This window comes from Coregonus lavaretus (assembly GCF_964263955.1).
Source record: "Coregonus lavaretus genome assembly, contig: HAP1_SCAFFOLD_1131, whole genome shotgun sequence".
Classification (NCBI taxonomy): domain Eukaryota; kingdom Metazoa; phylum Chordata; class Actinopteri; order Salmoniformes; family Salmonidae; genus Coregonus; species Coregonus lavaretus.
Window position 1 is genome coordinate 86,963 of NW_028156288.1, and position 72,089 is coordinate 159,051.

Below are 72,089 nucleotides of genomic sequence, written 5' to 3' on the forward strand. Positions count from 1 at the left end.
AGCTAACATACCATCACTCTGTTGGAGCAGGGTGTTTGAGTAACTAAACTAGCCAGCTAGCTAACATAGCATCCCTCTGTTTGAGCCGGGTGTTTGAGTAACTAAACTAGCCAGCTAGCTAACATAGCATCCCTCTGTTGGAGCAGGGTGTTTGAGTAACTAAACTAGCCAGCTAGCTAACATAGCATCCCTCTGTTGGAGCAGGGTGTTTGAGTAACTAAACTAGCCAGCTAGCTAACATTGCATCACTCTGTTGGAGCAGCATGTTTGAGTAACTAAACTAGCCAGCTAGCTTGATGGGAGTTGTGCTATCGTACAGAGTGCTGTTGAGGCTACTGTAGACCTTCATTGCAAAACAGTGTGTTTTAATCAATTATTTGGTGACAGGTGAATATATTTAGTATAGTTTTATCTATAAAGGATGACTTTTTCAATGATTTACCATTTTTATGAAATTCACTGAGGAGGATGGTTCTCATCCCTTTCCTACTCAGAGGAGCCTCCACTGCTAGACAACCATTTTCAGGTCTTGCTATAGATTTTCAAGTAGATTTAAGTCAAAATTGTAACTCGGCCACTCAGGAACATTCATTATCCTCTTGGTAAGCAACTCCAGCATAGATTTGGCCTTGTGTTTTAGGTTATTGTCCTGCTGAAAGGTGAATGCATCTCCCAGTGTCTGGTGGAAGCAGACTGAACCAGGTTTTCCTCTAGGATTTTGCCTGTACTTAGCACCATTCCATTTATTTTTATCCTGAAAAACTCCCCAGTCCTTAATGATTACAAGCATACCCATAACATGATGCAGCCACCACTAAGCTTGAACATTTGAAAAGTGGTAGTCAGTAATGTGTTCGATTGGATTTGCCCCTAACATAACACTTTGTATTCAGGACAAAAAGTTAATTGCTTTGCCAAATTTTTTAGCATTATTACTTTAGTTCCTTGTTGCAAACAGGATGCATGTTTTGGAATATTTGTATTATGTACAGGCTTCATTCTTTTCACTCTGTCATTTAGGTTAGTATTGTGGAGTAACTACAATGTTGTTGATCCATTCTCAGTTTTCTCCTATCACAGCCATTAAACTCTGTAACTGTTTAAAAGTCAGCATTAGCCTCATTGTGAAATCCCTGAATGGTTTCCTTCCTCTCCGGCAACTGAGTTAGGAAGGATGTCTCTATCTTTGTAGAGGCTGGGTATATTGATACACCATCCAAAGTGTAATGAATGAAGGAATATTCAATGTCGTCTACCCATAGGTGCCCTTCCTTGCGAGGCATTGGAAAACTTCCCTGGTCTTTGTGGTTGAATCTCTCCGACAACGTTAGTTGTGTGTTATTCGTCATGTTAGAGAACAGCTATTAGTTGTACAATAATCCACGGGGTTGAGTTTCTTGTTGTTTCAATTCAATACCATCATAGACTGATATGATTGAAATCTCTATCTTACCTTATAGGCCTAACTCAATATTAGGGACCTAATAACACCATAGAGAATCAAATCAAGCTTTATTTATACAGCACATTTCAGACATGGAATGGAACACAATGTGCTTCACAGGAAAAAAACTAATAAAAACAATTAAAATAAAACTAAATATTTACTACACAAATATAAGAGGATAAAAAAACTAAAGAATTACAATAAAAAATGCACGACTAAAAAGCACCCTGATGAAAAGCACCACTAAAAAGGTGTGTTTTAAGATCTATTTTTTAAAATGCCACAGTTTCCTTCCCCCTCAGGTTCTCTGGCTATTCCAGAGGCTGGGAGGCATAGTAACTAAAGGCTGCCTCTCCATGCCTCTTGGTCCTAGGCTTTGGGATAGTTAAAACTCACTGCTGTTAATCAGATATCCACCCTCAGGCCTGGAAATACATCCACAGGTACACCTCCAATTGACTCAAATTATGTCAATTAGCCTATCAGAAGCTTCTAAAACCATGACATCATTTTCTGGACATTTCCAAGCTGTTTAAAGCCACAGTCAACTTAGTGTATGTAAACTTGTGACCCAATGGAATTGTGATACAGTGAATTATAAGTGAAATAATCTTTCTGTAAACAATTGTTTGAAAAATTACTTGTGTCACGCACAAAGTAGATGTCCTAACCGACTTGCCATAACTATAGTTTGTTAACAAGAAATTTGAGGAGTGGTTGAAAAACGAGTTTTAATGACTCCAACCTAAGTGTATGTAAACTTCCGACTTCAACTGTATATGACATGTAATAACTAGTAAGCACACATACTGTGTTTAAAACCCTGCTGTTAATATACAGTCGTGGTCAAACGTTTTGAGAATGACCCAAATATTAATTTTCACAAAGTCTGCTGCCTCAGTTTTTATGATGGCAATTTGCATATACTCCAGACTGTTATGAAGAGTGATCAGATAAATTGCAATTCATTGCAAAGTCCCTCTTTTGCTATGAAAATGAACTAAATCCCCCAAAACATTTCCACTGCATTTCAGCCCTGCCACAAAAGGACCAGCTGACATCATGTAATTGATTCTCTCGTTAATACAGAGGTGAGAGTGTTGATGAGGACAAGGCTGGAGATCACCCTGTCATGCTGATTGAGTTAGAATAACAGACTGGAAGCTTTAAAAATGAGGGTAGTGCTTGAAATCATTGTTCTTCCTCTGTTAACCATGGTTACCTGAAAGGAAACACGTGCCGTCATCATTGCTTTGCACAAAAAGGGCTTCACAGGCAAGGATATTGCTGCTAGTAAGATTGCACCTAAATCAACCATTTATCGGATCATCAAGAACTTCAAGGAGAGAGGTTCAATTGTTGTGAAGGCTTCAGGGCGCCTAAGAAAATCCAGCAAGCGCCAGGACCGTCTCCTAAAGTTGATTCAGCTGCGGGATCGGGGCACCACCAGTGCAGAGCTTGCTCAGGAATGGAAGCAGGCAGTTGTGAGTGTATCTGCACGCACAGTGAGGCAAAGACTTTTGTAGGATGGCCTGGTGTCAAGAAGGGCAGCGAGGAAGCCACTACTCTCCAGGAAAAACATCAGGGACAGACTGATATTCTGCAAAAGGTACAGGGATTGAATTGATGAGGACAGGGGTAAAGTCATTTTCTCTGATGAATCCCCTTTCCGATTGTTTGGGGCATCCGGAAAAAAGCTTGTCCGGAGAAGACAAGGTGAGCGCTACCATCAGTCCTGTGTCATGCCAACAGTAAAGCATCCTGAGACCATTCATGTGTGGGGTTGCTTCTCAGCCAAGGGAGTGGGCTCACTCACAATTTTGCCTAAGAACACAGCCATGAATTAAGAATGGTACCAACACATCCTCAGAGAGCAATTTCTCCCAACCATCCAAGAACAGTTTGGTGATGAACAATGCCTTTTCCAGCATGATGGAGCACCTTGCCATAAGGCAAAAGTGATCACTAAGTGGCTTGGGGAACAAAACATCGAAATGTTGGTTCCATGGGCCAGGAAACTCCCCAGACCTTAATCCCATTGAGTACTTGTGGTCAATCCTCAAGAGGCGGGTGGACAAACAAAAACCCACCAATTCTGACAAACTCCAAGCATTGATTAGGCAAGAATGGGCTGCCATCAGTCAGGATGTGGCCCAGAAGTTAATTGACAGCATGCCATTGCAGAGAAATAGAAGGGTCAACACTGCAAATATTAACTCATTGCATAAACTTAATGTAATTGTCAATAAAAGCCTTTGACACTTATGGAATGCTTGGATTATACTTCAGTATACCATAGTAACACCTGAGAAAAATATCTAAAAACACTGAAGCAGCAAACTTTGTGGTTTGTTTGTTTGTTTGCTAGCAAGCTACTGAGGCGGCTGATGAGTCCGTGTTGTTGTTGAAAAAGCGTCCTGTCCACTGGAGGAAACAGCTCTTGAAAGACTCACATCGTCATCTGCTGACGGGAGTGGGTAACGCAGTTTGGGAAAATATTCACTACACTGTGTTCAATCTGCCAAACAATATCATGTCATTTCAAAATAAGGTGAGTTGGATGGTAGACGGGGTTGATCATGGTGAGTTGGCTGGTAGACAGGGTTGATCATGGTGATGGTGAGTTGGCTGGTAGACAGGGTTGATCATGGTGATGGTGAGTTGGCTGGTAGACAGGGTTGATCATGGTGAGTTGGTTGGCTGGTAGACAGGGTTGATCATGAGGATGGTGAATTGTCCTCAGACATAGTTATCAGTCTTCAGATCCCTCTAGCTTGCTCGTTAAGCAAACCAAATAAATCGACTTGCCAACATTTCTGTAAACTCCTGGTATCATAGCATCTGTCAACAGACTGTGGGACGGCAGCGACTTAAGGGACTTTTCTGACCACATCCCAACTAGTCAACATGTTAAACGGACCCTTGCCTTAACCCTAACGATAGACTTGCAGAGAGAGGGGGAGGAGCTACCGCACTGCTTTCTCTGAGCTGACCAATCCTGTTGTTGGGAAACACCCACACCATTCTGTTGTTGGGGTACGTACGCCCACACCATTCAAACACAGACTATTTCACTCACATTGCAATTAATAGAAATCTGGAAATAATGGATAGTTACAGTTATCAGAGGGTGGACCCCTTGTTGACAGTACATCAAATTACACTAAGGAAGGCCACATTAAGAACGCTTGAGGTGGCAAAACTCACCCTGTAGGGCTTCTCTCCGGTGTGTGTACACTAGTCTACCATTAACTGGATTGAGCTACCAAAAGTGGAAAGGTTACCCAACAGTGTGGTGTTTTCTCTTGTGTAAAGCCAGGCTTCCTGACTGAGTGAATCTCAGCCCACAGTCAGTGGTAAGGCTTCTCTCCTGTGTGTATTCTCCTGTGTAGTACAAGTCCACGTGAAGTGGTTAAGCTCATTCCACAGTCTGAGCAGTGTTAAGGCTTCTCTCCTGTGTGTATTCTCTTGTGTACAGCCAGGTTTCCTGACAGAGTGAATCTCTTCCCACACTGATCACAACCAAAAGGCTTCTCTCCTGTGTGTATTCTCTTGTGTTCAGCCAGGTTTCCTGACTTAGTGAATCTCTTCCCACACTGATAACAGCTATAAGGCTTCTCTCCAGTGTGTATTCTCTGGTGAACTTTTAAATCCCCTGAAGTAGTACAACTATGCCCACAGTCTGAGCAGTGGTAAGGCTTCTCTCCTGTGTGTATTCTCTTGTGTTCAGCCAGGCTTCCTGACTTAGTGAATCTCTTCCCACATTGATCACAACCAAAAGGCTTCTCTCCTGTGTGTATTCTCTTGTGTACAGCCAGGCTTCCTGACTGAGTGAATCTCTTCCCACACTGATCACAGCTATAAGGCTTCTCTCCAGTGTGTGTTCGCTGGTGATCTTTTAAATCCCCTGAAGTAGTCCAACTCATTCCACAGTGTGAGCAGTGATAAGGCTTCTCTCCTGTGTGTATTCTCCTGTGTACTAGAAGTCCGTTTGAAGTGGTTAAGCTCATTCCACAGTCTGAGCAGTGGTAAGGTTTCTCTCCTGTGTGTATTCTCTTGTGTAACTCCAGGCTTCCTGAATGAGTGAATCTCTTCCCACACTGATCACAACCAAAAGGCTTCTCTCCTGTGTGTATTATCTTGTGTACAGCCAGATTTCCTGACTTAGTGAATCTCTTCCCACATTGTTCACAGCTAGAAGGTTTCTCTCCTGTGTGTATTCTCTTGTGTAAAGCCAGGTGTCTTGACTGAGTGAAACTCTTCCCACACTGATCACAGCTATACGGTTTCTCTCCTGTGTGTATTCTCTTGTGTGTATTAAGATTTGTTGAAGAGGTAAAACTCTTTCCACAGTCAAAGCAGCAGTGAGGTTTCTTCCCTGTAAGTCTCTGCTGGTGTTTCTTGAGGTGTTCTGATCTGGAGAGACTCTTCTCTGCCTCATCAGCATCATGATGTTGGTTAGCCTCCCCAGATGATAAGCCCCTTCTACTGAAAGAGCGACGGTTAGGGCTGTCCCCTGTGAAACAAAGACAGACAGTTAGGGTTCCTTCTTCATATCGAAGTTAGTTCAAGGCCCAGCTTTCCAACTCTTGTGATCAGATTTGAGCATTTTGGATGCGTTCAAATCATCAATGTAACCAATGGGGTAGGAGTGCTTCTAATGAGTCTACATTTTAATAAATGTATGTAAGAGCATAAACCCACTCTGTCCCGGTGTTTTCCTGCAGTCGACCAGCAGCACAGACACCCTCTTCAGACCCAGCAGTAAGTTACCAGGAGAGGCACGACCTGGGGACCCCAAGAGGGGGAGGGAGGAGGAGGGTTGGAGGGAGAGGGAGGAGGGGGGTGGGATAGGTGTTCCTGTAAATCCCAAAAAGAGGGTAGTGGAGTTCAAGTTAGTACACTGAGGGTAAAACAACACAACAATGGTATGATGAGGTCTTGCATTTAAATGGGGACGGCCACAACGGAGTGGAAACAATGCCCCCTTGCTGTTTAAGACTTAATGGACACCAAATATATTTTTTCCCAAACTCTGCTTCTTCATTCCGGTCCGTTGAACAACAGGAAGTTACCAAACCACAGAAGATGAAAAATGTGGTTTTCAACGATGGGTTTATGATATAGCTTGCAACTTGTAAACGATTACCCATTCCTAAAAGTGAGTACCACTTTCACAGCATGTTAAAAATAATACACATTGTCTGTTTGCTTGCTACGCAGATTTGCAGCGCTCAAATATTGTAACTGTATGTAACACGCACGATATGAACCCGGGGCTCCCACGGGAGAAACCAATATATTACACTTCAGACCAATAGGACATTCCCTATCGGGAAAAAGGGCAAATTGATTTAGCTTATTTTTATTTTAGACACCAATTACGTTTCTATGTGAGAATTCCAATAATATTTTTGGCCATTGCTGGCGATGGAATCAGCCAATAACCAAAGGGATGGAAGTATAGAAAGCGTTCCTTGATCTGATCTACAGGCTATTTGATCTGATCTTCAGGATATGCATCAGACTATTTTGAAATGTTAACCTAATATAATACATTGCCTTTAGAATGTCTGCACTCCCTTGAACCTTTTTCACATTTTGTTACGTTACAAAGTGTGATTTACATTTATTAAATTGTATTTTTTTGTAATTGATGTGCTAATTTCAAATTGTCGATGTGGCTTTGATTGGATAGTTGATGCTACGTTGGAAAGCTTTATGTTTATGACAGTTTGCGATAGAACACATGAAAAAAAGGGTGGGTGTCATGTTTTGGCTGACAAATGTACTAAAATGTAATAACATCCAGTACCAGTCAAAAGTTTGGACACCTTCACATTCAAGGTTTTTATTTTCACTATTTTCTACATTGTAGAATAATAATGAAGACATCAAAACTATGAAATAACACATATGGAATCATGTTGTAACCAACAAAGTGTTAAACTAATCAAAATATATTCCAGGTGACTACCTCATGAAGATGGTTGAGAGAATGCCAAGAGTGTGCAAAGCTGTCATCAAGGCAAAGGGTGGCTATTTGAAGAACCTCAAATATAAAATATATGTTATTTCATAGTTTAGATGTCTTAACTATTATTCTACAATGTAAAAAATATTAAAAATAAATAAAAACCCTTGAATGAGCAGGTGTGTCCAAACTTTTGACTGGTACTGTATATATTTCTTTCCACTTTCAAATGGTACAACAAAGATGTTTGGAGGTAGAGGGCTGCGGGCTCCGACAGAGATCATTGCAGCACGGCCCGTATTTTTCATGTTGAGGGCGGTCAGACAGAAAACGTTGTGATAAATATACTTGTTCCGCAGATTATTTGGAAACGGTGTCTTTCTGCTGTGTATGCGTTAGCCTAGCTATTGTACTAAAATTACCTCTGTCACATTATTCACACACTAGCCTACAAGGCTACCTATGAATGGGCGAATAAATCACGTGGCAGTTATCTTTCCAAGGAAATTCACTTAAATATAATTAGGCTATAGTTTACTACAGTGTCTGTTAAAAGAAAGAAGTTGGGGACGCTCAACCAACGTGAGTCGAGGTGAAATCCCAAAATGTGATTATCAATATAAAGCAAAAGGCGCAACATGGGGATCGAGCGTTGAGTCTTCTCCTTCTCAATATATATTAATTATCCATTTGTCTCTGACTGAAAATATTCCCGCTCCTAAAAGACAGGCTATATCCTACGTGCAAAACGTAGGTCAAGAGAAAGTGCAACGGACCGCTCATCTTTCTTGCTGTTTCAAGTTCAGCAGCCATACCTCTCCTCTCCTAGTTCAGCAGCCATACCTCTCCTGTCCTAGTTCAGCAGCCATACCTCTCCTCTCCTCTCCTAGTTCGGCAGCCATACCTCTCCTCTCCTAGTTCAGCAGCCATACCTCTCCTCTCCAAGTTCAGCAGCCATACCTCTCCTGTCCTAGTTCAGCAGCCATACCTCTTCTCTCCTAGTTCGGCAGCCATACCTCTCCTCTCCTAGTTCAGCAGCCATACCTCTCCTCTCCTAGTTCAGCAGCCATACCTCTCCTGTCCTAGTTCAGCAGCCATACCTCTCCTGTCCTAGTTCAGCAGCCATACCTCTCCTCTCCTAGTTCAGCAGCCATACCTCTCCTCTCCTAGTTCAGCAGCCATACCTCTCCTCTCCTAGTTAAGCAGCCATACCTCTCCTGTCCTAGTTCAGCAGCCATACCTCTCCTCTCCTAGTTCAGCAGCCATACCTCTCCTGTCCTGTCCTAGTTCAGCAGCCATACCTCTCCTCTCCTATTTCAGCAGCCTCTCCTCTCCTATTTCAGCAGCCTCTCCTCTCCTAGTTCAGCAGCCATACCTCTCCTCTCCTAGTTCAGCAGCCATACCTCTCCTCTCCTAGTTCAGCAGCCATACCTCTCCTCTCCTAGTTCAGCAGCCATACCTCTCCTCTCCTAGTTCAGCAGCCATACCTCTCCTGTCCTAGTTCAGCAGCCATACCTCTCCTCTCCTAGTTCAGCAGCCATACCTCTCCTCTCCTAGTTCAGTAGCCATACCTCTCCTCTCCTAGTTGGGCGTGCCAGATCAGGTGAGCGTTTGGTCTCAATTAAATAGAGTAGTCTATATATGAATGGATGGAGAAGCACGGCAGTTATCTTCCCAAGGAAATTAACTTCCTAAATATTATTAGGCTATACAGTTCCTATGGAAAGTCTACACCCACTATAACTTTTTTCACATTTTGTTGCTTTAAAAAGTGGGATTGAAATAGATTTGATTATAATTTTTCGTAAATCATCTACACAAAATAATGTGAAAGTAAAAACAAAATTCTACAAATTTGTACAAACAAATACAAAACAATAACTAAAATAGTAATTGTGTGATATGAATGACTAACCTTTCCTCTGTTAATAATGATGTTGTGTATGGTGTATTAAGCCACCCAGACACGTCAAAGATGTTCACAATAATCCACAATAATGACCACCTGCAACCCTGTACATGTGACTATTCACAATAATCCCCAATAATGACTACCTGCAACCCTGTACATTTGACTATTCGCAATAATCCACAATAATGACCTGCAACCCTGTACATGTGACTAGTTTTTCATACTGGCCCCCCATGGGAATCGAACCCACAACCCTGCCGTTGCAAACGCCATGCTCTACCAACTGAGCTACATCCCTGCTGGCCATTCCCTCCCCTACCCTGGACGACGCTGTGCAGTGCAGTGCGATGCAGTGCCTTAGACCACAGTGACCACCTGCAACCCTGTACATGTGACTATTCACAGTAATCCATAATAATGACCTAAATGACAGAGTGAAAGGAGAATATAAATATTTCAGATCTTGTTTGAAGGAAAAGGATAGCTTGCTTAGTTTTTAGCAAGCTGCTAGTGGAGTAGCCTACAGCCAACTGCCAAGCTGCTAGTAGAGTAGCCTACAGCCAACTGGTAAACTGCTAGTGGAGTAGCCTACAGCCAACTGGCAAGCTGCTAGTGGAGTAGCCTACAGCCAACTGGTAAGCTGCTAGTAGAGTAGCCTACAGCCAACTGGTAAGCTGCTAGTAGAGTAGCCTACAGCCAACTGGCAAGCTGCTAGTGGAGTAGCCTACAGCCAACTGGCAAGCTGCTAGTGGAGTAGCCTACAGCCAACTGGCAAGCTGCTAGTGGAGTAGCCTACAGCCAACTGGCAAGCTCCAACTAACTGCATTGTACCGATAAGTCATTGGTAGTGCATTATTGTTTGCTTTCCACGATTGGAAATGCATTGTATTGCATGAGGAAGTGTTATTACGGTAATTAGCAACTGTTTTGTATTGTTGGGTATTGTGCATGTAGCTGTGTAGCGTTGTCATGACTTGCTATTTATGAATTGTCCATGTTTGTAAAGCGGTGCAGTAGCCTGTATTCTTGCTGCAAGACGGCCGTGCGTGGCTGCAAATACATTGTGGGTAAATGTACTATCGATTATTATCGATCCTGTGTTATCAGCAAGCGAAAATAGTTGTGCCCCCTTAGTCATTTCTGATGCCCCTTTGCCGAGTTCATCCTGCCGCCGGGCCTGGCTACGAGTAACCAGCTAAACTACAAAAATGATTTTCCAAAAGTCAAGGACCATTAAATACGCGCAGTGTAAAAGCAGAAAGTAGGCCACAAAGACCCGTTATAAAAATTATTAAATTAATCTAAACTCACCTGATTCATTGTAGAAACGTGTGTTTATGGTCGATTGCAGAGTTCAGGCGAAGTTAACTAGATGTTTATCTCTAGTCTACGGACCTTTTAGATCAGGGAGGTAGAGGACCGAGACGTTATATTTCAACATTTGACTCTCTGCCTAAAGTCAGAAGACAAAATGGAGAATAGAGAACATGTGACTCCACCTTCACTTCTGTTCGACTGAAAAATGGGACTTCCGCCAACATACAAATAATAATACAGCAGGAGGCTTCTGTTTAGCTCATTTTCAAAAGTTACCGTCTGACATCATTTTAACATTCCTCCTTTGTTCAATCATGTTGTCTGGTGTTCTACTCTGCAAGGAGCGTAAAGTCACAAGAGAAAAGAGCCAGGCTCCGCCTTCACTTCCGTTCAACTGAAACGTTGGGATTCGGCCAACATACAATTCATTTTTATTTTTTTATTTTATTTAACGTTTATTTAACCAGGTAAGCCAGTTGAGAACAAGTTCTCATTTACAACTGCGACCTGGCCAAGATAAAGCAAAGCAGTGCGATAAAAACAATAACCCAGAGTTACATATGGGGTAAAACAAAACATAAAGTCAAAAATACAACAGAAAATATATATACAGTGTGTGCAAATGTAATAAGTTATGGAGATAAGGCAATAAATAGGCCATAGTGCAAAATAATTACAATTAGTATTAACACTGGAATGATAGATGTGCAAGAGATGATGTGCAAATAGAGATACTGGGGTGCAAATGAGCAAAATAAATAACAATATGGGGATGAGGTAGTTGGGTGGGCTAATTTCAGATGGGCTGTGTACAGGTGCAGTGATCGGTAAGGTGCTCTGACAACTGATGCTTAAAGTTAGTGAGGGAGATAAGAGTCTCCAGCTTCAGAGATTTTTGCAATTTGTTCCAGTCATTGGCAGCAGAGAACTGGAAGGAATTGCGGCCAAAGGAGATGTTGGCTTTGGGGATGACCAGTGAGATATACCTGCTGGAGCGCAGACTACGGGTGGGTGTTGCTATGGTGACCAATGAGCTAAGATAAGGCGGGGATTTGCCTAGCAGTGATTTATAGATGGCCTAGAGCCAGTGGGTTTGGCGACGAATATGTAGTGAGGACCAGCCAACAAGAGCGTACAGGTCACAGTGGTGGGTAGTGTATGGGGCTTTGGAGACAAAACGGATGGCACTGTGATAGACTACATCCAATTTGCTGAGTAGAGTGTTGGAGGCTATTTTGTAAATGACATCGCCAAAGTCAAGGATCGGTAGGATAGTCAGTTTTACGAGGGCATGTTTGGCAGCATGAGTGAAGGAGGCTTTGTTGCGAAATAGGAAGCCGATTCTAGATTTAACATTGGATTGGAGATGCTTAATGTGAGTCTGGAAGGAGAGTTTACAGTCTAATGTTAATGAAAATGGATTAGTGACGTACTAGTGGCAGACATGACAAAATGTTTACAATCCAATTTTACTTCAAAGTTAACTGTAATATAGAATAAGTAATTATATTAACCCATATTTTAATATGGAGATCGTATGGTAAGCAACGGTCATCACACTGGATTCATGATTTACTAAAAACATATCAAGCTCATTTAGATCGTCCTGTGTGTGTGTCATGACCGTAAACACGTCTTGCTTTGACAATTTAACATTTCCTAAACAGCACCAACGTTAGGCCACTGCAACCTCTGCAGTCTCACTCTAGCAGCCTCACTCTACCCGTGATATCAAAGTCATTTTTATAAGGTGCGAAAATAAAATTAACGATTTGGTATCATTTTGATTATGAAAGATTGAATAAGTTTGGCTCAAACTGTTTGCTTGGAATGATTTGTAGCTATCGTTTCTGTTGGAGCATTAGAGAGCATCCGACTCAGTTTCCCTCCCAGAAAACACGCGGTACAGTTAAGTGGTATCTATTCCGTAAGAAAATTCAGGCGGAAACAGAAGGGTGGGTGGCATGACCACGTTTTGCGAATGACGGCTCACTTGACCGCAGTCTTTAAGAAGACACATTAGTTAAATAGTTCAACAACTACAGAGTTTGTGCCACTGTTTTTAAAATACTACTTACTGGTGTTAATCAGCTCTCCAGTCTCCTCTTCTTCCTCCAATGTGACAGTAATCTCCCCCTCCTCCTTCACTCCAAAAACTGCATCCTCCTCTTTCACTCTGAAACCTTCTTCCTCTTCTTTCACTGTAACTTCTTCCTCTTCTTTCACGGTAACAGCTTCACCCTCTACTTCTGTTTTAACTGTGACATCTTCCTCTTCCTCCTCTTCTTTCACTGTAACGTCTTTCTCTGTCCAGCAGACCTCCTCTTCTTTAGCAGGAGGAGAGTAGCTTAGTGAGCTCATGGTTGGGGATGTTAGCTAGCTAGTTAGCATTAGCCTAGTGTTACTTAGCCAGATAGCTAATAACGTAAATGTGAAATCAAATGGAGTAACTGCTAAATACACAGACAGTGTGTTTAAAACACTTATGTTAATATACACAAAAATGGTCTAAAGAGCTTCAATATTTTGGTTTTATGTTGGCTAGCAAGCTACAAAGGCGGCTGAATTGTTGTTGTAGAAAAAGCGTCCCGTCCCGTCCACTAGAATATACGTCACGCAAGAATCATCACCTGAAAGACTCACATCGCCATCTGCTGACTGGAGTGACGCAGTTGAACAAAAACTATATTCTGGAAAACAATGTAAACAAATAATTGGTAAATAACCAATTGTCTTACAGGTAATAATAACAAAACTAGAGCCTGCAGAACTTGCTTTTTGGAGTGTGGTGTCAAAAAAGCAGAGCATCTCTTTATTACGGACAGACCTCTCCCCATCTTTTTTATTTAACCTTTATTTAACTAGGCAAGTCAGTTAAGAACAAATTCTTATTTACAATGACGGCCTACACCACCAAACCCGGACGACACTGGGCCAATTGTGCACCACCCTATGAGACTCCCAATAACGGCCGGTTGTGTATACAGCCTGGAATCGAACCAGGGGGTCTGTAGTAACACCGCAAGCACTGAGATGCAGTGCCTTAGACCACTGCGCCACTCGGGAGCCCATTGAATCTATATGTTTTGACCATGATAGAATATGTAGTGTATTAAGATTATGTCTTTGTTAAATGTTTTTTATGAAGAAATGGAATGTTGTTTATGTTAGTATCAAAGGGGAATGTTTTGTGTAACGCCACATATAACAGACAGGAAGTGTGTTGTAGACAGGGGAGACTGGTGATTGGCCAGAAGAGGGAGCATCAGTGTTTATAAATAGGGGGGAAAACGAAGGAGAGGGCAGAACGAGCAGCCATTCTGAGGCGTCACTCTCCGGGTGTCATGTTACCTGTCACTCATGATGAAGCTTCTGATCTGAATAAACCTTATGATCAACGTTCAGTATGAGCAGACTCCTTTTGTTCATCAGCAATAATTGCCACCACTCACTCGATACGACATTTACAATCTAAGGTAACGCCAAGCAATTTAGTCTCCTCAACTTGTTCAACAGCCACACCATTCATTACCAGATTCAGGCGGAGGTTTAGAAATTAGGGAATGATTTGTACCAAATACAATGCTCTTAGTTTTAGAGATGTTCAGGACCAGTTTATTAGTGGCCACCGGTTCCAAAACATACGTTTTTTCAACAACAGGTTATGGTCAATAATATCAAAGGCTGAACTGAAATCTAACAGTACAGCTCCCACAATCTTCTTATTATCAATTTCTTTCAACCAATCATCAGTCCTTTGTGTCAGTGCAGTACATGTTGAGTGCCCTTCCCTAGAAGCATGTTGAAAGTCTGTTGTTAATTAGTTTACAGAGAAATAGCATTGTATTTGGTCAAACACCATTTTTCCCAACAGTTTGCTAAGAGCTGGCAGCAAGCTTATAAATGTAGGTCTACTGTTAGAACCAGTAAAGGCCGCTTTACCATTCTTGGGTAGCAGAATGACTTTGGCTTTCCTCTAGGCTCAGATTACAGATATGACAGATAGGAGTGGCTATAGAGTCAGCTACCATCCTCAGTAGCTTTCCATTTAAGTTGTCAATGCCAGGAGGTTTGTCATTATTGATCGATAACAATACTTTTTCCACCTCTCCCACACTAACTTTACAAAATTCAAACTTTTAATGCTTTTCTTTCATTATTATTATTTTTTTATGCATCAATACGATGCCTCACTGTTCATTGTTGGCATTTCCTGCCTAAGTTTGCCCACTTTGCCAATTAAGTAATCATTAAAATAATTGGCAACATCAAATGGTTTTGTGATGAATAAGCCATCTGATTCGATGAAAGATGGAGTTGAATGTCATTCTACCCATATTTCAGTTAAAGTACTCCAAATTTCTTTTCCATCGTTCTTTATATCATTGATCTTGGCTTCATAATACAGTTTTCTTCTTCTTTTTGTTGAGTTTAGTCACATAATCTCTCAATTTGCAGTAAGTCAACCAGTCAGATGTGCAGCCAGACTTATTAGCCACTCCTTTTGCCCCGTCTCTTTCAACCAGACAGTTTTTCAATTCCTCATCAATCCACGGAGCCTTTACAGTTCTAACAGTCAGTTACCAAACAGGTGCATGTTTATCAATAATTAAAATAAACCCTGCTATAATGAACCCTGTTATAATGAACCCTGTTATGACTTTTCCTTTACAGGGGATCTGCAGTTCAAACAATAACAAAGCGGATACCCCACCACTGTTTTGGTAAAAAGCTGAGGCTGGAGAAATACAACCACTCTCAAATTCACAGCGCTTTGGATGCAATATGATATTTTAAATTCTAGTTTATCCATGTTTTCAGGCGAACAGTGTTTACAATGTTTACAAACAATTGAGTTAAACAGGTTGGTTTCTGATGGGGTACGGCAGTTGAACTAAGCTCATTAGGCATGTATACATTTATATTCTTAAAAATAGTCAATGGGTACATAAATCATTAATTTAAAAGTTTGAAATTGGATGTAGCAAATTGCTTATTTCCCCTTTAAAGTCGCTCAGAAAAAAACAAGCTCTGACTAGGAACAATTATATTTCAATGGTGATTCAACTCTTATTTCCAATTCGGAAATCTTTCTACATCTCCGACTTTCCGACCTGAAAATCACTGATGTCATGATTTGACCTCTTCCCCCCCCAGAGTTCCCAGTTCACCACAAGTTTACCTGTTTTAATAGATGCAAATCACTGTCACCACGCACTCCTGAGGCTATATGCTATCAATTTCTATGGAGGGCTTCACGTGTTATGGTTAAAAGCAGGTATTGAACTTGAGGGCGTGTGTGACGATGTAGTTCTAACCCTTGTTATAGCGAATGGCAAAAAAAAGCATTGGCTACCCGTTGTTGGCTTATAAATGGTGATAAAAAAACAAAACAATTATCCACGGTGCAAGTATCATTATCCCACAGAAAATATGGTTGTTTTAAATGCTCCGGAATTGAGTGGTAGGTTATGCCAATAAACACAGTTTTGATGTCCAGGAGTGGGGAATTGCATTGGATCAGGCTATTCGTTTCAGTGCAGTTGCGTTCTTCCCCATAAACTATAGCCTAAACCGAACCCTTACAACAAAATATTGCAGTTTTTGAAACTGCTGTAAAAGTGCTGTAACTGCAGTCGACTGTGGTATTTTGGACGCAGTAATTGCAGTTATACTGCTCTCTGATTGCATTTTTTTTTCTGTAAGGGAACCCGAACACGTCCCAGCCTATTTTGATCATAGATCAAGACTGAACAATTCGGCTAGCTTATATTTATTCTGGATTTGACCATTTATAGCCCGACTTCTAGGATCTTTTGACTTCTCCCCGCGGCTGTTTGTTATGTTTCCGATTGGGATAAATGTAGTCATATGAATACGTTCAGAATGTTGTCCTGTTAATTTGAAAAGACTAACCATTGTGATTAATGATATTTACTATCTTCTGCTTTTTATGAATAAACATGAATCGGTAAAAAAAAAAAAAATTGGTTTCGAGGTTCCGCATTTGTCCTTTGAATGTTCCTTTGTTTTTCATAAATGACTACTGCTTTATACCCGAACACGTTTTTAAAGTTCCCCCGAGGCTTATTCCTTGTAAAGATCGGGCTATGCATATTGAGTATAATACAAACAGATGTCTAGACCAGAAGGAGGGAATGATGTGAGGCGAAAACGCACTATAGGCAAGTCTCTGTCTCCAGACAAATAGTGCGCATGTATTGTGACGTGGCGTGAGTTGTTTAGGCCACCTTTTGTTTGTTCATGTTGATCAATTCCCCGTTGTATCATCACCGGTAAATGTTCACCGTTAATTTCTGTCTTTTATCATCTACAAGGTTTATTTACGATTCATTTGTGTTAACGCAATTCAAACTGCTATACTTGATGAACAACTTTTGTTTTATTTCATACCATTTACGAGTTTTGTCAATTTCTTAATTGTTGTGTACAAAACAAAAATCAACCAGCATTTACATATTTCTTTTTCAGCTACATTACTCTCATCATTGACATCAATTTTAATCAGCAATGACAAGAGAGAAACAAGAAGAAACCCGCACACTGCTCCTGATAGAATCACTGCTCTTTATTATCTTTACGTATCCGCCTCGAGGCCTTCGTCAGAGCTTCTGTGAGTGTTTTGAATTTACACATTTATGTAGACGTTGCTCCACCCACATCCGTTCAATGCATTTTTTTTACATTTTAGTCATTTTAGCAGACGCTCTTATCCAGAGCGACTTACAGATGGTGATTACATTATTTATTTTTTATACTGGCCCCCCGTGGGAATCGAACACACAACCCTGGCGTTGCAAACGCCATGCTCTATCAACTGAGCTACATCCCTGCCGGCCATTCCCTCCCCTACCCTGGACGACGCTGGGCCAATTGTGCGCCGCCCATGAGTCTCCCGGTCGCGGCCGGCTGCGACAGAGCCTGGATTCGAACCAGGATCTCTAGTGGCACAGTTAGCACTGCGATGCAGTGCCTTAGACCACTGCACCACTGCGCCACCCAATGCATCCAATGGGGTTGAAGTCGAGGGAAAATAAACAAGTAAATATAAGTATTCTACTGAAGTGTGTACATAAAACGTATTAAAACACGTCTGTAAAACAACAACGAGCACATCGACCTATCAAGTTAGTTTTCATAACTCATTGGGTGCAGTGCAAGAAGAAACATCAGAGTAGTCTGAAGTGGCCGCATTAGGACACGTTCTCATTTACAACATAACATGCATGGACATTTCGGCATTTAGACCTTTAGGGAATAATGTCTGGAGGGTGAAAATCCCAAAACATGCTCTTTTACTCAAGAGTTCTTTATATCGCCTCGTTTGTCTGATATCTTGACTTTCTCTTTGACACTAAATCTAAAAAGGTAGAAATGTGATGTTTTTGGTCATTATAATGTCACTTGATAATCCCTGTCGTTTCTTCCGGTTGAACTTTTATGTTCACGAATTCTCTGGTTTGAGAGAACGAGAGGTTTTACCTACATCCCACAGCCCACATGGACATTTAATCATGGAGATGACATGGGTGGAGGAGCACCTAACAATGCCATTTATTTGGAATCGTTTTCCTTTCCGTGGGTGGCATATCGTTGCACTGTGCGCAGCCTCTGCATTTATAGCTGCCGTTCGGAAGAGGCCGTAAACGAGCCTGGCTCATTTTGGCAGTTGGCATCGACCAACATGTCGCGTAAATTGCGACCTCTCCTTTGTACAATAAGCTGGCAGAGCTGGGTCCGATGATAAAACATGCCAGTGTTTCTTGACAGCAGCCTCTGCCCGCTAGATTATACGTCACAATGGCAGCATTGCCTGAAAGACCCACATCGCCACCTGCTGACTGCAGTTAGTAATAACGTCAGGTCAAATCTTTATTTTATTTTCAAACAAAACGTTTGTTTTTCATGCATTTTATTAAAATAAATAAAATATATGTAAAAGTACAAAGAGAATCATGTGTTGATCATTACAGATTTTTAATGAGTGAGTATTTTAAACATAAGGTTACAATAATATCAAGATATGCAGTTGGGTCTATACTGCGCCTACATTGTGTAACGATACATCATGTAGATGTACAGTATCAGTCAATGTATGGACACACCTACTCATTCAAGGGTTTTTCTTCATTTTTACTATTTTATACATTGTTGAATAATGGTGAAGACATCAACAATATGAAAAAACACATATCGAATCATGTAGTAACCAAAAAGTGTTAAACAAATCAATATATCTTTTATATTTACATTCTTCAAAATGGCCACCCTTTGCCTTGATGACAGCTTGGCATTCTCTCAACCAGCTTCATGAGGAATTATTTTCCAACAGTCTTGAAGGAGTTCCCACATATGCTGAGCACTTGTTGGCTTTGTTTCCTTCACTCTGCGGTCCAACTCATCCCAAACCATCTCAATAGAGGTTCAGGTCGAGTGATTGTGGAGGCCAGGTCATCTGATGCAGCACTCCATCACTCTACTTCAGTACGGAAAACACTGGAAAGTCAATACACAAGACACATTCAGAGTCTCTACGGCCTACTGATCCACCATGTATTGGACCTACATCTGTCCTATGTCCTACTGTTCAGCCTACATCTGTCCTATGTCCCACTGTTCAGCAGCCTACATCCTTATCTCCTGTGTGCGTCCTCTCATGTCTTCTCATGTGACCTAACCAGGCAAAACTCTTTTCACATTGGGAGCAGTGGTACGGCTTCTCCCCTGTGTGTATTCTCTCATGCTGTTTCAGGTGACTTAACTGGGTAAAACTCTTTCCACACCGGGAGCAGTGATGAGGCTTCTCTCCTGTGTGTATTCTCTCATGTATTTTCAGGTACCCTAACCAGGCAAAACTCTTTTCACATTGGGAGCAGTGGTAGCACTTCTCCCATGTGTGTATTCTCTCATGCACTTTCAGGTGTCCTAACTGGGTAAAACTCTTTCCACACTGGGAGCAGTGATGAGGCTTATCTCCTGTGTGTATTCTCTCATGTATTTTTAGGCTCCCTAACTGGGTAAAACTCTTTCTACACTGGGAGCATTGGAAAGGCTTCTCCCCTGTGTGTATTGTCTCATGTCGTTTCAGGTCCCCTAACTGGTTAAAACCCTTTCCACACTGGGAGCAGTGATGAGGCTTCTCCCCTGTGTGTATTGTCTCATGTCGTTTGAGGTCCCCTAACTGGTTAAAACCCTTTCCACAGTGGGAGCAGTGATGAGGCTTTTCCCCTGTGTGTATTCTCCCATGCACTTTCAGGTGTCCTAACTGGGTAAAACTCTTTCCACACTGGGAGCAGTGATGAGGCTTTTCCCCTGTGTGTATCCTCTCATGTATTTTCAGGCTCGCTAACAAGGAAAAACTATTTCCACACTGGGAGCATTGGAAAGGCTTCTCCCCTGTGTGTATTCTCTCATGTCGTTTCAGGTCCCCTAACTGATTAAAACCTTTTCCACAGTGGTTGCAGTGGAATCGTCTTGCTGGTTTGGACGTCTCTGGTTCCTCTGAATCTGGTCTTTCTCCTGCCAAAGACAGAGCGTTTATTTAAACAGAGACCTGAATGAAACCTCCACAACTCTGCATATTGGTTATTGATTTGGACACGTTAAAACTGTGTTTTGACATTGGGCTATCCCACCTTGCAAAATGTTGTTGAAAAGAAGACTATGCTCGAGGTCCAATCTATGTTCGGTTTTGGTTGAAAGTGAAAGTTGAAGAGATTTCTCAGGTCGTTGTTTCAACGACTTGAAAACAACTTAATTCAACGTACTTGCAGCCTATAAACATTGACGCAGCGTCTATGAACAATTTTATTAACAATCTTACATCACTCCAGTATTTCTTGACAATATTCAAGTGCTAATTGTCTTTATTCCACTACTGAAGAAGCATGACTCAAATCACCTACTCATATTTCAAACATCCAGCCTGACAAAATATACATTTGTAATTATTCCATGCCTCCCTATTGGAAATGAATTATTGCCAATACATACAGTGGGGAAAAAAATATTTAGTCAGCCACCAATTGTGCAAGTTCTCCCACTTAAAAAGATGAGAGAGGCCTGTAATTATAAATAGGTACACGTCAACTATGACAGACAAAATTAGAAAAAAATCCAGAAAATCACATTGTAGGATTTTTAATGAATTTATTTGCAAATTATGGTGGAAAATAAGTATTTGGTCACCTACAAACAAGCAAGATTTCTGGCTCTCACAGACCACGAAGGTCGAGAGCCGCACTGCTTCTTGACACAATGCTCGCTTAACCCGGAAGCCAGCAGCACCAATGTGTCGGAGGAAACACTGTACATCTTGCGCCCGGCCTGCCACAGGAGTAGCTAGAGTGCGCTGGGACAAGGACAACCCGGGCCGGCCAAACCCTCCCCTGAGCCGGACGACGCTGGGCCAACTGGGCACCGCATCATGGGTCATCCCGGTTCACGGCCGGCTGGGATCGAACCGGGATCAGTAGTGACGCCTTAGAACGCTGCATGCTTTTGAGCACTACTGAAAAAGTACTATTTACATGTGAAAGACGAAATGCTGCATTTACTACAGGCCTATTGTTTACCTTTGTGTTGGGGACACTTTGATATCTTGATACTATGCAGCTGTTTAAAGGGCAAAATCCACAGATGAAACAATAACAAAACGGTCGACCCTGCCTCTGTTTTGGTAAACAGCTGAGGGATGGGAGAAATGTAATGTAAGATGAATAGACAGAGCTATGGATGCAAGGACTGACCATCCATGATGATATCAACATTATTGTTTTAAACATGTTATGAGGCTATATAGTGTTTGTTTACATTTACAATGTTTACAAACATTGAAAAAAACAAGCTTACATGTTGGGTTCTCATGGAGTGTAACAGTTGAACTCATGAGGCATTTAGAAGTTATATTCTTCAAGAATCATGGGATGGATGGATGATAATAGTAGAGAGAGTGATTTATTTCAGCTTTTATTTCTTTCATCACATTCCCAGTGAGTCAGAAGTTTACATACACTCAATTAGTATTTGGTAGCATTGCCTTTAAAATGGTTTAACTTGGGTCAAACGTTTCGTGTAGCCTTCCACAAGCTTCCCACAATAAGTTGGGTGAATTTTGGCCCATTCCTCATGACAGAGCTGGTGTAACTGAGTCAGGTTTGTAGGCCTCCTTGCTCGCAAACGCTTTTTCAGTTCTGCCCACACATTTTCTATAGGATTGAGGTCAGGGCTTTGTGATGGCCACTCCAATACCTTGATTTTGTTGTCCTTAAGCCATTTTGCAACAACTTTGGAAGTATGCTTGGGGTCATTGTCCATTTGGAAGAACCATTTGTGACCAAGCTTTAACTTCCTTACTGATGTCTTGAGATGTTGCTTCAATATATCCACATAATTTTCCTTCCTCATGATACCATCTGTTTTGTGAAGTGCACCAGTCCCTCCTGCAGCAAAGCACCCCCACAGCATGATGCTGCCACCCACGTGTTTCACGGTTGGGATGGTGTTCTTCGGCTTGCAGGCTCCCCCATTTTCCTCCAAACATAACAATGGTCATTATGGCCAAACAGTTCTGTTTTTTGTTTTATCAGACCAGAGGATATTTCTCCAAAAAGTAAGATTTTTGTCCCCACGTGCAGTTGCAAACCGTAGTCTGGCTTTTTTATGGCGGTTTTGGAGCAGAGGCTTCTTCCTTGCTGAGCGGCCTTTCAGGTTATGTCGATATAGGACTAGTTTTACTGTGGATATAGATACTTTTGTACCTGTTTCCTCCAGCATCTTCACAAGGTCCTTTGTTGTTGTTCTGGGATTGATTTGCACTTTTCGCACTAAAGTACGTTAATCTCTAGGAGATAAAAAGCGTCTCCTTCCTGAGCGGTATGACGGCTGCGTGGTCCCATGGTGTTTATACTTGTGTACTATTGTTTATACAGATGAACGTGGTACCATCAGCCATTTGGAAATTGCTCCCAAGGATGAACCAGACTTGTGGAGGTCTACCATTTATTTTCTGAGGTCTTGGCTGATTTCTTTTCATTTTCCCATGATGTCAAGCAAAGAGGCACTTAGTTTGAAGGTAGGCCTTGAAATACATCCATAGGTACATCTCCAAATTGACACAAATTATGTCAATTAGCCTATTAGAAGCTTCTAAAGCCATGACATCATTTTCTGGAATTTTCCAAGCTGTTTAAAGGCACAGTCAACTTAGTGCATGTAAACTTCTGACGCACTGGAATTGTGATACAAATGAATTATAGGTGAAATAATCTGTCTGTAAACAATTGTTGGAAAAATGACTTGTGTCATGTACAAAGTAGATGTCCTAACCGACTTGCCAAAACTATAGTTTGTTAACAAGAAATGTGTGGAGTGGTTGAAAAACGAGTTTTAATGACTCCAACCTAAGTGTATTTAAACTTCTGACTTCAACTGTATATATATACATATATATATATATATATATATATATATATATATATATATATATATATATATATACATACACACACACACACACACTACCGGGCAAACATTTTAGAACATTTTCATATACAGTACCAGTCAAAAGTTTTAGAACACCTACTCATTCAAGGTTTTTCTTTATTTTTACTATTTTCTACATTGTAGAATAATAGTGAAGACATCAAAACTATGAAATAACATATATGGAATCATGTATTAACCAAAAAAGTGTTAAATCAAAATATATTTGAGATTCTTCAAAGTAGCCACCCTTTGCCTTGATGACAGCTTTGCACACTCTTGGCATTCTTTCAACAGGTATTTCAATGCATTTCAATTAACAGGTGTGCCTTCTTAAAAGTTCATTTGTGGAATTTCTTTCCTTCTTAATGCGTTTCAGCCAATCAGTTGTGTTGTGACAAGGTAAGGGGGGATATACAGAAGATAGCCCTATTTGGTAAAAGACCAAGTCCATACTATGGCAAGAACAGCTCAAATAAGCAAAGAGAAATGACAAGTCCATCATTACTTTAAGACATGAAGGTCAGTCAATACGGAACATTTCAACAACTTAAAGGAAAATAGAATAATCAGAACAGTTGTCAGTCCAAAACAACAGTCAGAACAAAGCCTCTGTATTCTCTCATGTCATCTCAGGTCCTCTAACACTACACAACCCATTCAAATCAGAAAAGCTTGATGATGAGTTGGTTAACTGAATAAGTTGTGCTCTACGGCCTACTGATCCAACATGTATTGGACCTACATCTGTCCTATGTCCTACTGTTCAGTATCCTACATCTGTCCTAAGTCCTACTGTTCAGTATCCTACATCTGTCCTATGTCCTACTGTTCAGTATCCTACATCTGTCCTATGTCCCACTGTTCAGCCTACATCTGTCCTATGTCCTACTGTTCAGTATCCTACATCTGTCCTATGTCCTACTGTTCAGTATCCTACATCTGTCCTATGTCCTACTGTTCAGTATCCTACATCTGTCCTATGTCCTACTGTTCAGTATCCTACATCTGTCCTATGTCCTACTGTTCACCAGCCTACATCTGTCCTATGTCCTACTGTTCAGTATCCTACATCTGTCCTATGTCCTACTGTTCAGTATCCTACATCTGTCCTATGTCCTACTGTTCAGTATCCTACATCTGTCCTATGTCCTACTGTTCAGTATCCTACATCTGTCCTATGTCCTACTGTTCAGTATCCTACATCTGTCCTATGTCCTACTGTTCAGCCTACATCTGTCCTATGTCCTACTTTTCAGTATCCTACATCTGTCCTATGTCCCACTGTTCAGCAGCCTACATCTGTCCTATGTCCTACTGTTCCGTATCCTACATCTGTCCTATGTCCTACTGTTCAGTATCCTACATCTGTCCTATGTCCTACTGTTCAGTATCCTACATCTGTCCTATGTCCTACTGTTCAGTATCCTAAATCTGTCCTATGTCCTACTGTTCACCAGCATACATCCTTATGTCCTGTGTGTATTCTCATGTCTTCTCAGGTGACCTAACTGGTAAAAACTATTTCCACACTGGGAGCAGTAATGAGGCTTCTCTCCTGTATGCGTCCTCTCATGTCTTCTCAGGTTAGCTAACCAGGCAAAACTCTTTTCACATTGGGAGCAGTGGTAGGGCTTCTCCCCTGTGTGTATTCTCTCATGCTCTTTCAGTTGTCCTTTCAGGTTAAAACTCTTTCCACACTGGGAGCAGTGATGAGGCTTCTCTCCTGTGTGTATTCTCTCATGTATTTTCAGGCTCGCTAACTGGGTAAAACTCTTTCCACACTGGGAGCATTGGAAAGGCTTCTCCCCTGTGTGTATTCTCTCATGCTCTTTCAGGTATTCTTTCCGGTTAAAACTCTTTCCACACTGGGAGCAGTGATGAGGCTTTTCCACTGTGTGTATTATCTCATGCACTTTCAGGTGTCCTAACTGGGAAAAAATACTTCCACACTGGGAGCATTGGAAAGGCTTCTCCCCTGTGTGTATTCTCTCATGCCCTTTCAGGTGTTCTTTCCGGTTAAAACCCTTTCCACACTGGGAGCAGTGATAAGGCTTTTCCCCTGTGTGTATTCTCACATGCACTTTCAGGTGTCCTAACTGGGTAAAACTCTTTCCACACTGGGAGCAGTGATGAGGCTTATCTCCTGTGTGTGTCCTCTCATGTCTTTTCAGGTTCGCTATCAAGGAAAAACTCTTTCCACACTGGGAGCATTGGAAAGGCTTCTCACCTGTGTGTATTCTCTCATGTTGTTTCAGGACCCTTAACTGATTAAAACCTTTTCCACAGTGGGAGCAGTGGAATCGTCTTGCTGGTTTGGACGTCTCTGCTTCCTCTGAGTCTGGTCTTTCTCCTGCCAAAGACAGAGCGTTTATTTAAACAGAGACCTGAATGAAACCTCCACAACGTCTTGCTAGGAGGTTTAATCCAAATCAGATCCCTCAATAACCCGAAGCCAGTTTACAAAAAAAATTCACATTTAAAATAATCTTGGCAGGGTTGATTGGTTGGGTTACTTTCTAAATGTAATCCGTTACAGTTGCTAGTTACAGTGGGGGAAAAAAGTATTTAGTCAGCCACCAATTGTGCAAGTTCTCCCACTTAAAAAGATGAGAGAGGCCTGTGATTTTCATCATAGGTACACGTCAGCTATGACAGACAAAATGAGAAAATCCAGAAAATCACATTGTAGGATTATTAATGAATTTATTTGCAAATTATGGTGGAAAATAAGTATTTGGTCAATTACAAAAGTTTCTCAATACTTTGTTATATACCCTTTGTTGGCAATGACACAGGTCAAACGTTTTCTGTAAGTCTTCACAAGGTTTTAACACACTGTTGCTGGTATTTTGGCACATTCCTCCATACAGATCTCCTCTAGAGCAGTGATGTTTTGGGGCTGTCGCTGGGCAACACAGACTTTCAACTCCCTCCAAAGATTTTCTATGGGGTTGAGATCTGGAGACTGGCTAGGCCACTCCAGGATTTTGAAATGCTTCTTACGAAGCCACTCCTTCGTTGCCCGGGCGGTGTGTTTGGGATCATTGTCATGCTGAAAGACCCAGCCACGTTTCATCTTCAATGCCCTTGCTGATGGAAGGAGGTTTTCACTCTTTGGATGCAATTCAGCATTCTTTGTCCTCCAAACACGACGACTTGAGTTTTTACCAAAAAGTTATATTTTGGTTTCATCTGACCATATGACATTCTCCCAATCCTCTTCTGGATCATCCAAATGCACTCTAGCAAACTTCAGACGGGCCTGGACATGTACTGGCTTAAGCAGGGGGACACGTCTGGCACAGCAGGATTTGAGTCCCTGGCGGTGTAGTGTGTTACTGATGGTAGGCTTTGTTACTTTGGTCCAAGCTCTCTGCAGGTCATTCACTAGGTCCCCCCGTGTGGTTCTGGGATTTTTGCTCACCGTTCTTGTGATCATTTTGACCCCACGGGGTGAGATCTTGCATGGAGCCCCAGATCAAGGGAGATTATCAGTGGTATTGTATGTCTTCCATTTCCTAATAATTGCTCCCACAGTTGATTTCTTCAAACCAAGCTGCTTACCTATTGCAGATTCAGTCTTCCCAGCCTGGTGCAGGTCTACAATTTTGTTTCTGGTGTCCTTTGACAGCTCTTTGGTCTTGGCCATAGTGGAGTTTGGAGTGTGACTGTTTGAGGTTGTGGACAGGTGTCTTTTATACTGATAAGTTCAAACAGGTGCCATTAATACAGGTAACGAGTGGAGGACAGAGGAGCCTCTTAAAGAAGAAGTTACAGGTCTGTGAGAGCCAGAAATCTTGCTTGTTTGTAGGTGACCAAATACTTATTTTCCACCATAATTTGCAAATAAATTCATAAAAAATCCTACAATGTGATTTTCTGGAGAAAAAAAAGCTCAATTTGTCTGTCATAGTTGACGTGTAACTATGATGAAAATTACAGGCCTCTCTCATCTTTTTAAGTGGGAGAACTTGCACAATTGGTGGCTGACTAAATACTTTTCCCCCCACTGTACCTGTCAAACAGTGTAATCAGTAAAGTAATATTCCATTCCATCAGCAGACTATATGATCTATAATATCAACAGCCACACTGAAGTCTAACAAAACAGCCCCCACAATCTTTTTAACATCAATTTCTCTCAGCCAATCATCAGTCATTTGTGTACGTGCTGTGCTTGTTGAATGCCCTTCCCTATAAGTGTGCTGAAAAGTATGTTGTCAATTTGCTTACTGTAAAATAGCATTTTATCTGGCCAAACACAACTTTCCCCAAAACGTTACTAAGGGTTGGTAACAGGCTGATTGGTCGGCTATTTGAGCCAGTAAAGGGGGCTTTACTATTCTTTGGTAGCGGAATGACTTTTGCTTCCCTCCAGGCCTGAGGGCACACACTTTCTAGTAGGCTTAGATTGAAGATATGGCAAATAGGAGTGGCAATATTTATTAGACCTAATTGATAAATAGACTAGTCAGTATAGGATACATATATTAGACCTAATGGATAAATAGACTAGTCAGTATAGGATACATTTATTAGACCTAATGGATAAATAGACTAGTCAGTATAGGATCCATTTATTAGACCTAATGGATAAATAGACTAGTCAGTATAGGATACACTTTAAGTGTACATTATTGTTATTTGATATGCTACTAGACCTAAAGAGGCAATCTGCAGTTCAAACAACAACAAAGTTGTCACCCTGCCACTGTTTTGGTATATAGCTGAGGGATGGGGTCAAACATTAAATACACTACATGACCAAAATTATGTGGACACCTGCTCATCGAAAAATCTCATTCCAAAATCATGGGCATTAATATGGAGTTGGTCCCTCCTTTGCTGCTATAACAGCCTCCACTCTTCTGGGAAGGCTTTCCACTGGATGTTGGAACATTGCTGTGGGGACTTGCATCCATTCAGCCACAAGAGCTTTAGTGAGGTCGGGCACTGATGTTGGGCGATTAGGCCTGGCTCGCAGTCGGCGTTCCAATTCATCCCAAAGGTGTTCGATGGGGTTGAGATCAGGGCTCTGTCCAGGCCAGTCAAGTTCTTCCACACCAATCTCAACAAATCATTTCTTCATGAACCTCGCTTTGTGCACAGGGGCATTGTCATGCTGAAACAGGAAAGGGCCTTCCCCAAACTGTTGCCACAAAGTTGGGAGCACAGAATCGTTTAGAATGTCATTGTATGCTGTAGCGTTAAGATTTCCCTTCACTGGAACTAAGGGGCCTAGCCCGAACCATGACAAACAGCCCCAGACCATTATTCCTCATCCACCAAACTTTACAGTTGGCACTATGGTAGCGTTCTCCTATAGCCACCTCCTATTTGTACTGGACTCCAAGTGCATCCTCAAATCAACCAATCACTCTAATCTTAATTCCAACCCTTAGACGTCCACAGACTAACCCATCTTTCCCAGTATAATACAACTTTACTATTTCCTTCGGGCAATACATCCTTCACCACTGAACAAAAATATGAACGCAACATGCAACAATTTCAAAGATTTGACTGAGTTCCAGTTCATATAAGGAAACCAGTCAGTACCTGGTGTGACCATTTGCCTCATGCAGCGTTACACCTTCACATAGAGTTGATCAGGCTGTTGATTGTGGCCTGTGGAATGTTTTCCCACTCGAGCTGCTGCATATTGGTGGGAACTGGAACACGCTGTCGTACACGTCATTACAGAGCATCCCAAACATGCTCAATGGGTGACATGTCTGGTGAATATGCAGGCCATGGAAAAAACTGGGACAGTTTCAGCTTCCAGGAATTGAGTACAGATCCTTGCGACATGGGGCCGTGCATTATCCTGCTGAAACATGAGGTGATGGTGGTGGATGAATGGCACGACAATGGGCCCCAGGATCTCGTCACATTATGAATAGTATAGCACGTTAGTGTGATGTCATTGGTCCGTTTTAAAGGCCAATTCCAGACCTGAATAGTATAGGGTGCTTCATTATTCGTCCCTTCCAGGGGAACTTTCAATTATTTAGAACAGCGATGGAGTGGTCTTGGTGTCTCGGAATAGTTGGTTATCAATGTAATACCATAACCATGAACTCCTTCACCACACTCTCTGGATTTTCTCTAATGGTTGTCCTGGTAACAGATACCAGTATATATTCATGTCAACTAACAGAACTCTGCTGGTTGTCCTGGTAACAGATACCAGTATATATTCATGTCAACTAACAGAACTCTGCTGGTTGTCCTGGTAACAGATACCAGTATATATTCATGTCAACTAACAGAACTCTGCTGGTTGTCCTGGTAACAGATACCAGTATATATTCATGTCAACTAACAGAACTCTGCTGGTTGTCCTGGTAACAGATACCAGTCTATCTTCATGTCAACTAACAGAACTCTGCTGGTTGTCCTGGTAACAGATACCAGTATATATTCATGTCAACTAACAGAACTCTGCTGGTTGTCCTGGTAACAGATACCAGTATATATTCATGTCAACTAACAGAACTCTGCTGGTTGTCCTGGTAACAGATACCAGTATATATTCATGTCAACTAACAGAACTCTGCTGGTTGTCCTGGTAACAGATACCAGTCTATCTTCATGTCAACTAACAGAACTCTGCTGGTTGTCCTGGTAACAGATACCAGTGGGCAGATCTAGTTTATTTGTTCAAACTAAACTACAGCACTTACTTTGATGAGTCAAATCTGCTCCTTTCTTCTCTTCTCCTCCTCTCACAGTTCCACTCAGCCCCGTTGTTTTCCTGCAGTCCACCAGCCGCACAGACAACCTCTTCAGACCCAGCAGTAAGGTGCTACTGGGAGAGGTACGACACAGGGACCCTGGGAGGGCGGAAGGGCTAGCGTTGTCCTGGTAACCATAAAGAGGGGACACAGACACATATCATTATGGATGCTGATGTCACTGTTGTCATAAAGTGCTTTACAGAAACCCAGCCCAGACCCCGATAGAGCAAGCTGTATGCTAGACCAGACCAAGCTGTACCATCTGGTGTTCTGATCTGGAGAGACTCTTCTCTGCCTCGTCAGCATCAGGATGTTGTTGAGGCTCCCCAGAGGATCCACAATAGTCACGTCTCTCTCCTGTATGAACGAGAACATCAAACAGATGGTAAACATATAGATATTGTAAAATGTAAAAAGCATGTCAAACATCCTTCCTCCAAATGAAGTTTCTATGTTGTTTTTGGGCTGTCCTGACGTGGAATCGCCTAATAATAATATTATAATAATATGCCATTTAGCAGACGCTTTTATCCAAAGCGACTTACAGTCATGTGTGCATTAATTTTTACGTATGGGTGGTCCCGGGGATCGAACCCACTACCCTGGGCGTTACAAGCGCCGTGCTCTACCAATTGAGCTACAGAGGCCCACGATTTGATTGGTCCTCAACTCACAGCTCAGACACTTGATTCAGGATAAAGTGGAGTCAGCAGGTTTGGAGCTGAAGGATTTGTTGCCATAGAAACGTACAAGGCTAACAGGTAAGCAACCTTCAACGGTTATCCTGAGTTGAATTCAGAATTGACCAAAATCAGCTCACTAACTCCTCTATCCCACTACATAGAGTTAAACATGCTGTTCTGATGGGGTTGAATGGGGTTGATGACCGTTGAACTAAAGTTGTTGGGCATTTAGAAGTTATATTCATCAAGAATCATTGGCTACAACTCTCTCTTATGTGGACTTCTCCTCTGCTTTTAAACTCTTAGATGTGAAGTTCTGGATCCCAGTTACATTTTGTGTACAAAGCGCTCCGTGAATTTCATAGGGTCCCGTGCCTCATAGCGCCAGAAAGCCCCATCTGTCTGCTGTCTGTTTCCATTCTCTCAGCGGACCTGACTTGAACTGTCAGGTTTCAGACCCCAACATTTGCATAGGTAGTCACGTGTCACATTTTCTGGCTATCCAGAAAAATGATCAATTATCTCTTCCTCTGAGCAAGTGAGACCAGCTTGGGAGACAGCTCCCAGTGTGGAAAGATATTTACCCGCTGACTTCACAAAATGATTTTCGATGTAAATGGAGTATAAAGTATCAATCATTTAAAAGTCAAAAAATGCATGCACCAATCACAGATTGCCCCTTTAACAATCCATACAGTACTGAACAACCTATTCGAGTGCAGAACTTTTTTTAGACAAGTACTCACTGGTGTTAATCAGATATTCTGTCTCCTCCTCTTTCACTCCCAGAACGTCTTCAACCTTCTCTTTTATTGAGATAGCCTCCTCTTCCTCCCAAAAAGGTTCGTCTTTCACTGTAACATCCTCTTCTTCTTTCACAATAACAGCCTCCTCTTCCTCCTTTTTTATTCTGAAAGCATCTACCTCCTCTTCTTCCACTGTGACAGCCTCTATCCACTCTTCCTCTTTCACTCCAAACGGATCTTTCTCTTCTTTCACTATAACATCCTTCTCTTCTTTCAATGTGATATCCTCCTCCTCTTCTTTCATTCTGAAAGCTTCTACCTCCTCTTCCAGTGTTCCAGCCGTTATTCCCTCTTCCACTCCAAAATGCTCCACTTCTTCTTTCAATGTGATAGCCTCCTCTTCCTCCTTTTTCATTCCAATAGCTTCTTCCTCTCCTTTCACTGTAATATCCTCCTCTTTTACGACAATGTTCATCCCCAGAGCTTTTTTCTCCGTCCAGCAGACCTCCTCTTCTTTAGCAGGAGGAGAGTAGCTTAGTGAGCTCATGGTCGGGGATGTTAGCTAGCTAGCATTAGCTGGTTAGCATTATCGACTAGCCTAGTGCCGGGCTCAATATCAATCTTAACAAGCTAACACATTTAACATCTAGCAAATGACGTTAAAGTTAAGAAGTCGATACGTAAACATAATTGTGTTTAAAACGCTGAGACTAATATACACAAGAATGAGCTTCAATGTTTCATTTTCATGTTGACTAGCAAGCTATCGAGGTGGATAAGTAGCCGTGTTGCTGTTCTTAGCATCCCGTCCACTAGATTATACGTCACGCAAGAAGCACCTGAATGACTCACATCGCCATCTGCTGACTGAATTGGGTAACGCAGTTTAACAAAAGATTCTGTCAAACAACGTCATAACAAATCATTTCAAAGTAAGGATTTTCCTCACTTCTTATCGGAGGAAACCGGAAACAGGAGCCATTAGGGCAGGGTTTCCCAGATTCGGTGAGTCCATAAATTTTTCGTACTGGCGCTTGTAACGCCAGGGTAGTGGGTTTGATTCCCGGGACATCCATATGTACAATGTATGCATGCATGACTGTAAGTCGCTTTGGATAAAAGCGTCTGCTAATTGCCTTATATTATCATTATTGATATACCTCTTTCCACACTGGGAGCAGTGGTAAGGCATCTTCCATGTGTGTGTTACCACATGGTCTTTCCCTAACTGGGTAAATATCTTTCCACACTGGGAGCATTGATAACGTTTCTCTTAGGTGTGGATTCTTTCATGCTCTTTTAGTTGCCTTGACCAGGTCAATTTAAATCCACAGTGGGAGCAGTGGTAAAGCTTCACTCTAAAGTGTATTCTCTGATGTATTTTCAGAGTCCCTAACCGGGTAAAACACTTTACACACTGGGAGCATTGGAAAAGCTTCTCTCCTGAGTGTGTCCTCTCATGTGATTTTAGGCTCCCTACCAAGGTAAAACCCTTTCCACACTGTGAGCATTGGAATGGCTTTTCTCCAGTGGGTATTCTTTCATGCTCTTTCAGGTTACATACCCACTTAAAACTCTTTCCACAGTGGGAACACTGGTGTGGTCTCACTGGTTTGGGCATCTCTGGTTCCCCTGAAGGACTCTTACCGATGTGAGAGTGAGAGTCTGCCAAAGACAAACAGCGTATCTAGTTAAACAGAGACTAGGATCATATACATTTTTATATATTTTTTCATTTTGAGCTGTGAAACATTTTGCTATGTTGTGCACTTAATAAACACGACCCTGAATGAACCCTCCACATGGTAAAACTGTCTTCCTCTGAGGTTTAATCCAAACTAGATCCCTCAATAACCTGAGGTCAGTGTTTTAGATTGTTTAATCCAGATCCAAATTATCCTTCGCTGTCTTGATTCTGTCCCCTTCATCATTTTGAAAAGAAAATGAAAGCCAAGATTTCACCCAAATGTCATGAAATCAGCCAGGAGTTGGGTTGTAATAATATAGCATATACTGTATGACGTGGCATCATAGAGATTTTCAGATTAGTCTGTGTAACTCTTTACATTTACATTTTAGTCATTCAGCAGATGCTCTTATCCAGAGCGACTTACAGGAGCCATTAGGGAAGGGTTTCCCAGATTCGGTCCTCGGGACCCCAAAGCACGTGTTGGTTGTTGCCCTAGCAACACTACACTGCATTAGGGTTAACCTTTTACTGCAGAGGGCTAAATCAGGGTCACACATTCTTGGTAGTCTTAAACAAATCTGCTTTGAAACACACCTCACACACATTGTTATGGGCTTAAAAAAATGAAATAAAAGACACCTGTACCATGTCAGATATAGAGTTGAAATGTATTACATTAGACACCTGTACCATGTCAGATATAGAGTTGAAATGTATTCCATTAGACACCTGTACCATGTCAGATATAGAGTTGAAATGTATTCCATTAGACACCTGTTCCATGTCAGATATAGAGTTGAAATGTATTACATTAGACACCTGTACCATGTCAGATATAGAGTTGAAATGTATTCCATTAGACACCTGTACCATGTCAGATATAGAGTTGAAATGTATTCCATTAGACACCTGTACCATGTCAGATATAGAGTTGAAATGTATTACATTAGACACCTGTACCATGTCAGATATAGAGTTGAAATGTATTACATTAGACACCTGTACCATGTCAGATATAGAGTTGAAATGTATTACATTAGACACCTGTACCATGTCAGATATAGAGTTGAAATGTATTCCATTAGACACCTGTACCATGTCAGATATAGAGTTGAAATGTATTACATTAGACACCTGGACCATGTCAGATATAGAGTTGGAATGTATTACATTAGACACCTGGACCATGTCAGATATAGAGTTGGAATGTATTACATTAGACACCTGTACCATGTCAGATATAGAGTTGAAATGTATTACATTAGACACCTGTACCATGTCAGATATAGAGTTGAAATGTATTACATTTTGAGTTTGCGTCCCGATATTACACTTCATATACATCACAGAACACTGAAATACTGTATAACAAAACTGTTTAACATAGAAATACCTGATTTTCAGTTACATTCGTAAGATTTTATGAATTATGAAATTCTGAAAAATATGAATAACATTCCACCCTTGAGGCCACCAGAGAGCGATTTGGACATTTGACTGCAGGAAAGGGCTACGTGCCCCGCCTCCCTATACCTTATAGCTAAATATTAAGGACCTAATAAAACCATTGAGATTTAAAAACAAATGATGTAGAGCTTCAAATCATGTCTTAAGAAATAATAATTTTGCCCTCATGTGATGTCGAATATTGAGATTGATCAAAGCACTACAGAAAGAGATATTCAGAGACATCGGTTCAGCAACTGCAGAATTTGTGCCACTGTTTAAGATAGAACTCACTGGTGTTCATCAGACCTCCAGTCTCTTCTTCTTCTTCTTCTTCTTCTTCTTCTTCTTCTTCTTCTTCTTCTTCTTCTAATGTAACAGTTATCTCTCCATCCTCTTTAACTCCAAAACCGTCTTCCTCTTCTTTCACTGTGACGGTCATCTCCTCCTCCTCTTTCCCTCCAAAACCACATTGAGAGCAGTGATATGGCTTCTCCCCTGTGTACGTTTTCTCATGTTCTTTTAGGCTCCCTAACTGGGTAAAACTCTTCCCGCAGTGGGAGCAGTGGTGTGGTCTCGCTGGTTTGGACGTCTCTGGCTCTGGTTCCTCTGAGTCTGGTCTTTCTCCTGCCAACTGATATCAACACTTAGTTTCTGATGAGTTATTTTACAACTGATATCAACACTTAGTTTCTGATGAGTTATTTTACAACTGATATCAACACTTCAATTTAATTTCTGACGAGTTATTTTACAACTGATATCAACACTTAGTTTCTGATGAGTTATTTTACAACTGATATCAACACTTAGTTTCTGATGAGTTATTTTACAACTAATATCAACACTTAGTTTCTGATGAGTTATTTTACAACGGATATCAACACTTAGTTTCTGATGAGTTATTTTACAACTAATATCAACACTTAGTTTCTGATTAGTTATTTTCCTTCTGTAAGTTTCAAAAACATTGCTGTGCTGTACTATACTCTACTGTACCGGTGGGCTGGACTGTTGGTTTTTAAAATGGGAGGAATGAGACAGAATATATATCTATTAAACAGTCTGTTCCATACCCACTTTCTCTGCTTACCTCATGTCAAAATAAAAGTCCCCCACAAGTTCTTCCTTTTTTTTGTGCACACATGCCATGCTTTTCATTTTGACAAGAGCAGCTATACTCACTGATGTCGTGTTCAGTCTCCTCCTCCTCTCCTTCCTCTTCCTCCTTCACCTTTATTGAGATAGCATCCTCTTCCTCTCTAAAATGTTCTTCCTCTTCTTTCACTGTAATATCCTCCTCTTCTTTAGCAGGGGAGTAGCTAAGTTCATGGTTGGGGATGTTAGCTAATTAGTGACTAGCATCAGCGATTAGCATTAGTGCTAGGCTGAGTATCAATCTCAACAAATAGAACAATGAAATTAAGTTGAAGTTAACTAGTAGATACGTAAACAGAATTGTGTTCAAAACACTCAGATTAATATATCCAAAATGTTCTAAAGAACTTCAATGTTTCGGTTTTATATTAGCTAGCAAGCTACCGAGGTGGTTGAATCAGTAGCTTTGTTGTTGTTGTTGTTGAATAAGCATATTTTTCTATGGTATAATGGTGGTCCGCAAACAAACCTTTAGGGTGTTTGCCGCCACCTAATGTGCTGGAGTGTGTGGTCAATCATGGTTTACATGAGCTCTACATTGATATACTGTATACAATAAATATGAATAAATAAATCAATATTTTTTACCTTTATTTAAACAGGAAGCCACCATTGAGACCAGGGTCTCTTTCCTGCACATAACATTTATAGACCAAATCTAATCAAAATCGGAAAGTACAAAACAAAGTAAAATACAGTTCAGACAATCCAGAAAAACAGTCACATTCCTCAGCAAATAGTTCCTCAATCAATATTGTATATTGCCCAAAAGTAACACATTTAGGTAAAATCTTTATTTTATTTTCAAACAAAACGTTAGTTTTTCATGTATTTTATTAAAGAATAAAATGATATGTAAAAGTACAAAGATAATCATGTGTTGATCAGAACAGATTTTTAATGAGTGAGTATTTTAAACATAAGGTTACAACAATATCAAGATATACAGTTGGGTCTATACTGCTCCTACATTGTGTAACGATACATCATGTAGATGTACAGCATATTTTGCAAATAAATTCATAAAAAATCCTACAATGTGATTTTCAGGATTTTTTTTCCTCATTTTGTCTGTCATAGTTGACGTGTACTTATGATGAAAATTACAGGCCTCTCTCATCTTTTTAAGTGGGATAACTTGCACAATTGGTGGCTGACTAAATATTTTTTTTCCCCACTGTATTTTATACATTGTTGAATAATGGTGAAGACATCAAAACTATGAAAAAACACATATGGAATCATGTAGTAACCAAAAAGTATTAAACAAATCAATATATATTTTATATTTACATTCTTCAAAATGGCCACCCTTTGCCTTGATGACAGCTTGGCATTCTCTCAACCAGCTTCATGAGGAATTATTTTCCAACAGTCTTGAAGGAGTTCCCACATATGCTGAGCACTTGTTGGCTTTGTTTCCTTCCCTCTGCGGTCCAACTCATCCCAAACCATCTCAATTGAGGTTCAGGTCGGGTGATTGTGGAGGCCAGGTCATCTGATGCAGCACTCTATCACTCTACTTCTTGGTTTAAATAGCCCTTACACAGCCTGGAGGTGTGTTGGGTCATTGTCCTGTTGAAAAACAAATGATAGTCCCACTAAGCGCAAACCAGATGGGATGGCGTATCGCTGCAGAATGCTGTGGTATCCATGCTGGTTAAGTGTGCCTTGAATTCTAAATAAAATCACTGACAGTGTCACCAGCAAAGTACCCCCACACCACCTCCTCCATGCTTCACGGTGGGAACCACACATGGTGATCATCCGTTCACCTGCTCTGCATCTCACAAAGACACAGAGGTTGGAACCAAACATCTCAAATTTGGACTCATCAGACCAAATGACAGATTTCCACCAGCCTAATGTCCATTGCTCGTGTTTCGTGGCCCAAGCCTCTTCTTATTGGTGTCCTTTAGTAGTGGTTTCTTTGAAGCAATTCGACCATGAAGGCCTGATTCACGCAGTCTCCTCTGAACAGTTGATGTTGAGATGAATGCTGTGGTAGCTCCAGGTGACTACCTCATGAAGCTGGTTGAGAGACGGGATGCCAAGTGTGTGGAAGATACAATCTATCTGCAACATTAAAGCTGATCTACCCTTTGGGGTAGAGTTTGGGAAACCTTCCTCTAACTGGATTTTTCTTTTCTCACAAGGAGAGCAGCGGTACGATACGATATACTTTGTCCATTTACATGGAAATTCATTTTGTGAAGTCAGAAAACAAATCCACAAACCCAATCCACTATAATACATGCAGTACGGAAAACACTGGAAAGTCAATACACAAGACACATTCAGAGTCTCTACGGCCTACTGACCCACCATGTATTGGACCTACATCTGTCCTATGTCCTACTGTTCAGCCTACATCTGTCCTATGTCCTACTGTTCAGTATCCTACATCTGTCCTATGTCCCACTCTTCAGCAGCCTACATCTGTCCTATGTCCTACTGTTCAGCCTACATCTGTCCTTTGTCCCACTCTTCAGCAGCCTACATCCTTCTCTCCTGTGTGCGTCCTCTCATGTCTTCTCATGTGACCTAACTGGGTAAAACTCTTTCCACACCGGGAGCAGTGATGAGGCTTCTCTCCTGTGTGTATTCTCTCATGTATTTTCAGGTACCCTAACCAGGCAAAACTCTTTTCACATTGGGAGCATTGGAAAGGCTTCTCCCCTGTGTGCATTCTCTCATGTCGTTTCAGGTCCCCTAACTGGTTAAAACCCTTTCCACACTGGGAGCAGTGATGAGGATTCTCCCCTGTGTGTATTCTCTCATGTCGTTTCAGGTCCCCTAACTGGTTAAAACCCTTTCCACAGTGGGAGCAGTGATGAGGCTTCTCCCCTGTGTGTATTCTCTCATGCTCTTTCAGGTATTCTTTCCGGTTAAAACACTTTCCACACTGGGAGCAGTGATGAGGCTTTTCCCCTGTGTGTATTCTCTCATGCACTTTCAGGTGTCCTAACTGGGGAAAACTATTTCCACACTGGGAGCATTGGAAAGGCTTCTCCCCTGTGTGTATTCTCTCATGCTCTTTCAGGTATTCTTTCCGGTTAAAACTCTTTCCACACTGGGAGCAGTGATGAGGCTTTTCCCCTGTGTGTATTCTCTCATGTCGTTTCAGGTGTCCTAACTGGTTAAAACCCTTTCCACAGTGGGTACAGTGGAATCGTCTTGCTGGTTTGGACGTCTCTGGTTCCTCTGAATCTGGTCTTTCTCCTGCCAAAGACAGAGCGTTTATTTAAACAGAGACCTGAATGAAACCTCCACAACTCTCTTGCTAGGAGGTTTAATCCAAATCAGATCCCTCAAAAACCCGAGGCCAGTTTACAAAACAATTCTCATTTAAAATAATCTTGGCAGGGTTGATTGGTTGGGTTACTTTCTAAATGTAATCCGTTACGGTTGCTAGTTACCTGTCAAAAATTGTAATCAGTAAAGTAATCTTATTACATTCCGTTACTTTTAGATTACTCTCCCCTTAATGCATTAGTAGAAGACAAAAATGTATGTTCCCAATTGAACAACATCTATTGCAGGATAAATCAACGTTAAAGATTATTATTATTCATTATTTTTGTACACCTTTTTACTCCCCAATTGGTAGTTACAGTGTTGTCCCATTGCTGCAACTCCTGTACGGACTCGGGAGAGGCGAAGGTCGAGAGCCGCACTGCTTTTCTTGACACAATGCTGGCTTAACCCGGAAGCCAGCAGCACCAATGTGTCGGAGGAAACACCGTACTGTTGCGCCCGGCCTGCCACAGGAGTAGCTAGAGCGCGCTGGTACAAGGACAAACCCGGGCCGGCCAAACCCTCCCCTGAGCCGGACGACGCTGGGCCAACTGGGCGCCGCATCATGGGTCTCCCAGTTCACGGCCGGCTGGGATCGAACCGGGATCTGTAGTGACGCCTTAGAACGCTGCATGCTTTTGAGCACTACTGAAAAAGTACTATTTACATGTGAAAGACGAAATGCTGCATTTACTACAGGCCTATTGTTTACATTTGTGTTGGGGACACTTTGATATCTTGATAATATGCAGCTGTTTAAAGGGCAAAATCCACAGATGAAACAATAACAAAACTGTCGACCCTGCCTCTGTTTTGGTAAACAGCTGAGGGACGGGAGAAATGTAACCATTCTCAGATGAATAGACAGAGCTATGGATGCAAGGACTGACCATCCATGATATCAAACATTATTGTTATAAACATGTTATGAGGCTATATAGTGTTTGTTTACATTTACAATGTTTACAAACATTGAAGAAAAACAAGCTTACATTTTGGGTTCTCATGGAGAGTAACGGTTGAACTCATGAGGCATTTAGAAGTTATATTCTTCAAGAATCAATGGATGGATGGAAGATAATAGTAGAGAGAAGGATTTATTTCAGCTTTTATTTCTTTCATCACATTCTCAGTGGGTCAGAAGTTTACATACACTCAATTAGTATTTGGTAGCATTGCCTTTAAAATGGTTTAACTTGGGTCAAACGTTTCGGGTAGCCTTCCCACAAGCTTCCCACAATAAGTTGGGTGAATTTTGGCCCATTCCTCCTGACAGAGCTGGTGTAACTGAGTCAGGATTGTAGGCCTCCTTGCTCGCAAACGCTTCTTCAGTTCTGCCCACACATTTTCTATAGGATTGAGGTCAGGGCTTTGTGATGGCCACTCCAATACCTTGACTTTGTTGTTGTCCTTAAGCCATTTTGCAACAACTTTGGAAGTATGCTTGGGGTCATTGTCCATTTGGAAGAACCATTTGTGACCAAGCTTTAACTTCCTGACTGATGTCTTGAGATGTTGCTTAAATATATCCACATAATTTTCCTTCCTCATGATGCCATCTATTTTGTGAAGTGCACCAGTCCCTCCTGCAGCAAAGCACCCCCACAGCATGATGCTGCCACCCCCGTGTTTCACGGTTGGGATGGTGTTCTTCGGCTTGCAGGCTCCCCCATTTTCCTCCAAAAATAACGATGGTCATTATGGCCAAACAGTTCTATTTTTGTTTCATCAGACCAGAGGACATTTCTCCAAAAAGTAAGATTTTTGTCCCCACGTGCAGTTGCAAACCGTAGTCTGGCTTTTTTATGGCGGTTTTGGAGCAGTGGCTTCTTCCTTGCTGAGCGGCCTTTCAGGTTATGTTGATATAGGACTCGTTTTACTGTGGATATAGATACTTTTGTACCCTTTTCCTCCAGCATCTTCACAAGGTCATTTGCTGTTGTTCTGGGATTGATTTGCACTTTTCGCACCAAAGTACGTTCATCTCTAGGAGACAGAACGCGTCTCCTTCCTGAGCGGTATGATGGCTGTGTGGTCCCATGGTGTTTATACTTGTGTACTATTGTTTGTACAGACGAATGTGGTACCTTCAGGCATTTGGAAATTGCTCCCAAGGATGAACCAGACTTGTGGAGGTCTACCATTTATTTTCTGAGGTCTTGGCTGATTTCTTTTCATTTTCCCATGATGTCAAGCAAAGAGGCACTTAGTTTGAAGGTAGACCTTGAAATACATCCACAGGTACATCTCCAATTGACTCAAATTATGTCAATTAGCCTATCAGAAGCTTCTAAAGCCATGACATCATTTTCTGGAATTTTCCATGCTGTTTAAAGGCACAGTCAACTTAGTGTATGTAAACTTCTGACCCACTGGAATTGTGATACAAATTAATTATAGGTGAAATAATCTGTCTGTAAACAATTGTTGGAAAAATGACTTGTGTCATGCACAAAGTAGATGTCCTAACCGACTTGCCAAAACTATAGTTTGTTAACAAGAAATTTGTGGAGTGGTTGAAAAACGAGTTTTAATGACTCCAACCTAAGTGTATTTAAACTTCTGACTTCAACTGTATATATATATATATATATATATATATATATATACACAGTGAGGGAAAAAAGTATTTGATCCCCTGCTGATTTTGTACGTTTGCCCACTGACAAAGACATGATCCGTCTATAATTTCAATGGTAGGTTTATTTGAACAGTGAGAGACAGAATAACAACAAAAAAATCCAGAAAAACGCATGTCAAAAATGTTATAAATTGATTGAATCAACAGGGGATCAAATACTTTTTTCCCTCACTGTATATATATGTATACACACACTACCGGTCAAACATTTTAGAACATTTTCCTATACAGTACCAGTCAAAAGTTTTAGAACACCTACTCATTCAAGGGTTTTTCTTTATTTTTACTATTTTCTACATTTTAGAATAATAGTGAAGACATCAAAACTATGAAATAACATATATGGAATCATGTATTAACCAAAAAAGTGTTAAATCAAAATATATTTGAGATTCTTCAAAGTAGCCACCCTTTGCCTTGATGACAGCTTTGCACACTCTTGGCATTCTCTCAACCAGCTTCATGAGGTAGTCACCTGGAATGCATTTCAATTAACAGGAGTGCCTTCTTAAAAGTTCATTTCAGTTGTGTTGTGACAAGGTAAGGGGGGTATACAGAAGATAGCCCTATTTGGTAAAAGACCAAGTCCATACTATGGCAAGAACAGCTCATATAAGCAAAGAGAAATGACAAGTCCATCATTACTTTAAGACATGAAGGTCAGTCAATACGGAACATTTCAACAACTTAAAGGAAAATAGAATAATCAGAACAGTTGTCAGTCCAAAACAACAGTCAGAACAAAGCCTCTGTATTCTCTCATGTCATCTCAGGTCCTCTAACACTAATCAGAAAAGCTTGATGATGAGTTGGTTAACTGAATAAGTTGTGCTAGAGCAAAAACCAAAACACGCACCCAGCAAACAAATCCACAAACCCAATCCACTATAATACATGCAGTACGGAAAACACTGGAAAGTCAATACACAAGACACATTCAGAGTCTCTACGGCCTACTGACCCACCATGTATTGGACCTACATCTGTCCTATGTCCTACTGGTCAGCATACATCTGTCCTATGTCCTACTGTTCAGTATCCTACATCTGTCCTATGTCCTACTGTTCAGTAGCCTACATCTGTCCTATGTCCTACTGTTCAGTATCCTACATCTGTCCTATGTCCTACTGTTCAGTAGCCTACATCTGTCCTATGTCCTACTGTTCAGTATCCTACATCTGTCCTATGTCCTACTGTTCAGCCTACATCTGTCCTATGTCCTACTGTCCAGAAGCCTACATCTGTCCTATGTCCTACTGTTCACCAGCCTACATCTGTCCTTACATCCTTATGTCCTGTGTGTATTCTCATGTCTTCTCAGGTGACCTAACTGGTTAAAACTCTTTCCACACTGGGAGCAGTGATGAGGCTTCTCTCCTGTATGCGTCCTCTCATGTCTTCTCAGGTCAGCTAACCAGGCAAAACTCTTTTCACATTGGGAGCAGTGGTAGGGCTTCTCCCCTGTGTGTATTCTCTCATGCTCTTTCAGTTGTCCTTTCAGGTTAAAACTCTTTCCACACTGGGAGCAGTGATGAGGCTTCTCTCCTGTGTGTATTCTCTCATGTATTTTCAAGCTCGCTAACAAGGAAAAACTCTTTCCACACTGGGAGCATTGGAAAGGTTTATCTCGCTTCTCCCCTGTGTGTATTCTCTCATGCTCTTTCAGGTATTCTTTCCGGTTAAAATTCTTTCCACACTGGGAGCAGTGATGAGGCTTTTCCCCTGTGTGTATTCTCTCATGTATTTTCAGGCTCCCTAACTGGGTAAAACTCTTTCCACACTGGGAACAGTGATGAGGCTTATCTCCTGTGTGTGTCCTCTCATGTCTTTTCAGGCACCCTGATGAGGAAAAACTCTTTCCACACTTGGAGCATTGGAAAGGTTTATCGCCTGTGTGTATTCTCTCATGTCGTTTCAGGTCCCCTAACTGGTTAAAAACCTTCCCACAGTGGGAGCAGTGGAATCGTCTTGCTGGTTTGGACGTCTCTGCTTCCTCTGAGTCTGGTCTTTCTCCTGCCAAAGACAGAGCGTTTATTTAAATAGAGACCTGAATGAAACCTCCACAACTCTCTTGCTAGGAGGTTGAATCCAAATCAGATCCCTCAATAACCAGAGGCCAGTTTACAAAAAAAATTCTCATTTAAAAGAATCTTGTTGTAATTTGAAAAACAAAAGATGTAGAGCTCTAACTAGAATCTTGCTCTCATGGAATGTCATGTTTTTAGGCTGAGCAGAGCACTAGAATAACAGATATTGAGGACTACAGTATTTCAATCAATGTCATAGGCTGCATTTGATCCCCTGTTAATAATGTTTTGTTGGGAGGCCCACTCTATGATGGTAAACATCTTACAGATACTGCGACATTCTGGTCCCTAGTGTTAGCGCAAAGACTAGAAGTCTACCAGTAACAGTAGCATAGAATACCTGTAGACGTCCTTAACGCTAGTTAGCTCTGGCTCGCGATACATCCAACTTTATTCATGCTACAAACAGAGACAGAAAAATGGTTTCCACAAGTTAATCAGACTCTGTAAGGAATCCCCAACACAAACTGTCGTACCTGCCAAAATAAAGGAATCCCCAACAATAAAGTGTTGTAACTGCCAAAATAAAGGAATCCCCAACATAAAGCGTAGTAACTGCCAAAATAAAGGAAACCCCCAAGCATCGTCTCCTGAGTGGCGCAGTGGTCTAAGGCACTGCATCGCAGTGCTAACTGTGCCACTAGATCCTGGTTCGAATCCAGGCTCTGTCGCAGCCGGCCGTGACCGGGAGACTCATGGGCGGCGCACAATTGGCCCAGCGTCGTCCAGGGTAGGGGAGGGAATGGCCGGCAGGGATGTAGCTCAGTTGATAGAGCATGGCGTTTGCAACGCCAGGGTTGTGGGTTCGATTCCCATGGGGGGCCAGTATAAAAAAAATATGTATTCACTAACTGTAAGTCGCTCTGGATAAGAGCATCTGCTAAATGACTAAAATGTAAATGTATAAAGTGTCGTAACTGCCAAAATAAAGGAAACCCCCAGCATAAAGTGTCTTGGTCGTTCGGACCCCACAACAGCTTCAATGTGTCTTTGCATAGATTCTGCATGTTTCTGGAGCTCTATTGGAGGGATGCGACACAATTCCTTGATGAGAAATTCAATCATTTAATGTTTTGTTGATGGTGGTGGAAAACGCTGTCTCAGGCGCCGCTCCAGAATCTCCCATAAGGGTTAAATTGGGTTGAGATCCAGTGACTGAGACACAAACTCCCTTTAAACCCCCTACGCTCCTTTGAGACCCCTCTTTCAAAGTCACTGAGATCTCTTCTTCTAGCCATGGTAGCCAAGATAATGGTCAACTGGGCATTTTTATACATGACCCTAAGCATGACTGGATGTTAATTGCTTAATTAACTCAGGAACCACAGCTGTGTGGAAGCACCTGCTTTCAATATACGTTGTATAATAATATAATAATAATAATAATAATAATATGCCATTTAGCAGACGCTTTTATCCAAAACGACTTACAGTCATGCGTGCATACATTTTTTGTGTATGGGTGGTCCCGGGGATCGAACCCACTACCTTGGCATTACAAGCGCCGTGCTCTACCAGCTGAGCTACAGAGGACCACAATCCCTCATTGACTCAAGTGTTACCTGTATATTGTATCCACAAAACATTTGGGAAATTACATACTCATACAATTTCTCAGAGAAAGATATTTTAACAATAGTGGTGGTGGTGGGTATTGCATCAAAGTTTCAGAGCGGGATCTCTACTAGTTTTAATGTTATGGCCCATTTTATCCAGAGAAATTGGCAAAGTAGGAAATGTAACCAATCACAGCTCTCCTTTGACCTGCAAATCACCAGCAGAGGGCAAACTATTTAAATACATTTTTACTTCCATTATGTTGGTAATGCTTAACAAATGGATCATATCACTAAAAGAAGAAGAGATCCCACGCTGGAACTTTGATATGTCCATAGAGTATATTATGCTCAACAATATATTGACAAAATAGCCAAATAATATTGTATATTTGCAATATTAATGTTTATTTTTCAATATTAATACATTTATGTAAGAAATGTTTAATTGAAATCAAAACACTAATCATATTACAGAGCAAGCAGTAAAGATTCATATGAAACCAATTCTCATCTTTCAATTTTTGCTTTTGTAGCACCAACAGATGAAACATTATGGAGTTTTAAAGGAGGCTTCACCTACAGATGAAACATTATAGAGTCTTAAAGGAGGACTGTAGCATCTAATGATGAAACATTATGGAGTCTTAAAGGAGGACTGTAGCAACTAATGATGAAACATTATGGAGTCTTAAAGGAGGACTGTAGCATCTAATGATGAAACATTATGGAGTCTTAAAGGAGGACTGGAGCATCTAATGATGAAACATTATGGAGTCTTAAAGGAGGACTGTAGCATCTAATGATGAAACATTATGGAGTCTTAAAGGAGGACTGTAGCATCTAATGATGAAACATTATGGAGTCTTAAAGGAGGACTGTAGCATCTAATGATGAAACATTATGGAGTCTTAAAGGAGGACTGGAGCATCTAATGATGAAACATTATGGAGTCTTAAAGGAGGCCTGTAGCATCTAATGATGAAACATTATGGAGTCTTAAAGGAGGACTGGAGCATCTAATGATGAAACATTATGGAGTCTTAAAGGAGGACTGTAGCATCTAATGATGAAACATTATTGAGTCTTAAAGGAGGACTGGAGCATCTAATGATGAAACATTATGGAGTCTTAAAGGAGGCCTGGATATGGATTAAATCTCCTGAGAATTACAGAGTAGGAAGCCAAGTCTAGAAAAAGGCTTTTCATTCAATCATATTTCATTGCTTTTAGAAAGGGCTTACAGAACTGGTTCCTCCACTTACAGCTCTCTCCCAGTATTAGTTATGAAGATCAGATGTTAATGAAGCAATGAAGACCATATTGAAGAGTCTTGGGTTTTGTTTGCATGTTCGACAGTCTTCTAAAGATAGGGGGGTTGACTGGGATAGGCAATGTAACATCCATTAAGTTTTTTAGGAAAAGTTTTTGTAAAACATCGTATCATCTTGAACATTTCTCTCTAAAGCTAACTTTCATCAAGGTTTTATATGGTCTGTAATTGGTTTCTCTGTTTTCATTGTCAGGATGGTTTTTCAGCGTTACGATATCCGTAACATCCATAACTGTTGTGGATGGGATGGATAATAAAGAATATGAAGCATCATATTTTAGCTTGTGCCTTCACCACATTGGGTTTATTCTGAGATGTATTCTTCAGAGTTTTACTGAAGCAACTGTTGATATCTTGAAAATTATTTGTTCAAGCTGATTCTCCTGGAGAATGTATAGTGAAATGCATTTCCCAGATAGAAATATGAGAGTTAATCACAGGGCTTTACATTAACTGTTTTAGCAACTTCACCTTCGGACAAGTAGGACTGATTTTTTTACTTTTCCAAAAAGCTGAAGGTTTACTGAAAATGACTTGCATTGCTAGAGGAATCATGACATTGACAAAATATATTTAGTGGAGCCAAATCTTTTATAGTAGCTGTGGTACTAAAGAGATGTGCAGTAACCTAGGTACAGTGGGGGGGAAAAGTATTTAGTCAGCCACCAATTGTGCAAGTTCTCCTACTTAAAAAGATGAGAGAGGCCTGTAATTTTCATCATAGGTACACGTCAACTATGACAGACAAAATGAGAATTTTTTTTCCAGAAAATAACATTGTAGGATTTTTTATGAATTAAAATAATTTGCAAATTATGGTGGAAAATAAGTATTTGGTCAATAACAAAAGTTTCTCAATACTTTGTTATATACCCTTTGTTGGCAATGACACAGGTCAAACGTTTTCTGTAAGTCTTCACAAGGTTTTCACACACTGTTGCTGGTATTTTGGCCCATTCCTCCATGCAGATCTCCTCTAGAGCAGTGATGTTTTGGGGCTGTTGCTGGGCAACACGGACTTTCAACTCCCTCCAAAGATTTTCTATGGGGTTGAGATCTGGAGACTGGCTAGGCCACTCCAGGACCTTGAAATGCTTCTTACGAAGCCACTCCTTCGTTGCCCGGGCGGTGTGTTTGGGATCATTGTCATGCTGAAAGACCCAGCCACGTTTCATCTTCAATGCCCTTGCTGATGGAAGGAGGTTTTCACTCAAAATCTCACGATACATGGCCCCATTCATTCTTTCCTTTACACGGATCAGTCGTCCTGGTCCCTTTGCAGAAAAACAGCCCCAAAGCAGGATGTTTCCACCCCCATGCTTCACAGTATGTATGGTGTTCTTTGGATGCAACTCAGCGTTCTTTGTCCTCCAAACACGACGAGTTTAGTTTTTACCAAAAAGTTATATTTTGGTTTCATCTGACCATATGACATTCTCCCAATCCTCTTCTGGATCATCCAAATGCACTCTAGCAAACTTCAGACGGGCCTGGACATGTACTGGCTTAAGCAGGGGGACACGTCTGGCACTGCAGGATTTGAGTCCCTGGCAGCGTAGTGTGTTACTGATGGTAGGCTTTGTTACTTTGGTCCCAGCTCTCTGCAGGTCATTCACTAGGTCCCCCCGTGTGGTTCTGGGATTTTTGCTCACCGTTCTTGTGATCATTTTGACCCCACGGGGTGAGATCTTGCGTGGAGCCCCAGATCGAGGGAGATTATCAGTGGTATTGTATGCCTTCCATTTCCTAATAATTGCTCCCACAGTTGATTTCTTCAAACCAAGCTGCTTACCTATTGCAGATTCGGTCTTTCCAGCCTGGTGCAGGTCTACAATTTTGTTTCTGGTGTCCTTTGACAGCTCTTTGGTCTTGGCCATAGTGGAGTTTGGAGTGTGACTGTTTGAGGTTGTGGACAGGTGTCTTTTATACTGATAACAAGTTCAAACAGGTGCCATTAATACAGGTAACGAGTGGAGGACAGAGGAACCTCTTAAAGAAGAAGTTACAGGTCTGTGAGAGCCAGAAGTCTTGCTTGTTTTTAGGTGACCAAATACTTATTTTCCACCATAATTTGCAAATAAATCCATTAAAAATCCTACAATGTGATTTTCTGGATTTTTTTTCCCTCAATTTGTCTGTCATAGTTGACGTGTACCTATGATGAAAATTACAGGCCTCTCTCATCTTTTTAAGTGGGAGAACTTGCACCAATTGGTGGCTGACTAAATACTTTTTTCCCCCACTGTATATCTGGATATCTGTGGTACTAAAGAGATGTGCAGTAACCTAGGTATATCTGGTTATCTGTGGTACTAAAGAGATGTGCAGTAACCTAGGTCTATCTGGTTATCTGTGGTACTAAAGAGATGTGCAGTAACCTAGGTATATCTGGTTATCTGTGGTACTAAAGAGGTGTGCAGTGCCCGAAGCACGCAGAAGGAGCGAGTGACACACAGTCAACGAGCCCGGCTGGTTGTGTGACTTGTGATGGGTTGTAAATCATCAAGACTCTGCTGTCCTCAGAACTGGATCATTAGAAACTGATTCACATGAGTTTCTCATCCTCCTGTCTTAATAGGCCTAGGCTACTGTATGTCACATGATCTGTCAGGCCTAGGCTACTGTATGTCACATGATCTGTCACATGATCTGTCAGGCCTAGGCTACTGTATGTCACATGATCTGTCACATGATCTGTCAGGCCTAGGCTACTGTATGTCACATGATCTGTCACATGATCTGTCAGGCCTAGGCTACTATATGCGTTGTAGATACAGTGCCTTGCAAAAGTATTCATCCCCCTTGCCGTTTTTCCTATTTTGTTGCATTACAACCTGTAATTTAAATGGATTTTTATTTGGATTTCATGTAATGGACATACACAAAATAGTCCAAATTGGTGAAGTGAAATGAACAAAATAACTTGTTTCAAGAAATTATAAAAAATAAATAACGGAAAAGTGGTGAGGTCATATATATTCACCCCCCTTTGCTATGAAGCCCCTAAATAAGATCTGGTGCAACCAATTACCTTCAGAAGTCACATAATTAGTTAAATAAAGTCCACCGGTGTGCAATCTAAGTGTCACATGATCTCAGTATATATACACCTGTTCTGAAAGGCCCCAGAGTCTGCAACACCACTAAGCAAGGGGCACCACCAAGCAAGCGGCACCATGAAGACCAAGGAGCTCTCCAATCAGGTCAGGGACAAAGTTGTGGAGAAGTACAGATCAGGGTTGGGTTATAAAAAAAGATCAGAAACTTTGAACATCCCACGGAGCACCATTAAATCCATTATTAAAAAATTGAAAGAATATGGCACCACAACAAACCTGCCAAGAGAGGGCCGCCCACCAAAACTAACGGACCAGGCAAGGAGGGCATTAATCAAAGAGGCAACAAAGAGACCAAAGATAACCCTGAAGGAGCTGCAAAGCTCATTGGAGTATCTGTCCATAGGAAAACTTTAAACCGTACACGCCACAGAGCTGAGCTTTACGGAAGAGTGGCCAGAAAAAAGCCATTGCTTAAAAAAATAAATAAGCAAACACATTTGGTGTTCGCCAAAAAGCATGTGGGAGACACCCCAAACATATGGAAGAAGGTACTCTTGTCAGATGAGACTAAAATTGAGCTTTTGGCCATCAAGGAAAACGCTATGTCTGGCGCAAACCCAACATCTCTCATCACCCCGAGAACACCATCATTGTTCTAACTTTCTGATATAGCCTAGAACTCTGTTAGATTCATTCATTGTTTGATCCTGAAATAGCGCGGCACGAGAAATCGAACCTGCATTAACCTGAGTGTCTTAATGGGCCAAGTCATTTTCATATCCAATAGAGAGGAAATCTAACCTGCATTAACCTGAGTGTCTTAATGGGCCAAGTCATATTCATATCAAATAGAGAGGAAATCTAACCTGCATTAACCTGAGTGTCTTAATGGGCCAAGTCATATTCATATCAAATAGAGAGGAAATCTAACCTGCATTAACCTGAGTGTCTTAATGGGCCAAGTCATATTCATATCAAATAGAGAGGAAATCTAACCTGCATTAACCTGAGTGTCTTAATGGGCCAAGTCATATTCATATCAAATAGAGAGGAAATCTAACCTGCATTAACCTGAGTGTCTTAATGGGCCAAGTCATATTCATATCAAATAGAGAGGAAATCTAACCTGCATTAACCTGAGTGTCTTAATGGGCCAAGTCATATTCATATCAAATAGAGAGGAAATCTAACCTGCATTAACCTGAGTGTCTTAATGGGCCAAGTCATATTCATATCAAATAGAGAGGAAATCTAACCTGCATTAACCTGAGTGTCTTAATGGGCCAAGTCATATTCATATCAAATAGAGAGGAAATCTAACCTGCATTAACCTGAGTGTCTTAATGGGCCAAGTCATATTCATATCAAATAGAGAGGAAATCTAACCTGCATTAACCTGAGTGTCTTAATGGGCCAAGTCATATTCATATCAAATAGAGAGGAAATCTAACCTGCATTAACCTGAGTGTCTTAATAGGCCAAGTCATATTCATATCAAATAGAGAGGAAATCTAACCTGCATTAACCTGAGTGTCTTAATGGGCCAAGTCATATTCATATCAAATAGAGAGGAAATCTAACCTGCATTAACCTGAGTGTCTTAATGGGACAAGTCATATTCATATCAAATAGAGAGGATAGAACATGTGGGCAATAAGACACCGGAGTGTCCGCTATAAAAATACACTTCACTTGGAAAGGCACACACCTGTCTACATAAGGTCCCACAGTTGACAGTGCATGTCAGTGCAAAAGCACAGCCATGAAGGAGGTCGAAGGAGTTGTCCGTAGAGCTTCGAGACAGGATTGTGTTGAGGCACAGATCTGGGGAAGGGTACCAAAAAATGTCTGCAGCATTGAAGTTCCCCAAGAACACAGTGGCTTCCATCATTCTTAAATGGAAAAAGTTTGGAACCACCAAGACTCTTCCTAGAGCTGGCCGCCAGGCCAAACTGAGCAATCAGGGGAGAAGGGCCTTGGTCAGGGAGGTGACCAAGAACCCGATGGTCACTCTGACAGAGCTCCAGAGTTCCTCTGTGGAGATGGGAAAACCTTCCAGAAGGACAACCATCTCTGCAGCACTCCACCAATCAGGCCTTTATGGTAGAGTGGCCAGACGGAAAGCCACTCCTCAGTAAAAGGCACATGACAGCCCGCTTGGAGCTTGCCAAAAGGCACCTAAAGACTCTCAGACCATGAGAAACAAGATTATTTGGTCTGATGAAACCAAGATTGAACTCTGGCCTGAATGCCAAGCGTCACATCTGGAAGAAACCTGGCACCATCCCTACGGTGAAGCATGGTTGTGGCAGCATCATGCTGTGGGGATGTTTTTCAGAGGCAGTGACTGTGAGACTTGTCAGGATTGAGGGAAAGATGAACGGAGCAAAGTACAGAGAGATCCTTGATGAAAACCTGCTCCAGAGCGCTCATGACCTCAGACTGGTGCGAATGTTCACCTTCCAACAGGACAATGACCCTAAGCACACAGCCAAGACAACGCAGGAGTGGCATCGGGACAAGTCTCTGAATGTCCTTGAGTGGCCCAGCCTGAGCCCGGACTTGAACCTGATCGAACATCTATGGAGAACCCTGAAAATAGCTGTGCAGCGACACTCCCCATCCAACCTGACAAAGCTTGAGAGGATCTGCAGAGAAGAATGGGATAAACTCCCCAAATACAGGTGTGCCAAGCTTGTAGCGTCATAGCCAAGAAGACTCGAGTCTGTAATCACTGCCAAAGGTACTTCAACAACGTACTGAGTAAAGGGTCTGAATACTTATGTAAATGTGATATTTCTGTATTTTTCTTTATAAATTAGCAAAAACAGTTTGTCATTATGGGGTATAGTGTGTAGATTGATGAGGGGAAAAAAAGATTTAATCCATTTTAGAATAAGGCTTTAACGTAACAAAATGTGTAGAAAGTTAAGGGGTCTGAATCCTTTCCTAATGCACTGAGCAGTAAACTAGTGTTCCCCCATGTTGAAGCCAGCATAACGCCATGTTAATGAACATGGATTAGTGACGGACTAGTGGCAGACATGACAAAATGTTTACCATCCAATTTTACTTCAAAGTTAACTGTAATATAGAATAAGTAATTATATTAACCCATATTTTAAGATGGCATAATATGGAGATCGTATGGTAAGCAACGGTCATCACACTGGATTAATTATATACTAAAAACATATCAAGCTCATTTAGATCTTCCTGTGTGTGTCATGACCGTAAACACATCTTGCTTTGACAATTTAACATTTCCTAAACAGCACCAACGTTAGGCTACTGCAACCTCTGCAGCATCACTCTACCCGTGATATCAAAGTCATTTTTATAAGGTGCGAAAATAAAATTAACGATTTGATATCATTTTGATTATGAAAGATTGAATAAGTTTGGCTCAAACTGTTTGCTTGGAATGATTTGTAGCTATCGTTTCTGTCGGGAGCATTAGAGAGCATCCGACTCAGTTTCCCTCCCAGAAAACACGCGGTACAGTTAAATGGTATCTATTCGGTAAGAAAATTCAGGCGGAAACAGAAGGGTGGGTGGCTTGACCACGTTTTGCGAATGACGGATCACTTGACCGCAGTCTTTAAGACGACACATTAGTTCAATAGTTCAACAACTACAGAGTTTGTGCCCCTCTTTTTAAAATACTACTTACTGGTGTTAATCAGCTCTCCAGTCTCCTCTTCTTCCTCCAATGTGACAGTAATCTCCCCCCCCTCCTTCATTCCAAAAACTGCATCCTCCTCTTTCACTCTGAAAGCTTCTTCCTCTTCTTTCACTGTAACTTCTTCCTCTTCTTTCACGGTAACAGCTTCACTCTCTACTTCTTGTTTAACTGTGACATTCTCCTCTTCTTTCACTGTAACGTCTTTCTCTGTCCAGCAGACCTCCTCTTCTTTAGCAGGAGGAGAGTAGCTTAGTGAGCTCATGGTCGGGGATGTTATCTAGCTAGTTAGCATTAGCCTAATGTTAATTAGCCAGATAGCTAATAACTTAAATATGAAATCAAATGGAGTAACTGGTAAATACACAGACAGAGTGTTTAAAACACTGATGTTAATATACACAAAAATGGTTTAAAGAGCTTCAATGTTTTGGTTTTATGTTGGCTAGCAAGCTACCAAGGCGGCTGAATTGTTGTTGTTGAAAAAGCGTCCCGTCCCGTCCACTAGAATATACGTCACGCAAGAATCATCACCTGAAAGACTCACATCGCCATCTGCTGACTGGAGTGGGTAACACAGTTGAACAAAAACTATATTCTGGCAAACAATGTAAACAAATAATTGGTAAATAACCAGTTCTCTTACTTCTTACAGATAATAATTTCCTCTACGCAGATGTAGAAGCTGAATAGGGATTTGTACATTATGAATCAACCCTGTTATGAATCAACCCTGTTATGAATAGGCCATATGTATATTATAAATAAATCCTGTCATAATCAAATCAAATTTTATTGGCCACATGCGTCAAATACAACAGGTGCAGACATTACAGTGAAATGCTTACTTACAGCCCTTAACCAACAGTGCATTTATTTTTTATAAAAAAGTAAAATAAAACAACAAAAAAGTGTTGAGAAAAAAAGAGCAGAAGTAAAATAAAATAATAGTAGGGAGGCTTTATATACAGGGGGGTACAGGTGCAGAGTCAATATGCGGGGGCACCGGCTAGTTGAGGTAGTTGAAGTAATATGTACATGTGGGTAGAGTTAAAGTGACTATGCATAAATAATTAACAGAGTAGCAGCAGCGTAAAAAGCTGGGGTGGGGGGGGCAGTGTAAATAGTCTGGGTAGCCATGATTAGCTGTTCAGGAGTCTTATTGGATGGGGGTAGAAGCTGTTGAGAAGTCTTTTGGACCTAGACTTGGCACTCCGGTACCGCTTGCCGTGCGGTAGCAGAGAGAACAGTCTATGACTAGGGTGGCTGGAGTCTTTGACAATGTTGAGGGCCTTCCTCTGACACCGCCTGGTATAGAGGTCCTGGATGGCAGGAAGCTTTGCCCCAGTGATGTACTGGGCCGTACGCACTACCCTCTGTCGTGCCTTGCGATCGGAGGCCAAGCAGTTGCCATAACAGTCTGAGATGCAACCAGTCAGTATGCTCTCGATTGTGCAGCTGTGTAATTTTTTGAGGATCTGAGGACCCATGCCAAATATTTTCAGTCTCCTGAGGGGGAATAGGCTTTGGCGGATGATCTCCGCATGTATATTTCCCACCGTAAAGCATGGAGGAGGAGGTGTTATGGTGTGGGGGTGCTTTGCTGGTGACACTGTCTGTGATTTATTTAGAATTCAAGGCACACTTAACCAGCATGGCTACCACAGCATTCTGCAGCAATACACCATCCCATCTGGTTTGAACTTAGTGGGACTATCATTTGTTTTTCAACAGGACAATGACCCACTTCCAGGCTGTGTAAGGGCTAATTTACCAAGGAAAGTGATGTAACTGCTGCATCAGATAACCAGGCCTCCACAATCCCCCAACCTCAACCAAATTGAGATGGTTTGGGATGAGTCAGACCGCAGAGTGAAGGAAAAGCAGCCAACAAGTGCTCAGCATATGTGGGAACTCCTTCAAGACTGTTGGAAAAGCATTCCAGGTGAAGCTGGTTGAGAGAATGACAAGAGTTTGCAAAGCTGTCATCAAGGCAAAGGGTGGCTATTTGAAGAATCTCAAATATAAAACATATTTTGATTTGTTTAACACTTTTTTGGTTACTACATGATTCCATATGTGTTATTTCATAGTTTTGATGTCTTCACTATTAGTCTACAATGTAGAAAATAGTCAAATTAAAGAAAAACCCTTAAATGATTAGGTGTTCTAAATATGTTGACCGGTAGTGTAAGTATTCACACCTGAGTCAATACTTTATAGAAGCAACTTTTAGAAGCGGTTACAGCTGAGTCTTTCTGGGTAAGTCTCTAAGAGCTTTCTAAACCTGGATTGTGCAACATTTCCCCATTATTATTTTACAACTTCTTCACGCTCCGTCAAATTGGTTGTTGATCATTGCTAGACAACAGTGGCCGTAAATGCCGTTTAAGATGAGGGAGGACCATTATTTTTTTATTTTTTTTATGAGCATGGCCTTATTTCTATTACAGCATGTTGGATGACTGTCATTCATATTCCATTCACCCAGTTCAATGTAACATCGATAGGTTTAGGCTACTACATTATACTCAAAATGTCCCAATACCCATCATGAGGTTGCTACAACCTAGTCTATGAATGAAAGTTTACAATGTAGGTGACATACGGACAGTGACTCAATACCGCCTTGCACACTCTTGCCTGCAAATAGCTTATCTAGGGTGTAATAATTTGTCCAACAGTTGCAAACAAGAGTTTCTAATGGTCAAATTCAGATATGTTTATATGTTTGAGCCGGGTGTTTCAGTAACTAAACTAGCCAGCTAGCTAACATAGCATCCCTCTGTTTGAGCCGGGTGTTTGAGTAACTAAACTAGCCAGCTAGCTAACATAGCATCCCTCTGTTGGAGCAGGGTGTTTGAGTAACTAAACTTGCCAGCTAGCTAACATAGCATCCCTCTGTTGGAGCAGGGTGTTTGAGTAACTAAACTAGCCAGCTAGCTAACATAGCATCCCTCTGTTGGAGCAGGGTGTTTGAGTAACTAAACTAGCCAGCTAGCTAACATAGCATCCCTCTGTTGGAGCAGGGTGTTTGAGTAACTAAACTAGCCAGCTAGCTAACATTGCATCACTCTGTTGGAGCAGCGTGTTTGAGTAACTAAACTAGCCAGCTAGCTTGATGGGAGTTGTGCTATCGTACAGAGTGCTGTTGAGGCTACTGTAGACCTTCATTGCAAAACAGTGTGTTTTAATCAATTATTTGGTGACAGGTGAATATATTTAGTATAGTTTTATCTATAAAGGATGACTTTTTCAATGTTTGGAGGAGGATGGTTCTCATCCCTTTCCTACTCAGAGGAGCCTCTACTGCTAGACAACCATTTTCAGGTCTTGCCATAGATTTTCAAGTAGATTTAAGTCAAAATTGTAACTCGGCCACTCAGGAACATTCATTATCTTCTTGGTAAGCAACTCCAGAATAGATTTGGCCTTGTGTTTTAGGTTATTGTCCTGCTGAAAGGTGAATGCATCTCCCAGTGTCTGGTGGAAGCAGACTGAACCAGGTTTTCCTCTAGGATTTTGCCTGTACTTAGCACCATTCCATTTATTTTTATCCTGAAAAACTCCCCAGTCCTTAATGATTACAAGCATACCCATAACATGATGCAGCCACCACTAAGCTTGAACATTTGAAAAGTGGTAGTCAGTAATGTGTTCGATTGGATTTGCCCCTAACATAACACTTTGTATTCAGGACAAAAAGTTAATTGCTTTGCCAAATTTTTTAGCATTATTACTTTAGTTCCTTGTTGCAAACAGGATGCATGTTTTGGAATATTTGTATTATGTACAGGCTTCATTCTTTTCACTCTGTCATTTAGGTTAGTATTGTGGAGTAACTACAATGTTGTTGATCCATTCTCAGTTTTCTCCTATCACAGCCATTAAACTCTGTAACTGTTTAAAAGTCAGCATTAGCCTCATTGTGAAATCCCTGAATGGTTTCCTTCCTCTCCGGCAACTGAGTTAGGAAGGATGTCTCTATCTTTGTAGAGGCTGGGTATATTGATACACCATCCAAAGTGTAATGAATGAAGGAATATTCAATGTCGTCTACCCATAGGTGCCCTTCCTTGCGAGGCATTGGAAAACTTCCCTGGTCTTTGTGGTTGAATCTCTCCGACAACGTTAGTTGTGTGTTATTCGTCATGTTAGAGAACAGGGGCCTGTTGCACATAAGTAGAATTAAGACATCCGGGATAAATGACTCAGCTGAGCTCAATGAAGCCAAAACATGTGCGTCCAGGCTTAATTGGTTGCACAAAGACCAAGCCAGGATGAGCAGACACGGATTCATTAAGCCAGGTGAAACCAATCCTGGATAGGTGCGCGCTCACGGCTCACTCAAATAGACCCCGCCACAGATCACAGATTAACTGATTTACCATGGCAACTAGAGCCGCGTACTTTTCCCCGTCGGAAGCACAAATCCTCATGGAGGCATACGAGGAGGTAAAAGATATAATTAAGAAGAAAGGCAACACCGCCACAGTGATAAAGCAAAGAGAAAAAGCGTGGCAAAGTATTGCAGACCGCCTGAATGCGTAAGTAGTGCACAATTACACACTCACCGCTCTGCTGAAACATCACAATTACAATTCAAATATTTAATTCACATCTCCAAAAATGCAGTTGTACTGTAATTATGAAACGGTTAAATTTTTAATTGAAATGCACTGCAGATATGAGTGAAATTGTGTAAAGTAACTCCATCACACTGTATAAAGCTATGATAAATTTTTTTATATTTTTACTGAAAACAAGACAAAAATACCAAGTAATTTTTTGCAGTGTGACTCCATTAAATGTGTGTGTGTGTGTGTGTGTGTAGATTAAACATGAACGGGCCAAAACGGACATGGCAGCAGGTCAAAATCAAATACAAGAACATTCTGCAGAATGGTATGGTCCCTGACTAATATTTAACAAAGCACAAGCATATATTGTACCCAGAAGGTGCCTGCTCACACATTGTCTGTACTGTTTTAGCAGTGAAAAAGAATACCCACAGACAAGGCACGGGTGGTGGGTCACCAAAGGCTGACCTTACCCCAGCAGAGGACATGGCCTTGGAGCTAAATAAAGGCAGGCCCGTCTTAGAGGGGATCCCTGGGGGGAAAGAGACGAGCATAGGTTCCTCCCAAGATGCCACCCGCTTCATTCAAGGTATGTCCTTCCATCTCTACATGGGATACAACCACATTCATATTGAATCAATTTGGACTGTCTGACTTTGGTTTACCTATTGCCTTGCAGTGTCTGGCAGCACTGTGTTCCTGTTAGAGCCACCAGCACAAGCACCAGACGATGCTGATCCAGTGAGTACTCCATCAAAGGCATACTGTAGGCCTGGCATGTCTTGTCTACTAGCTTCAATATGAATCCGATTAAATGTGATAGGGTGAAGGCCCCAGTGCAGCAGCAACAGCACATGATGGAGACGATGATGAGGAGGAGACCATCTCTCTGGATTCCAGAAGGCATGAGGTATCATGTTAAGACTGTGAAAGTACTATTTACTCTACAATGGTGAGGAGTCCTCATCAAAATCAAAAAATCTAATTTATTTTACAGGACCCAGATGCTATACAGTGGGAAAACCAGCCTGGCAACATAGTGCGTATTAATAAAAGGACACCACATCCTGCCAAATTCCAGCTGCGCTAATTGTATTGTGTTCACAGAGCTCACAAGCTATCAGAAAGTTGTATGGCAACCACCTCCGGCGCCAAATAGAACTGGCAGACATAGACATTCAGTACAAGAAGAAAAAGATGGAAAATCTTGCACTGGAGTCCGAAATAAAAAAGAGGACAATTAGGAAACTGGACCTTGAAATAAAAAAACTTGAGAGGGAGGCGAGATATGCCTTCAATGTACACTGTATGCTAACTGTAACACAAATGTATTAATCATTATTTTTCTTTCCTCCCCCAGCTCCAAGAAGATGACACAGCTCAAAATAAAAATTAGGTATATTCTCGTAAAGTCAAGTGAGCCATGACATATGAGCTCTTATTGTGAGCACACAGGACGGTGGCATCTTTCTAAGGTTTTTTTTATTTTCCCAGCAATCAGTACAACCAAGTCATCGTTATAAGGCATCGCCCTCTTTTGCCCACCCCCCCAGCACCAGGTGTGGCCACTAGCCTATATGAAGGCCCAAAATTGTGTGTTCCTTTCTGCTCTGACAATGGCATGCCCATTCGTGCGAGATGTGGTGGATGAAGAAGCACTTGTGCTGAGGAGAGCCTTCAGGCGAGAAAGGGTCTTCAGGGACCGGTTGGACCCACTGGCCTTCCCTGATGACCATCTATATGAAAGATACAGGTTTTCTGCAGATGGCATCAGGTATCTATGCAGACTACTGGGTCCCAGGATTAAGCACCGCACTGCACGGAGCCATGCACTGAGTGTGGAGCAAATGGTTTGTGTGGCCTTGCGCTTTTTTGCTAGTGGAGCCTTCCTGTACTCAGTGGGGGATGCAGAACAGCTGAACAAGGCCACAATTTGCCGCACAATAAGGAGTGTGTGTCTGGCTATCAAAGCATTAGCAAATGTCTTCATCTCCTTCCCTGGCCACAGAAGACTCTGTGACATCAAAGAGGAGTTCTATAGGATTGCAGGTAAGAGGATCTACAAATTACAGGACAACTGTTAACACATAGTAGGATACTCATTACTTTGTGTGACAGGTTTCCCCAATGTCATTGGTGCAGTGGACTGCACACACATAAGGATAAAAGCCCCCTCAGGTGCCCATGAGGCCGATTTTGTGAATAGGAAATCCTTTCACAGCATTAATGTTCAGGTGAACATAACTTTTTGATATTGTCCATTGACGAACACTGCATTGCCAGTGATGTGCATTGATTGGTGTAATATTCCTCATCTTATGATTTCAGATGGTCTGCAATGCTGACTGTGTGATCAGCAATGTTGTGGCAAAATGGCCTGGCTCAGTCCATGACTCCAGAATCTTTCGGGCCTCTGAAATCTATCAGTGCCTATCACAAGGTAAGCCACACAACCCCTATTTATAACCATCATGGCTGTGTCAAGAATATCACTGTGTTTATGAGGTAGTAATGATGAGATTTTGTGTTGACAGGTGAATTCTCTGGTGTGTTGCTGGGAGACAGGGGGTATGGCTGCCAGCCTTTTCTCCTGACACCTTTCACAGACCCCCAGGAAGCACAGCAGGCCTACAACCATGCCCATGCCAGGACCAGGGCCAGAGTTGAAATGACCTTTGGCCTCCTGAAGGCACGCTTTCACTGCCTTCACAAATTAAGGGTCAGCCCTGTTAGGGCATGTGATATTACTGTGGCTTGTGCTGTCCTCCACAATGTGGCCTGCCTGAGGAAGGAGAGGGCCCCCAGAGTGCCACCAGCCATGGACTGGGACAATCCGGCAATCTTCCCTGATGACGACAGTGGTCGGCTGCTGAGGGACCAATATGTGTTGAATTATTTTAGTTAGTATGTGTGCTTTCAATTTTGGTTAAATATGTCCTGCGGTGGCAGAGGAATTTGGGTTTTTTTGGGTTCGTTTTTTTACGAATTTGGCCTCTTATGATGTTTGTGCGGTATACTGCGTGTAATACAAGGCTGCAGGGAGGCTACTGCATCCATTCATTTGTCTGTTCAGTTGATGTGTATGGATTTGTCCTGCATTTATTTTAGTGTGCAGACATGCAGGGTGTGTTATATACAGACCTTTGAATGTGTATGTATCATTTTGTATAATATGCTTGGATTCTGTGCTTTCCATCTTGTAGAGTCACTGTGACTTCAGTTTCGAAAGGAGCTGATGGTTTACCTGCTTTGTTTTGTCCTTATTCAATAAAGGAACATAATGTTACACATTGTGTTTTTATATTCATATGGAATGTGTATTTGTTTATATGACAGAGTACTAGGGCCACACTGAAGAAAAAGGATAAAGTCATAAATTTATGAGGCTGGTTCTTTCTGCAGAAAAGCTACATATTGTTTTTACAGTTTTGATACTTATGACAATGTGATACTTAATATTCTGGCACATCAGCATGTCTTTGTTTATGAAACCATACTGAAGTACAATTTCACGAAATGCCCCACATCTGTCATTTTAACAACTGTCCTCCTTTAAAACAACTGGTTACAATATTATGACTTGTGTTTTTTTCCCCTCTGTGGCCCTAATATTCTATCATTTTATATATAGCCTTATAGTCTATGGGAAACTGTAAATTATCTAATGATAGCAACATCATCTAAAAATCATTTTTTATCCAAAATCATTGAAATTAATGATCACAAACGTTTAAATAATGACAGTGGGTCTAGTTATATGTGATAACAATGTATAGTGAGCAGTGAAATAACTATTGGTTTCCATTTGTGGTGACTGCTGACTGACATTAGGGATGAGATTAAATAGATCCTGGAATTTAGCCTGGTCTGGAGCAGGCTAGCTCCACAGAATAAATCTCCATGGTAATTTATACCATAACATATCCTCCTGCCCCCTATCCATCTTTAGTGCAACCGGATTACGGATCAATTGAGCCAGGATCACCAAGATATCCTGGCTTAATCCCTTATCCTAGTTTTGTGCAACAGGCCCCAGCTATTAGTTGTACAATAATCCACGGGGTTGAGTTTCTTGTTGTTTCAATTCAATACCATCATAGACTGATATGATTGAAATCTCTATCTTACCTTATAGGCCTAACTCAATATTAGGGACCTAATAACACCATAGAGAATCAAATCAAGCTTTATTTATACAGCACATTTCAGACATGGAATGGAACACAATGTGCTTCACAGGAAAAAAACTAATAAAAACAATTAAAATAAAACTAAATATTTACTACACAAATATAAGAGGATAAAAAAACTAAAGAATTACAATAAAAAATGCACGACTAAAAAGCACCCTGATGAAAAGCACCACTAAAAAGGTGTGTTTTAAGATCTATTTTTTAAAATGCCACAGTTTCCTTCCCCCTCAGGTTCTCTGGCTATTCCAGAGGCTGGGAGGCATAGTAACTAAAGGCTGCCTCTCCATGCCTCTTGGTCCTAGGCTTTGGGATAGTTAAAACTCACTGCTGTTAATCAGATATCCACCCTCAGGCCTGGAAATACATCCACAGGTACACCTCCAATTGACTCAAATTATGTCAATTAGCCTATCAGAAGCTTCTAAAACCATGACATCATTTTCTGGAAATTTCCAAGCTGTTTAAAGCCACAGTCAACTTAGTGTATGTAAACTTGTGACCCAATGGAATTGTGATACAGTGAATTATAAGTTAAATAATCTTTCTGTAAACAATTGTTTGAAAAATTACTTGTGTCACGGACAAAGTAGATGTCCTAACCGACTTGCCATAACTATAGTTTGTTAACAAGAAATTTGAGGAGTGGTTGAAAAACGAGTTTTAATGACTCCAACCTAAGTGTATGTAAACTTCCGACTTCAACTGTATATGACATGTAATAACTAGTAAGCACACATACTGTGTTTAAAACCCTGCTGTTAATATACAGTCGTGGTCAAACGTTTTGAGAATGACCCAAATATTAATTTTCACAAAATCTGCTGCCTCAGTTTTTATGATGGCAATTTGCATATACTCCAGACTGTTATGAAGAGTGATCAGATAAATTGCAATTCATTGCAAAGTCCCTCTTTTGCTATGAAAATGAACTAAATCCCCCAAAACATTTCCACTGCATTTCAGCCCTGCCACAAAAGGACCAGCTGACATCATGTAATTGATTCTCTCGTTAATACAGAGGTGAGAGTGTTGATGAGGACAAGGCTGGAGATCACCCTGTCATGCTGATTGAGTTAGAATAACAGACTGGAAGCTTTAAAAATGAGGGTAGTGCTTGAAATCATTGTTCTTCCTCTGTTAACCATGGTTACCTGAAAGGAAACACGTGCCGTCATCATTGCTTTGCACAAAAAGGGCTTCACAGGCAAGGATATTGCTGCTAGTAAGATTGCACCTAAATCAACCATTTATCGGATCATCAAGAACTTCAAGGAGAGAGGTTCAATTGTTGTGAAGGCTTCAGGGCGCCTAAGAAAATCCAGCAAGCGCCAGGACCGTCTCCTAAAGTTGATTCAGCTGCGGGATCGGGGCACCACCAGTGCAGAGCTTGCTCAGGAATGGAAGCAGGCAGTTGTGAGTGTATCTGCACGCACAGTGAGGCAAAGACTTTTGGAGGATGGCCTGGTGTCAAGAAGGGCAGCGAGGAAGCCACTACTCTCCAGGAAAAACATCAGGGACAGACTGATATTCTGCAAAAGGTACAGGGATTGAATTGATGAGGACAGGGGTAAAGTCATTTTCTCTGATGAATCCCCTTTCCGATTGTTTGGGGCATCCGGAAAAAAGCTTGTCCGGAGAAGACAAGGTGAGCGCTACCATCAGTCCTGTGTCATGCCAACAGTAAAGCATCCTGAGACCATTCATGTGTGGGGTTGCTTCTCAGCCAAGGGAGTGGGCTCACTCACAATTTTGCCTAAGAACACAGCCATGAATTAAGAATGGTACCAACACATCCTCAGAGAGCAACTTCTCCCAACCATCCAAGAACAGTTTGGTGATGAACAATGCCTTTTCCAGCATGATGGAGCACCTTGCCATAAGGCAAAAGTGATCACTAAGTGGCTTGGGGAACAAAACATCGAAATGTTGGTTCCATGGGCCAGGAAACTCCCCAGACCTTAATCCCATTGAGTACTTGTGGTCAATCCTCAAGAGGCGGGTGGACAAACAAAAACCCACCAATTCTGACAAACTCCAAGCATTGATTAGGCAAGAATGGGCTGCCATCAGTCAGGATGTGGCCCAGAAGTTAATTGACAGCATGCCATTGCAGAGGTCTTGAAATAGAAGGGTCAACACTGCAAATATTAACTCATTGCATAAACTTAATGTAATTGTCAATAAAAGCCTTTGACACTTATGGAATGCTTGGATTATACTTCAGTATACCATAGTAACATCTGAGAAAAATATCTAAAAACACTGAAGCAGCAAACTTTGTGGTTTGTTTGTTTGCTAGCAAGCTACCGAGGCGGCTGATGAGTCAGTGTTGTTGTTGAAAAAGCGTCCTGTCCACTGGAGGAAACAGCTCTTGAAAGACTCACATCGTCATCTGCTGACGGGAGTGGGTAACGCAGTTTGGGAAAATATTCACTACACTGTGTTCAATCTGCCAAACAATATCATGTCATTTCAAAATAAGGTGAGTTGGATGGTAGACGGGGTTGATCATGGTGAGTTGGCTGGTAGACAGGGTTGATCATGGTGAGTTGGATGGTAGACAAGGTTGATCATGGTGATGGTGAGTTGGCTGGTAGACAGGGTTGATCATGGTGATGGTGAGTTGGGTGGTAGACAGGGTTGATCATGGTGAGTTGGATGGTAGACAGGGTTGATCATGGTGAGTTGGATGGTAGACAGGGTTGATCATGGTGAGTTGGATGGTAGACAGGGTTGATCATGGTGATGGTGAGTTGGCTGGTAGACAGGGTTGATCATGAGGATGGTGAATTGTCCTCAGACATAGTTATCAGTCTTTAGATCCCTCTAGCTTGCTCGCTAAGCAAACCAAATAAATCGACTTGCCAACATTTCTGTAAACTCCTGGTATCATAGCATCTGTCAACAGACTGTGGGACGGCAGCGACTTAAGGGACTTTTCTGACCACATCCCAACTAGTCAACATGTTAAACGGACCCTTGCCTTAACCTTAACGATAGACTTGCAGAGAGAGGGGGAGGAGCTACCGCACTGCTTTCTCTGAGCTGACCAATCCTGTTGTTGGGAAACACCCACACCATTCTGTTGTTGGGGTACGTACGCCCACACCATTCAAACACAGACTATTTCACTCACATTGCAATTAATAGAAATCTGGAAATAATGGATAGTTACAGTTATCAGAGGGTGGACCCCTTGTTGACAGTACATCAAATTACACTAAGGAAGGCCACATTAAGAACGCTTGAGGTGGCAAAACTCACCCTGTAGGGTTTCTCTCCGGTGTGTGTACACTAGTCTACCATTAACTGGATTGAGCTACCAAAAGTGGAAAGGTTACCCAACAGTGTGGTGTTTTCTCTTGTGTAAAGCCAGGCTTCCTGACTGAGTGAATCTCAGCCCACAGTCAGTGGTAAGGCTTCTCTCCTGTGTGTATTCTCCTGTGTAGTACAAGTCCACGTGAAGTGGTTAAGCTCATTCCACAGTCTGAGCAGTGTTAAGGCTTCTCTCCTGTGTGTATTCTCTTGTGTACAGCCAGGTTTCCTGACAGAGTGAATCTCTTCCCACACTGATCACAACCAAAAGGCTTCTCTCCTGTGTATTCTCTTGTGTTCAGCCAGGTTTCCTGACTTAGTGAATCTCTTCCCACACTGATAACAGCTATAAGGCTTCTCTCCAGTGTGTATTCTCTGGTGAACTTTTAAATCCCCTGAAGTAGTACAACTATGCCCACAGTCTGAGCAGTGGTAAGGCTTCTCACCTGTGTGTATTCTCTTGTGTTCAGCCAGGCTTCCTGACTTAGTGAATCTCTTCCCACATTGATCACAACCAAAAGGCTTCTCTCCTGTGTGTATTCTCTTGTGTACAGCCAGGCTTCCTGACTGAGTGAATCTCTTCCCACACTGATCACAGCTATAAGGCTTCTCTCCAGTGTGTGTTCGCTGGTGATCTTTTAAATCCCCTGAAGTAGTCCAACTCATTCCACAGTGTGAGCAGTGATAAGGCTTCTCTCCTGTGTGTATTCTCCTGTGTACTAGAAGTCCGTTTGAAGTGGTTAAGCTCATTCCACAGTCTGAGCAGTGGTAAGGTTTCTCTCCTGTGTGTATTCTCTTGTGTAACTCCAGGCTTCCTGAATGAGTGAATCTCTTCCCACACTGATCACAACCAAAAGGCTTCTCTCCTGTGTGTATTATCTTGTGTACAGCCAGATTTCCTGACTTAGTGAATCTCTTCCCACATTGATCACAGCTAGAAGGTTTCTCTCCTGTGTGTATTCTCTTGTGTAAAGCCAGGTGTCCTGACTGAGTGAAACTCTTCCCACACTGATCACAGCTATAAGGTTTCTCTCCTGTGTGTATTCTCTTGTGTGTATTAAGATTTGTTGAAGAGGTAAAACTCTTTCCACAGTCAAAGCAGCAGTGAGGTTTCTTCCCTGTAAGTCTCTGCTGGTGTTTCTTGAGGTGTTCTGATCTGGAGAGACTCTTCTCTGCCTCATCAGCATCATGATGTTGGTTAGCCTCCCCAGATGATAAGCCCCTTCTACTGAAAGAGCGACGGTTAGGGCTGTCCCCTGTGAAACAAAGACAGACAGTTAGGGTTCCTTCTTCATATCGAAGTTAGTTCAAGGCCCAGCTTTCCAACTCTTGTGATCAGATTTGAGCATTTTGGATGCGTTAAAATCATCAATGTAACCAATGGGGTAGGAGTGCTTCTAATGAGTCTACATTTTAATAAATGTATGTAAGAGCATAAACCCACTCTGTCCCGGTGTTTTCCTGCAGTCGACCAGCAGCACAGACACCCTCTTCAGACCCAGCAGTAAGTTACCAGGAGAGGCACGACCTGGGGACCCCAAGAGGGGGAGGGAGGAGGAGGGTTGGAGGGAGAGGGAGGAGGGGGGTGGGATAGGTGTTCCTGTAAATCCCAAAAAGAGGGTAGTGGAGTTCAAGTTAGTACACTGAGGGTAAAACAACACAACAATGGTATGATGAGGTCTTGCATTTAAATGGGGACGGCCACAACGGAGTGGAAACAATGCCCCCTTGCTGTTTAAGACTTAATGGACACCAAATATATTTTTTCCCAAACTCTGCTTCTTCATTCCGGTCCGTTGAACAACAGGAAGTTACCAAACCACAGAAGATGAAAAATGTGGTTTTCAACGATGGGTTTATGATATAGCTTGCAACTTGTAAACGATTACCCATTCCTAAAAGTGAGTACCACTTTCACAGCATGTTAAAAATAATACACATTGTCTGTTTGCTTGCTACGCAGATTTGCAGCGCTCAAATATTGTAACTGTATGTAACACGCACGATATGAACCCGGGGCTCCCACGGGAGAAACCAATATATTACACTTCAGACCAATAGGACATTCCCTATCGGGAAAAAGGGCAAATTGATTTAGCTTATTTTTATTTTAGACACCAATTACGTTTCTATGTGAGAATTCCAATAATATTTTTGGCCATTGCTGGCGATGGAATCAGCCAATAACCAAAGGGATGGAAGTATAGAAAGCGTTCCTTGATCTGATCTACAGGCTATTTGATCTGATCTTCAGGATATGCATCAGACTATTTTGAAATGTTAACCTAATATAATACATTGCCTTTAGAATGTCTGCACTCCCTTGAACCTTTTTCACATTTTGTTACGTTACAAAGTGTGATTTACATTTATTAAATTGTATTTTTTTGTAATTGATGTGCTAATTTCAAATTGTCGATGTGGCTTTGATTGGATAGTTGATGCAACGTTGGAAAGCTTTATGTTTATGACAGTTTGCGATAGAACACATGAAAAAAAGGGTGGGTGTCATGTTTTGGCTGACAAATGTACTAAAATGTAATAACATCCAGTACCAGTCAAAAGTTTGGACACCTTCACATTCAAGGTTTTTATTTTCACTATTTTCTACATTGTAGAATAATAATGAAGACATCAAAACTATGAAATAACACATATGGAATCATGTTGTAACCAACAAAGTGTTAAACTAATCAAAATATATTCCAGGTGACTACCTCATGAAGATGGTTGAGAGAATGCCAAGAGTGTGCAAAGCTGTCATCAAGGCAAAGGGTGGCTATTTGAAGAACCTCAAATATAAAATATATGTTATTTCATAGTTTAGATGTCTTAACTATTATTCTACAATGTAAAAAATATTAAAAATAAATAAAAACCCTTGAATGAGCAGGTGTGTCCAAACTTTTGACTGGTACTGTATATATTTCTTTCCACTTTCAAATGGTACAACAAAGATGTTTGGAGGTAGAGGGCTGCGGGCTCCGACAGAGATCATTGCAGCACGGCCCGTATTTTTCATGTTGAGGGCGGTCAGACAGAAAACGTTGTGATAAATATACTTGTTCCGCAGATTATTTGGAAACGGTGTCTTTCTGCTGTGTATGCGTTAGCCTAGCTATTGTACTAAAATTACCTCTGTCACATTATTCACACACTAGCCTACAAGGCTACCTATGAATGGGCGAATAAATCACGTGGCAGTTATCTTTCCAAGGAAATTCACTTAAATATAATTAGGCTATAGTTTACTACAGTGTCTGTTAAAAGAAAGAAGTTGGGGACGCTCAACCAACGTGAGTCGAGGTGAAATCCCAAAATGTGATTATCAATATAAAGCAAAAGGCGCAACATGGGGATCGAGCGTTGAGTCTTCTCCTTCTCAATATATATTAATTATCCATTTGTCTCTGACTGAAAATATTCCCGCTCCTAAAAGACAGGCTATATCCTACGCGCAAAACGTAGGTCAAGAGAAAGTGCAACGGACCGCTCATCTTTCTTGCTGTTTCAAGTTCAGCAGCCATACCTCTCCTCTCCTAGTTCAGCAGCCATACCTCTCCTCTCCTAGTTCAGCAGCCATACCTCTCCTGTCCTAGTTCAGCAGCCATACCTCTCCTCTCCTGTCCTAGTTCAGCAGCCATACCTCTCCTCTCCTAGTTCAGCAGCCATACCTCTCCTCTCCTAGTTCAGCAGCCATACCTCTCCTCTCCTAGTTCAGCAGCCATACCTCTCCTGTCCTAGTTCAGCAGCCATACCTCTCCTCTCCTGTCCTAGTTCAGCAGCCATACCTCTCCTCTCCTAGTTCAGCAGCCATACCTCTCCTGTCCTGTCCTAGTTCAGCAGCCATACCTCTCCTCTCCTAGTTCAGCAGCCATACCTCTCCTCTCCTAGTTCAGCAGCCATACCTCTCCTCTCCTAGTTCAGCAGCCATACCTCTCCTCTCCTAGTTCAGCAGCCATACCTCTCATCTCCTATTTCAGCAGCCTCTCCTCTCCTAGTTCAGCAGCCATACCTCTCCTCTCCTAGTTCAGCAGCCATACCTCTCCTCTCCTAGTTCAGCAGCCATACCTCTCCTCTCCTAGTTCAGCAGCCATACCTCTCCTGTCCTAGTTCAGCAGCCATACCTCTCCTCTCCTAGTTCAGCAGCAATAACTCTCCTCTCCTAGTTCAGCAGCCATACCTCTCCTCTCCTAGTTGGGCGTGCCAGATTAGGTGAGCGTTTGGTCTCAATTAAATAGAGTAGTCTATATATGAATGGACGGAAAAGCAGAGCAGTTATCTTCCCAAGGAAATGAACTTCCTAAATATTATTAGGCTATACAGTTCCTATGGAAAGTCTACACCCACTATAACTTTTTTCACATTTTGTTGCTTTAAAAAGTGGGATTGAAATAGATTTGATTATAATTTTTCGTAAATCATCTACACAAAATAATGTGAAAGTAAAAACAAAATTCTGCAAATTTGTACAAACAAATACAAAACAATAACTAAAATAGTAATTGTGTGATATGAATGACTAACCTTTCCTCTTTTAATAATGATGTTGTGTATGGTGTATTAAGCCACCCAGACACGTCAAAGATGTTCACAATAATCCACAATAATGACCACCTGCAACCCTGTACATGTGACTATTCACAATAATCCCCAATAATGACTACCTGCAACCCTGTACATTTGACTATTCGCAATAATCCACAATAATGACCTGCAACCCTGTACATGTGACTAGTTTTTCATACTGGTCCCCCATGGGAATCGAACCCACAACCCTGCCGTTGCAAACGCCATGCTCTACCAACTGAGCTACATCCCTGCTGGCCATTCCCTCCCCTACCCTGGACGACGCTGTGCAGTGCAGTGCGATGCAGTGCCTTAGACCACAGTGACCACCTGCAACCCTGTACATGTGACTATTCACAGTAATCCATAATAATGACCTAAATGACAGAGTGAAAGGAGAATATAAATATTTCAGATCTTGTTTGAAGGAAAAGGATAGCTTGCTTAGTTTTTAGCAAGCTGCTAGTGGAGTAGCCTAAAGCCAACTGCCAAGCTGCTAGTAGAGTAGCCTACAGCCAACTGGTAAGCTGCTAGTGGAGTAGCCTACAGCCAACTGGCAAGCTGCTAGTGGAGTAGCCTACAGCCAACTGGCAAGCTGCTAGTGGAGTAGCCTACAGCCAACTGGTAAGCTGCTAGTGGAGTAGCCTACAGCCAACTAGTAAGCTGCTAGTAGAGTAGCCTACAGCCAACTGGTAAGCTGCTAGTGGAGTAGCCTACAGCCAACTGGCAAGCTCCAACTAACTGCATTGTACCGATAAGTCATTGGTAGTGCATTATTGTTTGCTTTCCACGATTGGAAATGCATTGTATTGCATGAGGAAGTGTTATTACGGTAATTAGCAACAGTTTTGCATTGGATTGTTGGGTATTGTGCATGTAGCTGTGTAGCGTTGTCATGACTTGCTATTTATGAATTGTCCATGTTTGTAAAGCGGTGCAGTAGCCTGTATTCTTGCTGCAAGACGGCCGTGCGTGGCTGCAAATACATTGTGGGTAAATGTACTATCAATTATTATCGATCCTGTGTTATCAGCAAGCGAAAATAGTTGTGCCCCCTTAGTCATTTCTGATGCCCCTTTGCCGAGTTCATCCTGCCGCCGGGCCTGGCTACGAGTAACCAGCTAAACTACAAAAATGATTTTCCAAAAGTCAAGGACCATTAAATACGCGCAGTGTAAAAGCAGAAAGTAGGCCACAAAGACCCGTTATAAAAATGATTAAATTAATCTAAACTCACCTGATTCATTGTAGAAACGTGTGTTTATGGTCGATTGCAGAGTTCAGGCGAAGTTAACTAGATGTTTATCTCTAGTCTACGGACCTTTTAGATCAGGGAGGTAGAGGACCGAGACGTTATATTTCAACATTTGACTCTCTGCCTAAAGTCAGAAGACAAAATGGAGAATAGAGAACATGTGACTCCACCTTCACTTCCGTTCGACTGAAAAATGGGACTTCCGCCAACATACAAATAATAATACAGCAGGAGGCTTCTGTTTAGCTCATTTTCAAAAGTTACCGTCTGACATCATTTTAACATTCCTCCTTTGTTCAATCATGTTGTCTGGTGTTCTACTCTGCAAGGAGCGTAAAGTCACAAGAGAAAAGAGCCAGGCTCCGCCTTCACTTCCGTTCAACTGAAACGTTGGGATTCGGCCAACATACAATTCATTTTTATTTTTTTATTTTATTTAACGTTTATTTAACCAGGTAAGCCAGTTGAGAACAAGTTCTCATTTACAACTGCGACCTGGCCAAGATAAAGCAAAGCAGTGCGATAAAAACAATAACCCAGAGTTACATATGGGGTAAAACAAAACATAAAGTCAAAAATACAACAGAAAATATATATACAGTGTGTGCAAATGTAATAAGTTATGGAGATAAGGCAATAAATAGGCCATAGTGCAAAATAATTACAATTAGTATTAACACTGGAATGATAGATGTGCAAGAGATGATGTGCAAATAGAGATACTGGGGTGCAAATGAGCAAAATAAATAACAATATGGGGATGAGGTAGTTGGGTGGGCTAATTTCAGATGGGCTGTGTACAGGTGCAGTGATCGGTAAGGTGCTCTGACAACTGATGCTTAAAGTTAGTGAGGGAGATAAGAGTCTCCAGCTTCAGAGATTTTTGCAATTTGTTCCAGTCA

The 72,089-nt window shown here is 41.5% G+C and overlaps 2 protein-coding genes across 2 annotated transcripts; both read right to left on the reverse strand.

Moving 5' to 3' along the window:
• Positions 1 to 18,115: 18,115 nt before the first annotated feature.
• On the reverse strand, positions 18,116 to 31,706 carry LOC311126484 (uncharacterized protein; the record flags this gene model as incomplete). The annotated part of the gene is made up of 5 exons (XM_084200489.1): positions 31,327 to 31,706; positions 30,157 to 30,254; positions 29,844 to 30,021; positions 19,705 to 20,190; positions 18,116 to 18,153 (listed from the first exon to the last, which is right to left on the reverse strand). Exons 1-5 carry the CDS (start codon positions 31,628 to 31,630, stop codon positions 18,116 to 18,118), a joined length of 1,104 nt encoding a protein of 367 aa, XP_084056615.1. The 5' UTR covers positions 31,631 to 31,706.
• A 9,898-nt stretch (positions 31,707 to 41,604) lies between these two features.
• On the reverse strand, positions 41,605 to 53,778 carry LOC311126483 (uncharacterized protein). Its single transcript, XM_084200488.1, has 2 exons — positions 53,267 to 53,778; positions 41,605 to 43,571 (listed from the first exon to the last, which is right to left on the reverse strand). The coding sequence occupies exons 1-2, from the start codon at positions 53,538 to 53,540 to the stop codon at positions 42,847 to 42,849; spliced, it is 999 nt and encodes a 332-aa protein (XP_084056614.1). The 5' UTR covers positions 53,541 to 53,778; the 3' UTR covers positions 41,605 to 42,846.
• Positions 53,779 to 72,089: the final 18,311 nt, after the last annotated feature.

Coding starts and splice junctions, on each gene's coding strand:
- LOC311126483 (XM_084200488.1), bottom strand. CDS start 53,540: ATGAGCTCACTAAGCTACTCTCCTCCTGCTAAAGAAGAGGAGGTCTGC. Junction 43,572..53,266: donor TGGAGAGCTGATTAACACCA/GTAAGTAGTATT, acceptor TGTCTTTGGCAG/GAGAAAGACCAGACTCAGAG.